At 50.5% G+C, this 71,893-nt stretch overlaps 1 protein-coding gene across 1 annotated transcript; it reads right to left on the bottom strand.

The window, feature by feature from the left end:
• Positions 1-43,711: 43,711 nt before the first annotated feature.
• On the bottom strand, positions 43,712-47,833 carry LOC103645357 (uncharacterized). The gene is made up of 10 exons (XM_035961936.1): positions 47,753-47,833; positions 46,629-46,749; positions 46,288-46,415; positions 46,005-46,208; positions 45,804-45,896; positions 45,600-45,710; positions 45,165-45,518; positions 44,805-45,038; positions 44,491-44,727; positions 43,712-43,726 (listed from the first exon to the last, which is right to left on the bottom strand). The coding sequence occupies exons 1-10, from the start codon at positions 47,831-47,833 to the stop codon at positions 43,712-43,714; spliced, it is 1,578 nt and encodes a 525-aa protein (XP_035817829.1).
• Positions 47,834-71,893: the final 24,060 nt, after the last annotated feature.

The raw sequence follows: 71,893 nt of genomic DNA, 5'->3' as shown, positions 1-71,893 counted from the left end.
TTTGGACTATGGGCACGGTTTCTAGAAAAGTCGGTGTTTAATCTAATAAAAACAGGACTGGACTGTAATTACTTTTGGCTTTGGGTGGACTGAGGGTTGATTTTAATAAAACTGAGGGACTCTTAAAGAAGTTATGTGCGGCGAAGGGGTATCACTTGTCCTGGGACGCACGATCGGATATGGACTGCCCTGATTAGATGCACCAGTGCACGAACCGGTACGCTACGCAAGTCGTTGAATCCGAGATCAAGGCCCATGATTTAAAACACTACGATCACGGCTCAACCCTACATCTACTGATCTGTGGTCGCAGTGAACCCAGCCAAAATGGTATGATGCTCTAAACGGGGCCCTCCATCTGCGAATCAACGGGCACCGGTCTCCCTCACCTGAGGTCCGCCTGTGGCGGCGCCGGTCACAAGTCATGGTGGAGCAACTCCGGTGAGCACCCGATCCTAGTCTTTGGTGAGCTACCACCTACTCGCACCAGCTCGACACAACGTGGAGAACCTAGAGAATAGGTCAGGGCAACTCATCGGTGCTTTGTGCGTCGTCGAGTCCTACCCACGGTGCGAAGCAGCACCACCATGGTCCGCCAAGTCTAGACATGTCAATCTCATTTCGGTTCCCTTAGGCAAACCACCACATTTTGATGGTGAAGACTATTCTATGTGGAGTGATAAAATGAGGAACCATCTAACCTCACTCCACAAAAGTATTTGGGATATTGTTGAGTTTGGTACACAGGGTCCATAAGTTGGAGAAGAAGGCTATGATTCGAATGAAGCCACCCAAATCTAGCGCTTCCACTCACAAGCAACCACCATACTTCTCGCCTCATTATATCGAGAAGAATACAATAAGGTGCATGGGTTGAAAAACGCCAAGGAAATTTGGGATGTTCTCAAGACGGCACACGAGGGTGATCGCGTCGCCAAGAGAGAGACGGTTGAGGGAGAATTTGGTTGGTTCACCCTCAACAAAGGAGAAGAGCCACAAGCCATGTAAACCGGCTCAAGACAATGGTGAACCAAGTCCGCAACCTCAGGAGCACCAAGTGCGATGACCATGAAGTCGTCAAGCTCATCCTAAGGTCCCTTGTTTTTCGTAACCCTACTTGTCGGGTACCATAATTAGGGGTACCCCCAACACTCCTAAACTCGGTTGGTAATCACCATCAGCACAAGCTGCAGAGACTGATGGGCGCAATTCAGGTCAAGGCTTTGTCTACTCAACGGACACGATCTCGCCTCGCCCGAGCCCAGCCTCAGGCGGGAACAGTAGTCCCAGGCGAATTCACGCCTCGCCCGAGGGCCTCCTCAAGCAACGGGCGCACCCTCAACTCGCCCGAAGCCCAGCTCGGGCAGGCTTTGTTGTGAAGTAACCTTGGCCGAATCACCTCACCAACCGACCGTATCGCATGCGCATTCAATGCAAGGATCGCCTGACACCTTATCCTGACACGCGTGCCTCAGTCGGTAAGGTCGAAGTGACCGCAGTCACTTTGCCCTTCCACTGACCGACCTGATAGGAAAACAGCGCTGCTCGCCCCTCTCCGACTGCTGTGCCACTCGCCTGGGTGAGGCTGACAGCAGCTGAGTCCAGCCTCAGGCGCAACAGGAAGCTCCACCTCGCCTGACCTTGGGCCTCGGCCTCAAGAGGAGGTCTCCGCCTCGCCCGACCCCAGGGCTCGGCCTCAACCTCGACCTCGGAAGGTGGTCTCCGCCTCGCCCGACCACAGGGCTCAGCCTCAACCTCGACCTCGGGAGGAATCGCGTCCTCGCCCGACCCCGGCCTCGGCCTCAGGAGGAGTCTCCGCCTCGCTGAGAGCACCTAGAGGGGGGGGGGGTGAATAGGTGATCCTGTAAAAACTTAAACTTATAGCCACAAAACTTAGATTAAGCGTTAGCACAGTAATTGCCAATTGGCTAGAGAGAACTCAAAACACGATAACCACAAGAAAGCAATCACAGAGTTGACACGGTGGTTATCCCGTGGTTCGGCCAAGTACAAAACTTGCCTACTCCATGTTGTGGCGTCCCAACGGACGAGAGTTGCACTCAACTCCTCTCAAGTGATCCAATGATCAACTTGAATACCACGGTGTTTTTCTTTCCTTTGATCTTTTCCCGTTTGCGAGGAATCTCCACAACTTGGAGTCTCTCGCCCTTACAATTGAGTTCACAAAGAAATACGGAGTAAGGTGGGAATGAGCAACGCACACAAGACTCGAAAATCAGAGCAACAACACACACACAAGTCGCAACAAGAGCTCGCAATGCAACACAAAGAGTTCACAACTCCACAAGAGCTCTATATGCTATCACAATGAAACGAATGCGTGAGATTGATGTCTTGGTGCTTAGAAGAGTTGTAGGAATGCTTGGTGTTCTCCTCCATGCGCCTAGGGGTCCCTTTTATAGCCCCAAGGCAGCTAGGAGCCGTTGAGAGCAAATCTGGAAGGCTGATCTTGCCTTCTGTCGTCGGGCGCACCGGACAGTCCGGTGCACACCGGACACTGTCCGGTGCCCGATTTCCTTCCTTAAACAGCGCAGTCGACCGTTGCTGATCTGGGAGCCGTTGGCGCACCGGACATGTCCGGTGCACACCGGACAGTCCGGTGCCCCCTTCCGACCGTTGGCTTGGCCACGTGTCGCGCGCAGAATCCGCGGCCGACCGTTGGCCCTAGTCGACCGTTGGCTCACCGGACAGTCCGGTGCACACCGGACAGTCCGGTGAATTTTAGCCGTACGCCGTCGGCGAATTCCCGAGAGCGGCCTGTTCGGCCGAGGCAGCCTGGTGCACCGGACACTGTCCGGTGCACCACCGGACAGTCCGGTGCCCCAGACCAAAACAGCCCCTTGGCTGTACACAGCCACCTTTTTCCTTTTCTTTTTCTTCCTGTTTCTAACACTTAGACAAATATATTAGTACACAAAACCAATGTACTAAGACTTAGAAACATACCTTTGCTCTTGATTTGCACTTTGTTCATCCATTGCATAAATTCACATTTTAAGCACTTGAGTTGGCACTCAATCACCAAAATACTTAGAAATGGCCCAAGGGCACATTTCCCTTTCAATCTCCCCCTTTTTGGTGATTTATGCCAACACAACATAAAGCAACTAGAACAAGTGCGAAATCACTTCAAATAAAATTCAAATTAATTTTGACTCAATTTTGGCATATATGGATCATCCTTTGCCACCACTTGGTTTGTTTTTGCAAATCAAACTCAAATCTTTATTTCTATGTCAAACACACATGTTGAGGCATAAAGAGAGTCATTCCAAAAGAGATTGATCAAAGATTTCAAAAAACTCCCCCTATTTCCCATAATCAACACTTCTCCCCACAAGAAACCAACTTTTGACAATAGAGACAATAAGAGACAATAAAAGCTTTTGACAAAACAAAAAACTCTATTCTACTATTTTCAAAATCTCTCAAGTGGTAGCTGATCCATTTATCGCTTTGGCCTTTATTTTCTCCCCCTTTGGCATCAAGCACCAAAACGGGATCAATCTTGGCCCTTTAACCCCATTGCCTCACTAAAATCTTCAGTAAGAATACAAAGGCAATAAGAGTCTAAAGATGAACTTGGAATAAGTTACCCTCTCATCGGAGTGCAGTGGAAGTCTTTCATGGTCCAAGTCCACCTTATCCCTTTCAATCCTCCTTCGAGACTAAATCATCAAACTCAAGCACATGGTTAGTCTCAAAGGGTCAAGTTGTAACACATCTCCCCCTAAACATGTGCATCACTTTGCAACGAACTTGTGAGGTCCAGGGAGTGTTTGTACAACTTGAGCACCACAATAAGCAACAAAATGCAAAAAGGAACATGATCAAAAGCATAAATACATGTATGCTACAATTCAATCCAGGTTCCGCGAATCTAAGACATTTAGCTCACTACGCAACTTGCAAAAGGTCTTCTCATCTAGAGGCTTAGTGAAGATATCGGCTAGCTGGTTCTCGGTGCTAACATGAAACACTTCGATATCTCCCTTTTGCTGGTGGTCTCTCAAAAAGTGATGCCTGATGTCTATGTGCTTTGTGCGGCTGTGCTCAACAGGATTCTCCGCCATGCGGATAGCACTCTCATTGTCACATAGGAGTGGGACTTTGCTCAGATTGTAGCCAAAGTCCCGGAGGGTTTGCCTCATCCAAAGTAGTTGCGCGCAACACTGACCTGCGGCAACGTACTCGGCCTCAGCGGTGGATAGGGCAACAGATGTTTGTTTCTTAGAGTTCCATGACACCAGGGACCTTCCTAAGAATTGGCACGTCCCCGATGTACTCTTCCTATCGACCTTACATCCAGCATAGTCGGAGTCTGAGTATCCAACTAAGTCAAAGGTAGACCCCTTTGGATACCAGAGCCCGAAGCAAGGCGTAGCAACCAAATATCTAAGAATTCGCTTCACCGCCACTAAGTGACACTCCTTAGGATCGGATTGAAATCTAGCACACATGCATACGCTAAGCATAATATCCGGTCTACTAGCACATAAGTAAAGCAAAGAACCTATCATTGACCGGTATGCTTTTTGATCAACGGACTTACCTCCTTTGTTGAGGTCGGTGTGTCCGTCGGTCCCCATCGGAGTCTTGGCGGGCTTGGCGTCCTTCATCCCAAACCGCTTTAGCAGATCTTGCGTGTACTTCGTTTGGGAGATGAAGGTGCCGTCCTTGAGTTGCTTCACTTGGAACCCAAGGAAGTAGTTCAACTCGCCCATCATCGACATCTCGAATTTCTGCGTCATCACCCTGCTAAACTCTTCACAAGACTTTTGGTTAGTAGAACCAAATATTATGTCATCGACATAAATTTGGCACACAAACAAATCACCATCACATGTCTTAGTGAAAAGAGTTGGATCGGCTTTCCCAACCTTGAAAGCATTAGCAATTAAAAAGTCTCTAAGGCATTCATACCATGCTCTTGGGGCTTGCTTAAGTCCATAGAGCGCCTTAGAGAGCTTACACACATGGTCGGGGTACCGTTCATCCTCGAAGCCAGGGGGTTGCTCCACGTACACCTCCTCCTTGATTGGCCCGTTGAGGAAGGCGCTCTTCACATCCATTTGGTACAACCTGAAAGAATGGTGAGCGGCATATGCTAGCAAGATACGAATGGACTCTAGCCTAGCCACAGGAGCGAAAGTCTCCTCAAAGTCCAAACCTGCGACTTGGGCATAACCTTTTGCCACAAGTCGAGCCTTGTTCCTCGTCACCACCCCGTGCTCGTCCTGTTTGTTGCGGAACACCCACTTGGTTCCCACAACATTTTGCTTGGGACGAGGCACCAGTGTCCAAACTTCATTGCGCTTGAAGTTGTTTAGCTCCTCTTGCATGGCCAATACCCAATCCGGATCTAGCAACGCCTCCTCTACCCTGAAAGGCTCAATAGAAGAGACAAAGGAGTAATGCTCACAAAAATTAACTAATCGAGATCGAGTAGTTACTCCCTTGCTAATATCACCCAGAATTTGGTCGACGGGATGATCCCTTTGAATCATCGCTCGAACTTGGGTTGGAGGTGTCGGTTGCGCTTCTTCCTCCATCACTTGATCACCTTGTGCTCCCCCTTGATCAATCGCCTCCACTTGAGGTACCTGTACGTCACCTTCGGTTGGGGAATGCACCATAGTTGAGGAAGAAGGTTGATCTCGTTCATCTTGTTCCTGTGGCCGCACTTCTCCAATCGCCATGGTTCGTATAGCGGCCGTCGGAACATCTTCTTCATCTACATCATCACAATCAACAACTTGCTCTCTTGGAGAGCCATTAGTCTCATCAAATACAACGTCGCTAGAGACTTCAACCAAACCTGATGATTTGTTGAAGACTCTATACGCCTTTGTATTTGAGTCATAACCTAACAAAAACCCTTCTACTGCTTTGGGAGCAAACTTAGAATTTCTACCCTTCTTCACTAGAATGTAGCACTTGCTCCCAAATACACGAAAGTACGATACATTGGGTTTGTTACCGGTTAGAAGTTCATACGACGTCTTCTTGAGGAGGCGGTGAAGGTAGACCCTGTTGATGGCGTGGCAAGCCGTGTTCACGGCTTCCGACCAAAAACGCTCGGGGGTCTTGAACTCTCCAAGCATAGTCCTCGCCATGTCGATTAGCGTCCTGTTCTTCCTCTCTACCACACCATTTTGCTGTGGTGTGTAGGGAGCGGAGAACTCATGCTTGATCCCTTCCTCCTCAAGGAACTCCTCCACTTGAAGGTTCTTGAACTCGGACCCGTTGTCGCTCCTTATCTTCTTCACTTTGAGCTCAAACTCATTTTGAGCTCTCCTGAGGAAGCGCTTGAGGGTTCCTTGGGTTTCAGACTTATCCTGCAAAAAGAATACCCAAGTGAAGCGGGAAAAGTCATCAACAATAACTAAACCATACTTACTCCCTCCTATGCTCAGATAGGCGACGGGTCCGAAGAGGTCCATATGCAGCAGCTCTAGGGGTCTTGAAGTGGTCATCACGTTCTTGCTGTGATGCGCTCCTCCCACTTGTTTACCTGCTTGACAAGCTGCACAAGGTCTATCTTTTTCGAAATGCACGTTAGTCAAACCTATCACGTGTTCTCCCTTTAGAAGCTTGTGAAGGTTCTTCATCCCCACATGTGCTAAGCGGCGATGCCACAGCCAGCCCATGCTAGTCTTAGCTATTAAGCATGCATCTAGACCGGCCTCTTCTTTTGCAAAATCAACTAAATAAAGTTTGCCGTCTAATACACCCTTAAAAGCTAGTGAACCATCACTTCTTCTAAAGACAGACACATCTACATTTGTAAATAGACAGTTATATCCCATATGACATAATTGACTAACAGATAGTAAATTATATCCAAGACTCTCTACTAAAAATACATTAGAGATAGAATGCTCATTAGAAATTGCAATTTTACCTAATCCTTTTACCTTGCCTTGATTCCCATCACCGAATATAATTGAATCTTGGGAATCCTTATTCTTGACGTAGGAAGTGAACATCTTCTTCTCCCCCGTCATATGGTTTGTGCATCCGCTGTCGATAATCCAGCTTGAACCCCCGGATGCATAAACCTGCAAGGCAATTTTAGGCTTGGGACTTAGGTACCCAACTCATGTTGGGTCCTACAAGGTTAGTGCAAATATCTTTAGGGACCCAAATGCAAGTTTTGTCTCCCTTGCATTTTGCCCCTAACTTCCTAGCAACAATTTTCTTATCCTTTCTACAAATAACAAAGGAAGCATTTAAAGCACAATAAATTGTAGAAGGTTCATTCACTACTTTCCTAGGAGCATGAATAACATTCTTTCTAGGCATAGCATTTTTCCTAGACATATTTCTACCATGCATAAAGGAAGAACTATGAGCATCAAAATCATCATAAGCATTATAACCCCTATAAGCACTTCTATCATGATACAAAAAAGCATGGTTCTTTTTAGTGCTACTAGCCATAGGAGCCTTCCCTTTCTCCTTGGCGGAGATAGGAGCCTTATGGCTTGTCAAGTTCTTGACTTCTCTCTTGAAGCCAAGCCCATCCTTAATTGAGGGGTGTCTACCAACCGTGTAGGCATCCCGAGCAAATTTTAGTTTATCAAAATTACTCTTGCTAGTCTTAAGTTGAGCATTAAGACTAGCTAATTCATCATTCAATTTTGAAATAGAAACTAAGTGTTCGCTACAAGCATTAATATCAATATCCTTACACCTAGTGCAAATTTCAACATATTCAACACAAGAGTTGGATTTATTTGCTTCTACTAGTTTAGCATTTAAATCATCGTTTATGCTCTTTAAGTTAGAAATAGAATCATGGCATGTTGACACTTCACAAGCAAGCATTTCATTTCTCTTAATTTCTAATGCAAGGGATTTTTGAGCCTCTACAAACTTATCATGTTCTTCATATAACAAATCCTCTTGCTTTTCTAAAAGTATATTCTTTTCATTCGAGGCATCAATTTATTCATTAATTTTGTCTATCTTAGATCTATCTAAGCCCTTGAACAAACATGAATAATCTACTTCATCCTCATCACTAGATTCGTCCTCACTTGAAGAAGCATAGGTAGAGTTGCGAGTACATACCTTCTTCTCCCTTGCCATAAGGCATGTGTGACGCTCGTTTGGGAAGAGGGTCGATTTGTTGAAGGCGGTGGCGGCGAGTCCTTCATTGTCGGAGTCGGAAGAGGAGCAGTCCGAGTCCCACTCCTTGCCTAGATGCGCCTCGCCCTTTGCCTTCTTGTAATGCTTCTTCTTTTCCCTCTTGTTTCCCTTTTCCTGGTCACTGTCATTATCGGGGCAGTTAGCAATAAAATGACCAATCTTACCGCACTTGAAGCATGAGCGCTTCCCCTTCGTCTTGGTCTTGCTCGGCTGCCCCTTGTGACCTTTCAGCACCGTCTTGAAGCGTTTGATGATGAGAGCCATCTCTTCATCATTAAGTCCGACCGCCTCAATTTGTGCCACCTTGCTAGGTAGCGCCTCCTTACTTCTTGTTGCTTTGAGAGCAAAAGGTTGTGGTTCGTTGATCGGTCCATTCAAGGCGTCGTCCACGTACCTTGCCTCCTTGATCATCATTCGCCCGCTGACGAATTTTCCTAAGACTTCTTCGGGCGACATTTTGGTGTACCTGGGATTCTCACGAATATTATTCACCAAATGAGGATCAAGAACGGTAAATGACCTTAGCATTAGGCGGACGACGTCGTGATCCGTCCATCGCGTGCTTCCGTAGCTCCTTATTTTGTTGATAAGGATCTTGAGTCTATTGTATGTTTGTGTCGGCTCCTCGCCCCTTATCATCGCAAATCGTCCGAGCTCGCCCTCCACCAACTCCATCTTGGTGAGTAAGGTGACATCATTCCCCTCATGAGAGATCTTGAGGGTGTCCCAAATCTGCTTGGCATTGTCCAAGCCGCTCACCTTGTGATACTCATCCCTGCACAGAGAGGCTAGCAACACAGTAGTAGCTTGTGCATTTTTATGGATCTGTTCATTAATAAATGAAGGGCTATCCGAGCTATCAAATTTCATTCCACTTTCTACAATCTCCCAAATGCTTGGATGGAGAGAAAATAGGTGAGTACGCATTTTGTGACTCCAAAATCCGTAGTCCTCTCCATCAAAGTGAGGAGGCTTGCCAAGTGGAATGGGGAGCAAATGAGCATTTGAGCTATGTGGAATGCGCGAATAATCAAAAGAAAAGTTTGAGTTAACCGTCTTTTGTTTGTCGTGGTCGTCGTTGTCCTTTTGAGAAGAAGAGGACTCGTCGCTGTCGTAGTAGACGATCTCCTTGATGCGCCTTGTCTTCTTCTTCTTCCCATCTTTGTGCCTGTGGCCCGAGCCCGAGTCGTTGGACTTGTCATCCCTTGGCTCGTTCACGAAGGACTCCTTCTCCTTGTCGTTGATCACAATTCCCTTCCCCTTAGGATCCATCTCTTCGGGCGGTAAGTCCCTTTGTGAAGAGAACGGCTCTGATACCAATTGAGAGCACCTAGAGGGGGGGGGGGGTGAATAGGTGATCCTGTAAAAACTTAAACTTATAGCCACAAAACTTAGATTAAGCGTTAGCACAGTAATTGCCAATTGGCTAGAGAGAACTCAAAACACGATAACCACAAGAAAGCAATCACAGAGTTGACACGGTGGTTATCCCGTGGTTCGGCCAAGTACAAAACTTGCCTACTCCACGTTGTGGCGTCCCAACGGACGAGAGTTGCACTCAACTCCTCTCAAGTGATCCAATGATCAACTTGAATACCACGGTGTTTTTCTTTCCTTTGATCTTTTCCCGTTTGCGAGGAATCTCCACAACTTGGAGTCTCTCGCCCTTACAATTGAGTTCACAAAGAAATACGGAGTAAGGTGGGAATGAGCAACGCACACAAGACTCGAAAATCAGAGCAACAACACACACACAAGTCGCAACAAGAGCTCGCAATGCAACACAAAGAGTTCACAACTCCACAAGAGCTCTATATGCTATCACAATGAAACGAATGCGTGAGATTGATGTCTTGGTGCTTAGAAGAGTTGTAGGAATGCTTGGTGTTCTCCTCCATGCGCCTAGGGGTCCCTTTTATAGCCCCAAGGCAGCTAGGAGCCGTTGAGAGCAAATCTGGAAGGCTGATCTTGCCTTCTGTCGTCGGGCGCACCGGACAGTCCGGTGCACACCGGACACTGTCCGGTGCCCGATTTCCTTCCTTAAACAGCGCAGTCGACCGTTGCTGATCTGGGAGCCGTTGGCGCACCGGACATGTCCGGTGCACACCGGACAGTCCGGTGCCCCCTTCCGACCGTTGGCTTGGCCACGTGTCGCGCGCAGAATCCGCGGCCGACCGTTGGCCCTAGTCGACCGTTGGCTCACCGGACAGTCCGGTGCACACCGGACAGTCCGGTGAATTTTAGCCGTACGCCGTCGGCGAATTCCCGAGAGCGGCCTGTTCGGCCGAGGCAGCCTGGTGCACCGGACACTGTCCGGTGCACCACCGGACAGTCCGGTGCCCCAGACCGAAACAGCCCCTTGGCTGTACACATCCACCTTTTTCCTTTTCTTTTTCTTCCTGTTTCTAACACTTAGACAAATATATTAGTACACAAAACCAATGTACTAAGACTTAGAAACATACCTTTGCTCTTGATTTGCACTTTGTTCATCCATTGCATAAATTCACATTTTAAGCACTTGAGTTGGCACTCAATCACCAAAATACTTAGAAATGGCCCAAGGGCACATTTCCCTTTCACTCGCCCGACCTTGGGCTCGGACCAACCACGCCACAGGGGATACATCATTACCCTATCCCTAGCTAGCTCAGGCTACGGGGGAACAAGACCGGCGTCCCATCCAGGCTCGCCCCGGTAACAAGTAATGATGGCTCCCGGTGTGCGTCCATGACGACGGCGGTTCTTAGCCCCCTACGAAAGCAAGGAGACGTCAGCAAGGTCCCAGCAACCCCGACGGCTGTGCTTCTACAGGGCTCAAGCACTCCTCCGACGGCCACGACACCGCGTACATAGGGCTCTAGCACTTCTCCGACAGCCACGTTGGCATGTACACAGGGCTCTGGCACCTCTCTGCCGAACACGTTAGCGCATAGCTACACCCCCGTTGTACACATGGACCCTCTCCTTGCATCTATAAAAGGAAGGTCCGGGCCCTCATGCGGGAGGGTCGTCGCGCGGGAGGATGGCTGACGAACCGGCTCCCTCTCTCTCTCCCTCGCAAACGCTTGTAACCCCTACTGCAAGCACATCCCCCTGGCGCAGGATAACACGAGCCGTGGTTTTCCCCCCTTTGTGTTCCATCTCGCGCCAACCCATCTGGGCTGGGGCACGCAGCGACAATTTTACTCGTCGGTCTAGGGACCCCCCCCCCCCTGGGGTCAAAACGCCGACAGTTGGCGCGCCAGGTAGGGGCATGTTGCGTGTTGACGAACAACTTCCCGTTGAGCTCCAGATGGGTAGTCTCCAACAACCTCTTCAGCCCGGGACGCTGCTCCGTTTTGGGAGTCTCGAGTTCATGTCCCTCGACGGCAGCTATGACATGGTACTCCTTCCCCCGCAACGCGACAGCGACAACGACAGCCGTCAGCTCGCCAGGCGGCGGCGAACTCGACGACGTCTTCCCCCGTGGCGGAAGAGCAGCATCCGGGTTTGTCCCGTCGCCTTCCTCATCGCAGGAGGAGGAGGCGGGGCAACTGTGGCCAGGCGGGAGGCGGCACCTCGTCGGCTGTCGAGCGAGTCGACGACGCCGACACCCCAGCGGGGGACATGTCGGGCGTTGTCCTCGCGCCTGAGACAACGACGAGTGTCATTTCCCTGCAACATGCCAACCCCAAGAGGACAGATGACGCCAGCACTCTCGCTGAGGACTTGTTGGGCGTTAGCCTCGTACCTAAGATAACGGTGCAGTCCGTCCCCGACGCGACCTTGTCACCGTCCATCGATCGAGAGGTACCGTCCGTTTTCCACCCTGTGCCTTTTAGATTCAGCTTCGATCCACCAAGCGACCCCGCTTCGGTGAGCGCTTTCATAAAGGCATATCCTAACCTTCCGGGGTACCATATGTGGTCAACCTGGGACCGACTGACGGTCGTCTCGACCTACGGGCCCCCGGGTTCTGAGGAAGAAGACAAGCCCGACTCTGGTTGGGATTTCTCTGGGCTCGGTAATCCCAGTGTCGTGCGAGACTTCATGACCGCATGTGACTACTGCCTCTCCGATTGCACTAATGATGGCTACAGCCTTGACGACGAGGGTTGTGGCCCAAGTCGCGAATGTTTCCACGTCAATCTAGGGGGTCACGACGAAGGCAACCACCTTGGTATGCCGGAGGATGACGATCCCCCTGGGCCTGCGCCTCGCGTTGACATCCTGCAGGAGCTAGCTGTGGTCCCAGTCCCTGCGGGGGGTCAAGACACACAGCTCGAGTGAATCCGCGAGATGCAGGCCAAGCTCGACGAGGAAGCAGGACAACTTGTGCAGCTCCGGCAAAACATCGAGCAGGAGTGGGCAGGCCGAGCACTAGCCGGAGAAGCGCGTCATCAGGCCCGGGACATCCAGCGCCATATCACTGATGATGCCAGGGCAAGGCTGCCCCCGGCCTCCAGTGGGGTCAGCCAGAATCTGGCTGCAGCGGCAATACTACTCCGAGCGATGCCGGAGCCATCCACCACCGAGGGGCGGCGTATCCAGGGAGAACTCAAGAATCTCCTGGAGGATGCCGCGGTCCGACGGGCCAAGAGCTCTGCCTCCCGAAGGCAAGGGTGCCCCCCGGAGCATCACACAACGACTTCCCGATTCATGCGGGAAGCCTCGATCTACACCGGGCGCATGCGGGACGCGACGCCTGCAGCCCCGGGTCGCCTCGGCAACGAGCACCACCGCAGCGACCGTCGAGCCCGTCTCGACGAGAAGGTGCGCCGAGGCTACCACCCCAGGCGTGGGGGACGCTACGACAGCGAGGAGGATAGGAGTCCCTCGCCCAAACCACCCGGTCTGCAAGCCTTCAGCCGGGCCATACGACGGGCGCCGTTCCCGACCCGGTTCCGAGCCCCGACTACCATCACCAAGTACTCGGGGGAAATAAGGCCGGAACTGTGGCTTGTGGACTACCGGTTGGCTTGCCAGCTAGGTGGAACGGACAATGACAACCTCATCATCCGCAACCTCCCCCTGTTCCTCTCCGACGCCGCTCGAGCCTGGCTGGAGCATCTGCCTCCTGCGCAGATCTCCAACTAGGACGACCTGGTCAAAGCCTTCGCTGGAAACTTCCAGGGCACGTACGTGCGCCCTGGGAACTCCTGGGATCTCCGAAGCTGCTGCCAGTAGCCAGGGGAATCCCTGCGGGAGTACATCCAGCGATTTTCGAAGCAGCGCACCGAGCTGCCCAACATCACCGACTCGGATGTCATCGGGGCGTTCCTCGCCGGCACCACTTGCCGCGACCTGGTGAGCAAACTGGGTCACAAGACTCCCACCAGGGCGAGCGAGTTGATGGATATCGCCACCAAGTTCGCCTCTGGTCAGGAGGCGGTCGAGGCCATCTTCCGGGAGGACAAGCAGCCTCAGGGACGCCAACAGGAAGACGTCCCCGAGGCGTCCGCCCAGTGCGGCGCGAAGAAGAAGGCGAAAAAGAAGTCGCAAGCGAAACGCAATGCCGCCGATGTAGATCTTGTCGCTGCCGCCGAGCACAGGAACCTTCGGAAGCCTCCTGGAGGGGCCAACCTGTTCGACAAGATGCTCAAGGAGTCATGCCCCTACCACCAGGGTCCCGTCAAGCACACCCTTGAGGAATGCGTCATGCTTCGGCGCTACTTCCATAAGACCGAGCCCCCGGCGGAAGGTGGCAAAGGCCAAGACAATGACAAGAAGGAGGGTGTAACACCCTGAATTTTGGGGTATAAAAATTTCTTTGCTCTGTACTCAAAATTCAGGCGTTACATTTCCTTTTTATTCTCCTCTTTTCTTTTTTCTTCAAAAAGGATGTGCATGTGTTATTTTGATAATATTTGTGTGTTGCAGGCATGTCGATGCACAAATTTTGTTTGCTAAAAATGGTCTCTTGGCGGTGTTTTCATTTAAAAAAAGGAGAATATTAAATTTGGATGACCTAATATAAATTAGTAGATTCAGATATATATATATATATATATGATATACCTATTTATATAAGAATATAACAAAGGAAAACAAAATCTTTTCCCACCCCGTCCCTGTAGCTAGTCCGCCCAGCCGCATGCTTGCATGTGCGCATGCACAGCTTGTCTGCCCTCCGTGGCCCGTTCCTGCGTAACCAGCAGCGAGCGCGCATTGGCCCAGCTGGCTTGCCCTGCTCACGCCGGCCCAGCACGGACGCGCCTGGTTGCCGCGCCTCGCTCCCACGCGGATGGGTTTCAGCGCTTGCCCTCGCGCCGCCGGGCCCACCGGCCAGCAGAGGTTACTGCTCTTCTTCCCCAACCTCTTCCTCCCGTCCAAGGTGCCCCACATCGCGAAAACCTCGTCAACCGCCCCCACGGACGCGGCAAGGCAGGGTCGAGCCTCTACGCACGGCAGCCGGCCGGCTGCAGCCCCTAGCCGTGGCCATGGCGGTGGCCAGCCCCGCCCCCTAGCCGACCTCGGCCCTCCAGCGAGCCCGCTCGACCACCTGAGCCGCGGCCGCAGCCAGCCTAGTGGCCCGGCGCGGTGGCCAGCCCGCGCAGCCAGCGTGGCGGCTCGCCGGCCTGCGCGTCGCCAGCCAACCTCGGACGGCTAGCACGGTCCTCGGCACAGCGGCCAGGGCATGCCCGGCTCGGCCTGAGGCGCGGTTGCCCGTGCCCTGCGCGCCCTCGCAGCCGGCCGACGTGGCACGCGGCACCCAGCGAGGCCGGTGACCTGTGTCCGCGGTGACGCACCCTCGGCGGCTCTGTCTGCGCAGCCAGCGCGGTGCGCAGCCGACGCGACCCGATGCCAGCTCGGCATGCCCCAACGCGGCAGCCGGCGTGGCTCGCATACGGGACAGCCTCGGCTCAGCCTTTGCGTGGCCCCGGCGCAGCGGCAACCGTCGTCGAGCACGGAGACACGCCCAATCAACATCGTCGCGCCCAAAGCCTATATGCGTCGAGCCCATCTCACGCCGAGGTGAGAACCTTGTCTACCTGTTGCTGTCTACCCATGCGCGTAGTCCGTCGTCGCCTAGCTGGTGTTTTCACGCCACGCGTCGTAGCTCGCGCGTTGTCGCGTGTGACACACAGGTTGTTCGCTCGTTATTAAATTGTTCCACGTGTGCCGCGCGGCATCTGCACGTGATAATAAATTGTTTCACTCGTAAACACTCGTGTTAGTGACGTTAGTTCATCAAGTCATATATGCTAGATAATTAACTTAAGGTTCGCTTGACTAATATTTATTAGATTAATTTTCCAATTAGATTAAATGTGTGGTGTTTATCTTGCGCTTTTATAATAAGCACCAACACGGTTAATATTAACTTAACGACTTATTTAATAATTATTTAGTAGAAACGTGTCACCTATTTAGTCTTTCTCGCCGGTCGCACGAGTTGTTTCGCACGCGGTGGCGTGCTGTTTCGCGTGTCATCCACGCGTTGTTTGCGCGTCATCGTAGTTCGTTCGCGCGTTTGCGCCGCGCGTCTGGTTCGCGTGTTGCCGCGTGCTGTTCGCGCGCGTCGTCACGCGTCATTTGCACATGGTCGCACACGTTGTCGTGCTCGCAGTCCATGTGCTCCTTCGTCGCATGGTCTGCACATAGTTCGCATGTGATGTACTCATAGTCGCGTGCTAATCCGCGCATCGTCGCGCGCACTGTTTCGTGCGTCGTCCGCGCGCTAGTTCGCGCGTGTCCACGTACCGTGCACGTGCCGCAGTGCTGTTGGCGCGTCGTTCGCGTATGTCGCACGTGCTATTTCGCGTGTCGCGCGTTGTCCGCACGCGAGATTAAATCGTTCGCTTATAATTACTCATGTCAGTTAATTAGTTATTTATTTAATCATCCACAATTAAAATAGTAAGTCAGTCAAAGCTAAGTAGTAGTTTTAGTTTATATTTGATATGATAATATCAATGTATAATTATATCGAACTAATATTCTAATTAATACTCATTCGGTCTAAACTTTATAACTTCTCGACCGTAACTTTGACTGTCGCGCTCCTCATCCCCGCGTAACCATAGAAGCGCTCTATATTTTTATATTGCTCGTTTTGATAATATTTTATCTTGTATGGTGTAATGTTCTTATGCAAGTATATGTTTGCTTGTGCCTGTTTGTATTCGTTGCACGTCGCGAATAGATTGCGGTCTGTTCCTGAGCTTCGAGGAATCGACGATCAAGATTTGGTGAACCACTGGTCCCGAGATCAAGCTCCTCGAGTTCTACGAGATTGAAAACCCTGAGCATCTGTTTGGTGAAGGCAAGTGTCCTCTGTCCCATTATGTCCTACTCATTTATAACTTACTATCCTGCATTACTTACTTGAAACCTAAGGATTGACTAGCTTTACACTTTACTTTGTCCTTGATGACCTATTGGGTTGTTATGGTTAGCACTCTGCTATTGCCTTAACTTAATCAATGAACATGATGTGACTATTTATGATACTGTTATCCTGATGATGTTGATGATCTTGTGATACTCTAGGGGGCTCGGGCTGTTTCCCGAGTACCTCTCCGTAAGGACCTGTTCGTTGAGAGACCACCCGGGATAACAGTGCAACCATGAGGGTGAAATGGGATGCCCTTAGCTAATTAATTAGAGGAACTAGAGGTGTAGTTGCTTCGCCGTCGTGCCGTCAATGGGGTCCAGGCACAGTGCTTGCTCTGCCGAGGCTGTGTGCCGAGGTTCTTTCGTTTTGCTTTTGTTAGTCACCCTCCTGCGGGGGGAGGTACTATGTTTATCAAACTGGAGAAACCTAACGGGCGGCTATGACCTCTAGGGAATCTTTGTAAAGGCTACGTAGTGATACCCTGCCGGACCACCTAGGAAGTGATCAATGGGGAGTCATGATCCCCGGGCAAAACGGGAATCACGGCTCATGGGTAAAGTGTGCGACCTCTGCAGAGGGTAATGAAACTGATATATCAGCCGTGCTCACGGTTAAGAGCAGCCTTGGGATCCTCTTTGATTAGAGATACAGATGGTTCAATATACAATGGTTCTATTTATGGTTTTGGCTCGATGATGATAATGATGTTCCTCGAGGAGGAAATGGATCACGGGTTGGCTATTACTAAAACTTGGCTTCCACTAATAATAAATATCTGACCAACTAAAAGCAACTGCTTGAGCTTAACCCCACATAAAGCTAGTCCACTACAGCCAAACGGGACATTTGCTGAGTATGTTGATGTGTACTCACCCTTGCTTTCACAAAACACCAGGTTGCCTTTGGTGTAATCTATGCTCAGGTAAAGAAGAAGTCGTCGAGGCGGATCTCCAGGAGTTCTAGGACTTCGATGAGTTCGAGGATTAGGCTAGCGACCTCCCCCAGTCAGCTGCCTGTGGTGGGTTGTTTACGTTGACTACGTTTCGATTCTGTGTACTTTGATTTATATTATGTAAATGGCTCTAGTCTGTAATATTATTACTTACTCTTTATTGTAATTTGAAGCATTGTGCTATGATGAGTCATTTATGTAATCGCTGTGTACGTGAATTTCTGATCCTGGCACGTACATGGTTCGCATTCGGTTTACCTTCTAAAACCGGGTGTGACATAAGTGGTATCAAAGCCGTGCTGACTGTAGGACCGCTGACCTAGAGTAGCATTGGTTGTTTTAAGGACTTATTGATTATTACTTCACCCCATCCTTGATTCTGCTTCAAAATATTAGTCAGCTTGACTAATTCAATGTTCTTCTCCTATATGCCCCCTTGCCAAAAGTATTTTATTCTAGTATGGTCTATACTTCTCTCAATCTATTAGATCTGATCTCACTCTTATGCTTGCGACATCTTTGTTGATGCCCCCTGACCATGGCCTTTAGTCTTTTGGGACTCTTTCCTCATCCATTATTAAATTGCTACTATTTGACCATCTCTATTCCATTTTGTTATTGACATGCTCGTATCCTTGCATTTTTAATACCCTTATCCCTTAATCTAAAGCACTTACCCTTGTACCTCTACTACCTATTTAAACATTTTAGTTTATATGTCCATGATCTTACTGTCTTTTGAGACCCTTTCCTATTCTATTGATAAGTCGCTATCTTTTTGGCAATTTGTACTTTCTTGGTTTTGGTATGCTCGTACCATTGGAATCTTGCATACTCTTATTTTTATATATGCTTACCTTTATGTCCCAATATATGTTTGAAATATTTCAGCTTACATGCCCTTGACCACCCTTGTTTCCTAATGATCCATGAGTGATCATTTTATTTTGCGCACCTATGGTAATCTCGTTGTTTCCTTGTAACTTCCTTCGGTAATGAATTTTTACTTCAACTCTTCTGTCGGAACCTCACTTATCTTATCCTTGATTGTTTTCTCCACCTTGCCATTTGGTGAGTCTTGCCTTGACTCTGTCCATGGATTATGCTTTTCATCATTATCACATTTACCCTTATCACCTCTATATCTTACCTTGATGTTTATCTTATACTGGCCCTTTAAAATCTCCTCTTTTCCATCTCAATCTGAGCATTGTACTTTACCTACTGTTCCCTTGGTCGTATCCTCTTCCTCATCGCTTGTAAATCTTCAACTCCATCCTATGTTGTGTCTCTGTTTAGCGTTGCCTTGACCTTTCCCATCTCTCGACCATACCTTGGTGATGACATTATGTCTGTTATCTAAAATCTCCAACTTGTCATCTCATTTCGGGAGTGGTATTCTACTTATCCCGCCTTTTGGTCGTAACCTCATATTTGCCACGCGCCAGCCTGGCCTTAGCTTCATTCTTTGTTGTACTCGTACCCTTGGTTCCCTTAACTTTATTCTTTATTGTACTCGTACCCTTGGTTCCCCTGCACTTTCACCTCTTCCCTTACGCCCTTGTCTGTTATCGCCTTTAACCCTTGTAATATATGTATCTTCACCTAAATGCTTACCTTGAAATTATCCTTTAAAAGCCTCCCCTTCCTTTCAACCTAGTTTGAGAGTTGCGAGTTACCCATCTCTCCCTTGATTTCTTTTCACTTCTTGTCGCCTTACAAGTTTTGTGTTAATTCCATCTCTTGCTATGTTTTATTTGCTATCACCCTCACCTTGTCGTCCATCGATCTTGCCTGGATACTCATCTTTATTCCTACTTCTTAAAAACCCCCTCTCTTCCACCTCAATTTCAGAGTGATAGTTTACCTATCGGGCCCATGGACGTATCCTCTTCTTTTCCACTTGCAGATCTTGTCTGAACTTCATCCTTTGTGGTACTTATATCCTTGGTTCTTATGCACATTTACTTCCTCTCTTACATTCTTGTTCGGTATCACCTTTAGCCCTTGTAATATTCATACCCTTACCTTCATGCTTACTTTGAACCTCCCTTTAAAAGCCTTCTCTTTTCCATCCTTGTTCGAGGATAATGTCTTACCTATTTCGCCATTGACTGCTCCCCTTTCTTTGACGCCTTGCAAGTCTTGTCTAAAATACATCCTTTATTTTGTGTTTGTCCATTATCACCTTAACCCTTGTCATCCCTTCATCTTTACCTTGATGCTTATCATGTACCCATATTTTAAAGCCACATTTCAAGAGGGATGTCTTACCCATCCCGCTCTTGCTTGTTCCCTTTTCCTCTATCGCGTTGCAAGTCTTAGTTTTTGCTCGATATCACCCTTACCTTCCTAATATCTAGATCTTGCCATGATGCTTATCCTATACCTACCTTTTGAAATATCATCTTTCCCATCTCGATTTGAGACTGTTGTTTTACCTATCCTGACCTTGGTTGCAATCTCTCCCTTGTAGATTACAAACCTTGCTTTAGCTCCATCCTTTATAATGCTCATGCCCTTATTATGTATGTCTTATTATTCCCCTTGCCTTTCAATGACCTTAGAATAGTTTCCCCTTGGTAAGGAAAGACCACCATTTAATTAAAAATTACGTATAGCAACGAGATGTTTATTGTTGTATGCTTGTGCTGTTTGTCTTTGTGTTATGACTGATTTGCTTCTTTGTGATGAGTGTTGGTGTGTTGTGACCCCTGGGTCCGCAATGGCATTTGTTTACTAGCTGAGTGCCATAGAGTTAAGTAGTTGGGTTATCCCCCTGCTCTCTCTAATCCGTCTATGCTTACCTTTTCTCGCTATCCTTTCCTCTTGCACCTGTCCACTTGGCAACCTCCAACCTCTCTTAGTCAATCAAGATCGAAGTCGGCTGCATCTTCACCAAGTGCATATCAACGCTCCTGTTAAGGGGGTTAGCCGCTAACCGCGATGAAGACAATGCGACCAACATCAACCAACAAGATCAGAGTGGCGCGGCAGAAGCGTGTGTGGCTCCTAACCCATGGGTCTAAGGGATCCTCAAGAATTGTATCAATTCGTCGTGAACATCTGAAGGTCAAAGAAGCTAGTTCGCAAGTTAAGCATGTAGAGTCAAAGTCAACTCAAGAAAGCCGTGGACAACCTATGAACCAACCTTGTCGTTCTTGCTAGCCTCTTCTTGAATCTCGGGGGCGAGATTCTGTTAAGGGGGTTAGATTTGTAACACCCTGAATTTTGGGGTATAAAAATTTCTTTGCTCTGTACTCAAAATTCAGGCGTTACATTTCCTTTTTATTCTCCTCTTTTCTTTTTTCTTCAAAAAGGTAGAGTTGACCTGAAATGTGCATGTGTTATTTTGATAATATTTGTGTGTTGCAGGCATGTCGATGCACAAATTTTGTATGCTAAAAATGGTCTCTTGGCGGTGTTTTCATTTAAAAAAAGGAGAATATTAAATTTGGATGACCTAATATAAATTAGTAGATTCAGATATATATATATGATATACCTATTTATATAAGAATATAACAAAGGAAAACAAAATCTTTTCCCACCCCGTCCCTGTAGCTAGTCCGCCCAGCCGCATGCTTGCATGTGCGCATGCACAGCTTGTCTGCCCTCCGTGGCCCGTTCCTGCGTAACCAGCAGCGAGCGCGCATTGGCCCAGCTGGCTTGCCCTGCTCACGCCGGCCCAGCACGGACGCGCCTGGTTGCCGCGCCTCGCTCCCACGCCGATGGGTTTCAGCGCTTGCCCTCGCGCCGCCGGGCCCACCGGCCAGCAGAGGTTACTGCTCTTCTTCCCCAACCTCTTCCTCCCGTCCAAGGTGCCCCACATCGCGAAAACCTCGTCAACCGCCCCCACGGACGCGGCAAGGCAGGGTCGAGCCTTTACGCACGGCAGCCGGCCGGCTGCAGCCCCTAGCCGTGGCCATGGCGGTGGCCAGCCCCGCCCCCTAGCCGACCTCGGCCCTCCAGCGAGCCCGCTCGACCACCTGAGCCGCGGCCGCAGCCAGCCTAGTGGCCCGGCGCGGTGGCCAGCCCGCGCAGCCAGCGTGGCGGCTCGCCGGCCTGCGCGTCGCCAGCCAACCTCGGACGGCTAGCACGGTCCTCGGCACAGCGGCCAGGGCATGCCCGGCTCGGCCTGAGGCGCGGTTGCCCGTGCCCTGCGCGCCCTCGCAGCCGGCCGACGTGGCACGCGGCACCCAGCGCGGCCGGTGACCTGTGTCCGCGGTGACGCACCCTCGGCGGCTCTGTCTGCGCAGCCAGCGCGGTGCGCAGCCGACGCGACCCGATGCCAGCTCGGCATGCCCCAACGCGGCAGCCGGCGTGGCTCGCATACGGGACAGCCTCGGCTCAGCCTTTGCGTGGCCCCGGCGCAGCGGCAACCGTCGTCGAGCACGGAGACGCGCCCAATCAACATCGTCGCGCCCAAAGCCTATATGCGTCGAGCCCATCTCACGCCGAGGTGAGAACCTTGTCTACCTGTTGCTGTCTACCCATGCGCGTAGTCCGTCGTCGCCTAGCTGGTGTTTTCACGCCACGCGTCGTAGCTCGCGCGTTGTCGCGTGTGACACACAGGTTGTTCGCTCGTTATTAAATTGTTCCACGTGTGCCGCGCGGCATCTGCACGTGATAATAAATTGTTTCACTCGTAAACACTCGTGTTAGTGACGTTAGTTCATCAAGTCATATATGCTAGATAATTAACTTAAGGTTCGCTTGACTAATATTTATTAGATTAATTTTCCAATTAGATTAAATGTGTGGTGTTTATCTTGCGCTTTTATAATAAGCACCAACACGGTTAATATTAACTTAACGACTTATTTAATAATTATTTAGTAGAAACGTGTCACCTATTTAGTCTTTCTCGCCGGTCGCACGAGTTGTTTCGCACGCGGTGGCGTGCTGTTTCGCGTGTCATCCACGCGTTGTTTGCGCGTCATCGTAGTTCGTTCGCGCGTTTGCGCCGCGCGTCTGGTTCGCGTGTTGCCGCGTGCTGTTCGCGCGCGTCGTCACGCGTCATTTGCACATGGTCGCACACGTTGTCGTGCTCGCAGTCCATGTGCTCCTTCGTCGCATGGTCTGCACATAGTTCGCATGTGATGTACTCATAGTCGCGTGCTGATCCGCGCATCGTCGCGCGCACTGTTTCGTGCGTCGTCCGCGCGCTAGTTCGCGCGTGTCCACGTACCGTGCACGTGCCGCGGTGCTGTTGGCGCGTCGTTCGCGTATGTCGCACGTGCTATTTCGCGTGTCGCGCGTTGTCCGCACGCGAGATTAAATCGTTCGCTTATAATTACTCATGTCAGTTAATTAGTTATTTATTTAATCATCCACAATTAAAATAGTAAGTCAGTCAAAGCTAAGTAGTAGTTTTAGTTTATATTTGATATGATAATATCAATGTATAATTATATCGAACTAATATTCTAATTAATACTCATTCAGTCTAAACTTTATAACTTCTCGACCGTAACTTTGACTGTCGCGCTCCTCATCCCCGCGTAACCATAGAAGCGCTCTATATTTTTATATTGCTCGTTTTGATAATATTTTATCTTGTATGGTGTAATGTTCTTATGCAAGTATATGTTTGCTTGTGCCTGTTTGTATTCGTTGCGCATCGCGAATAGATTGCGGTCTGTTCCTGAGCTTCGAGGAATCGACGATCAAGATTTGGTGAACCACTGGTCCCGAGATCAAGCTCCTCGAGTTCTACGAGATTGAAAACCCTGAGCATCTGTTTGGTGAAGGCAAGTGTCCTCTGTCCCATTATGTCCTACTCATTTATAACTTACTATCCCGCATTACTTACTTGAAACCTAAGGATTGACTAGCTTTACACTTTACTTTGTCCTTGATGACCTATTGGGTTGTTATGGTTAGCACTCTGCTATTGCCTTAACTTAATCAATGAACATGATGTGACTATTTATGATACTGTTATCCTGATGATGTTGATGATCTTGTGATACTCTAGGGGGCTCGGGCTGTTTCCCGAGTACCTCTCCGTAAGGACCTGTTCGTTGAGAGACCACCCGGGATAACAGTGCAACCATGAGGGTGAAATGGGATGCCCTTAGCTAATTAATTAGAGGAACTAGAGGTGTAGTTGCTTCGCCGTCGTGCCGTCAATGGGGTCTAGGCACAGTGCTTGCTCTGCCGAGGCTGTGTGCCGAGGTTCTTTCGTTTTGCTTTTGTTAGTCACCCTCCTGCGGGGGGAGGTACTATGTTTATCAAACTGGAGAAACCTAACGGGCGGCTATGACCTCTAGGGAATCTTTGTAAAGGCTACGTAGTGATACCCTGCCGGACCACCTAGGAAGTGATCAATGGGGAGTCATGATCCCCGGGCAAAACGGGAATCACGGCTCATGGGTAAAGTGTGCGACCTCTACAGAGGGTAATGAAACTGATATATCAGCCGTGCTCACGGTTAAGAGCAGCCTTGGGATCCTCTTTGATTAGAGATACAGATGGTTCAATATACAATGGTTCTATTTATGGTTTTGGCTCGATGATGATAATGATGTTCCTCGAGGAGGAAATGGATCACGGGTTGGCTATTACTAAAACTTGGCTTCCACTAATAATAAATATCTGACCAACTAAAAGCAACTGCTTGAGCTTAACCCCACATAAAGCTAGTCCACTACAGCCAAACGGGACATTTGCTGAGTACGTTGATGTGTACTCACCCTTGCTTTCACAAAACACCAGGTTGCCTTTGGTGTAATCTATGCTCAGGTAAAGAAGAAGTCGTCGAGGCGGATCTCCAGGAGTTCTAGGACTTCGATGAGTTCGAGGATTAGGCTAGCGACCTCCCCCAGTCAGCTGCCTGTGGTGGGTTGTTTACGTTGACTACGTTTCGATTCTGTGTACTTTGATTTATATTATGTAAATGGCTCTAGTCTGTAATATTATTACTTACTCTTTATTGTAATTTGAAGCATTGTGCTATGATGAGTCATTTATGTAATCGCTGTGTACGTGAATTTCTGATCCTGGCACGTACATGGTTCGCATTCGGTTTACCTTCTAAAACCGGGTGTGACAGAGGGCGACAAGGAAGAGGAGTTCCCCGAGGTCCACGATTGTTTCATGATCTACAGTGGGCAAGTGGCGAACGCCTCGGCTCGGCACCGCAAGCAGGAGCGCCGGGAGGTCTGCTCGGTAAAGGTGGCGGCGCTAGTCTACCTAGACTGGTCCGACAAGCCCATCACCTTCGACCAAGGCGACCACCCCGACTACGTGCCGAGCCTAGGAAAGTACCCGCTCGTCGTCGACCCCATCATCGGCAACGTCAGGCTCACCAAGGTCCTCATGGATGGAGGCAGCAGCCTCAACATCATCTATGCCGAGACCCTCGGGCTCTTGGAGATCGATCCGGGCCGGTGCGGCGCCCTTTCACGGGATCATCCCCGGGAAGCGCGTCCTGCCCCTTGGACAACTCGATCTGCCCGTCTGCTTCGGAACTCTCTCCAACTTCCGTAGAGAAACCCTCACGTTCGAGGTGGTCGGGTTCCGAGGAACCTACCACGCGGTGCTAGGGAGACCGTGCTACGCCAAGTTCATGGTCGTCCCCAACTACACCTACCTCAAGCTTAAGATGTCGGGCCCCAACGGGGTCATCACCGTCGGATCCACGTACTGACACGCGTATGAATGCGACGTGGAGTGCGTGGAGTACGCTGAGGCCCTCGTCGAGTCCGAGGCCCTCATCGCCGACCTGGAATGCCTCTCCAAGGAGGTGCCAGATGTGAAGCGCCACGCCGGCAACTTCGAACCAGCGGAGGCGGTTAAGTCCATCCCTCTCGACCCCAGCAACGACGCCTGCAAGCAAGTCTGGATCGGCTCCGAGCTCGACCCCAAATAGGAAGCAGTGCTCGTCGACTTTCTCCGCGTGAACGCCGAGGTGTTTGCGTGGAGTCCCTCGGACATGCCCGGCATACCGAGGGATGTCGCCGAGCACTCACTGGATATCCGAGCCGGTGCCCGGCCCATGAAGCAGCCTCTGCTCTGTTTCGACGAAGAAAAGCGCAGAGCCATAGGCGAGGAGATCCACAAGCTGATGGCTGCAGGGTTCATCAAAGAGGTATTCCATCCTGAATGGTTAGCCAACCCTGAGCTTGTCAAAAAGAAAGGTGGGAAATGGAGGATGTGTGTAGACTACACTGGTTTAAACAAAGCATGCCCGAAGGTTCCCTACCCTCTGCCTCGCATCGATCAAATTGTGGACTCCACTGCTGGGTGTGAAACCCTGTCATTCCTCGACGCCTATTCAGGGTATCACCAAATCAAGATGAAAGAGTCCGACCAGCTCGCGGCTTCTTTCATCACACCTTTTGGTATGTACTGCTATACTACTATGCCATTTGGTTTGAGGAATGCAGGTGCAACATACCAAAGGTGCATGAACCACGTGTTCGGAGAGCACATCGGTCGAACGGTCGAGGCTTACGTCGATGACATCGTAGTCAAGACGAGGAAAGCCTCCGACCTCCTCTCTGTCCTTGAAACGACATTCAAGTGTCTGAGAGCGAAGGGCGTGAAACTCAATCCCGAGAAGTGTGTCTTCGGAGTCCCCCGAGGCATGCTCCCGGGGTTCATCGTCTCCGAGCGAGGCAACGAGGCCAACCCGGAGAAAATCGCGACCATCACCAACATGGGGCCTATCAAAGACTTGAAAGGAGTACAAAGGGTCATGGGATGCCTTGCGGCTCTGAGCCGCTTCATCTCGTGCCTCAGCGAAAGAGGCCTACCCTTGTATCGCCTTTTAAGGAAGACCGAGCGCTTCTCTTGGACCCCCAAGGCCGAGGAAGCCCTCGGAAACTTAAAGGCACTCCTTACAAGTGTGCCCATCTTGGTGCCCCCTGCTGTAGGAGAAGCCCTCTTGATCTACGTAGCCGCAACCACTCAGGTGGTCAGCGCCGCGATCGTAGTCGAGAGACGAGAAGAAGGGCATGCACTACTCGTCTAGAGGCTGATCTACTTCATCAGTGAAGTGCTATCCGAGACTAAGATCTGCTACCCACAAATTTAGAAGCTGCTATACGCAGTAATCCTGATGCGCGAAAGTTGTGACACTACTTCGAGTCTCATCCGGTGACTGTGGTGTCATCCTTCCCCCTGGGGGAGATCATCTAGTGTCGAGAGGCCTCAGGTAGGATAGCAAAGTGGGCGGTGGATATCATGGGCGAGACAATCTCGTTCGCTCCTCGGAAGGCCATCAAGTCCCAAGTCTTGGCGGACTTCGTGGCTGAATGGGTCGACACCTAGCTACCAACAGCTCCGATCCAACCAGAACTCTGGACCATGTACTTCGATGGGTCGCTGATGAAAACAGGAGCCGGCGCGGGCCTGCTCTTCATCTCGCCCCTCGGGAAGCACCTCCGCTATGTGCTGCGCCTCCATTTCCCGGCGTCAAACAACGTGGCCGAGTACGAGGCTCTGGTTAACAGGTTGCACATCGCCATCGAGCTAGGGGTTCGGCGCCTCCACGCTCGTGGCGACTCATAGCTTGTCATTGACCAAGTCATGAAGAACTCCCACTGCCGTGACCGGAAGATGGAGGCCTACTGCGACGAAGTTCGGCGCCTAGAGGACAAGTTCTACTGGCTCGAGCTCAACCACATCGCTCGACGGTACAACGAGACTGCGGATGAGCTGGCTAAAATAGCCTCAGGGTGAACAACGGTTCCCCCGGACGTCTTCTCCAGAGACATACATCAGCCCTCCGTCAAGACCGGCGACACGCCCGAGCCCAAGGAGGCCTCGGCCCAGCCTGAGGTATCCTCGGCCGCCGAGGGTGAGGCACTGCGCGTCGAGGGAGAGCGGAATGGGGTCACACCTAATTGAAATTGGCAGACCCCGTACCTACAATATCTCCACCGAGGAGAGCTACCCCTCGACAAGGCCGAAGCTCGGCGACTGGCACGGCGCGCCAAGTCGTTCATCTTACTGGGTGATGAAAAGGAGCTATACCACTGCAGCCCCTCAGGCATTCTCCAACGATGCATATCCATTGCCAAAGGACAGGAGCTATTGCAAGAGATACACTCGGGGGCTTGCAGTCACCACGCAGCACCTCGAGCCCTCGTTGGGAACGCCTTCCGACAAGGCTTCTACTGGCCGACCGCGGTGGCTGACGCCACTAGGATTGTACGCTCCTGCCAAGGGTGTCAATTCTACGCAAGACAGACGCACCTGCCCGCTCAGGCCCTGCAGACGATACCCATCACCTGGTTGTTTGCTGTGTGGGGTCTGGACCTCGTCGGTCCCTTGCAGAAGGCACCCGGGGGCTTCTCGCACCTGCTGGTCGCCATCGACAAATTCTCCAAGTGGATCGAGGTCCGACCCCTAACCAGCATCAGGTCCGAGCTGGCGGTGGCGTTCTTCACCAACATCATCTAGCGCTTTGGAGTCCCGAACTCCATCATCACCGACAATGGCACCCAGTTCACTGGGAAGAAGTTCCTGGACTTCTGCGAGGACCACCACATCCGTGTGGACTGGGCCGCCGTGGCTCACCCCATGACGAATGGGCAGGTGGAGTGTGCCAACAGTATGCTCCTGCAGGGACTTAAACCGAGGATCTACAACGACCTCAACAAGTTCGGCAAGCGATGGATGAAGGAACTACCCTCGGTGGTCTGGAGTTTGAGGACGACGCCAAGCCGAGCCACGGGTTTCTCACCATTCTTTCTAGTCTATGGGGCCGAGGCTATCTTCCCCACAGACTTAGAATACGGCTCCCCGAGGACAAAGGTGTACGACGACCAAAGCAACCAGACCAGCCGAGAAGACTCACTGGACCAGCTGGAAGAGGCTCGGGACGTGGCCTTACTACACTCGGCGCGGTATCAGCAGTCTCTGCGACGCTACCACGCCCGAGGGGTTCGGCCCCGAGACTTCTAGGTGGGAGACTTGGTGCTTCAGCTGCGGCAGGACGCCCGAGGGCTCCACAAGCTTACTCCCCCCGGGAAGGGCCGTTCATCATCGCCAAGATTTTGAAGCCCAGAACATACAAGCTGGCCAACGATCAAGGCGAGGTCTACGACAACGCTTGGAACATCCGACAGCTACGTCGCTTTTACCCTTAAGATGTTTTCAAGTCGTTCATATACTTTGTTTTCTATACATACACAAATAGAGTCTAACCGTCAAGGAAGGGCCAGCCTTGCCTCAGCAAAGCCCGACCCTCCCTCGGGGGCTAGAAGGGGGGAACCCCCTCTGCGCGTCAAAATTTTCCTCAGAAAAGTTTTCTACCAAAACGACTTTCGTGCTTTTCGACTATATCGATAGCAGAATCCTGCAAAACGAGTAAGAGCGCACGTAAGCGGCAAGGCCGACTGAGCCGAGGGACTCCTACGCCTCCGGGATACGGATACCTCACTCGTCACCTTCCACAAAAAGTAACTCTTACTCGGATAAGCGATTCTACTACTGACGAACAAGTCCAGATACTCGAAACGAGAGGAAAAGAAACGCAACTTTATAACACGATAACAAAGTGTTTAGGCCTCGACGGCCGCGAAAGACACATGCATGCTCCAAACAGACTGCTCCGGCAGAATCAGGCATCGCCCGGGGGAGGAGCGGCACCCTCGGCTTCGTCTCCACCCTCGGCGTCGTCTCCACCCTCGGTGAGATCTGGCCCGGCCCCGGACGGCGACACGAGCGGAAGGATCTCCACCTCGAAGGAGGACGCCACCACCGCGCTTGGGCCCGCGACGGCCGCGTCAAGCCTCTGAACCTCGGCTAAGGCAACCTCGTCTTCGTCGGGTAGACATTACCCCTCGCTGACCCGCTCCAGATCCACGTCATAGTGGGAAGCGAGCACGGTGAAGGCCCGCCTAACGCCTTGATGCAGCGCCTCGCGGAGTCTGCTGCGCACATGGCCGCCCAAGGCCCACAGGCGACTCTTGGGGGAGCTACCCGAGGGGACGTCATCAAGACCAAAGACCTGGCAGAAGGCCGAGATAGCTTCGAACATGGCCACGTGGTCGGCCTCCTTCTGCTCAGCCGCCTGGGCAAGCGCCTTGACGGACTCGTTGAGAGCTGTCTCGAACTCTGCAGACAGCCGAACAGCATTCTTCAGACACGAGTTGAAGAATGAAGCTGAATCGAAGTCACAAAGCGGTCGAAACATACCTTCAGCCCGGGCACGCTGCTCCGAGGCTGCGGCTTGGGCGGACTGGGCAGACCTGACGGCTACGGCCAGGTCCTCTGCAAGGGCTCCGGCCCGAGCAGACACCTTGGCTAGCTGACCCCCAAGGGCCTCGGCCCGGCCTACAGCCTCGGCAGCCTGGCTCCGAGATTGGTCTCACTCATCAATAACATGGCCAAGCTCTAGCTGCCGCTGCTGCGCCTCCGTCCGTGCCGACGTCGCTTCTGCCCACACCGCCGCTGCCTCCACCTCCAACTCATCACAGAGCAGCCGAAGGTCCACCACCTCGGTGCTTCGTTGGGCGAGGCGTTCATTAGCCTCGCCAAGCGCGGCCCTTAGGAACCGTAGCGAACCCCAGACGTCGGTCTCGTGGCGGATGAACGACTTGGCGGTGCTCACATTCGTCAGCTCCTGAGGAAGGGAAGCAGGGTGTTACAAAGAACGCCCTAGTCACGCGAAAGGTATGCCTAAAATCCTTACCTGGAGGACCCTGGGAACGTCACTGGAAAGGATCTCCATGGTCGCCAAAAGCGACCCCATCGCCGCCTCGGCATACTCACGGAGCTCGTCCCGAGACTGCTCCTCCCGCTCATCGTCGAGGACGAAGAGGGGTTTCGAGGCGCCGTGGGTCCAGAACCGGAGCGCCTGCCCACACCACTCATTGGGGTCGCGCCGCGCGGGGATAAGGTCGCCGCTCCCTAAGACGGGCCACAGTTCTGTGCACCCCTCCTCCAAGGCGTCGGGACCCCCTGTAGTCGACGCATCGGGTACCATCGCTGATGACGTACTGGGCCTCCCCTCGGCTAAAGAGGCGGGCTTCCAATCACCGACCTTGGCAACGGCGGCCGCCCTCTCCTTATGGCCGAGACTGGGAAGGTCGGAGACGACCTCGAGCAGCGGCACTTCAGCCATCCCAGCATCAGCGGCGACGGGTGGCTCCACGGGCAAAACAGTGACGACCTCGGCAGGAGCTGGTGCCGACGCCAGCAACACGTCAGGTGGGCTCAGGGCCGCGGCCACGCCAGCAGCCTTCCCTGGCATGATGGCCGCCCCGATGGAGGGGTCAGCCTGGGAGGCTTGCCCCATGGCAACTCATGCCGCCTGGGCCCCCTGCTCGAGGGCGTCTTGTGCGGAGGCCAGCCAACCGGCGTGTCGCGGTGCGACACTGGCTGCAGAAGCCGGCACCGTCTTAAGGGTCTTCCGGGGAGCCAGACCGGCCGAACCTTGCCTCCGTTTGCTGAAAGGAAAAGGTAAAGCAGGATCAGGACACACGAAGAAGGAGCCAAAACAGAGGTATCCTCATATACTTACCCGCTCCGGACCAAGGCCAATCGTGCCTGCGGGGAGGCCCCTCGGGCCTCAGTCCCCACACACGCTGCCGAGGTTTGCCCCGCTGCCAGCTTCGGCGCCGTTCCCGCCTCGGTCGCCCGGGGCGCCGAAGGGACGACCTGCCCAGGCGTAGTCACGACGGCCCGAGGATCAACCTCCTGTACAGCCGGCACAGGCGACTGCTCTTGGGGGACAGGCGGGTCGGCCTAACTCACCGGAGTCACCTCAACTACCTCGGCCAAGGGGTCAAGTACCCCCTCGGCCTGCCCCCGCTCCTCGGACCGGGACCTTGATGTCCCGGCCCCAGATGCCGACGGCGCCAGCCCACTTGGAGGCTGGCTCAACGACCCCTGGCCCAGCCTCAGATCCGGGCTAAGGCCAAGGCGGGCCGCCATGTCGTCGTCCTCGTCATCATCATCATCATCGTCGTCGTCAGGCGTTTCCGGCGATGGCTCCCTCGGGAGCCCGTCCCTCTCCTGCCTCCGACGGCGCCTCTCCAAGGCGTCCCGAGCCCGCATCCGCTCGCGAGCCTGGGCCTTCTCCGCGTCCTTCTTCTCCTTCTTCTTCTCCGCAGCGACCCTCCGCGCAGCTTGGTCGACCGCGTCCTCCGGGACCGGTGGCAGGGAGGGCTTGTAAAACCCCAACTCCTGGAGACGAACGGAAATCTCGACGGTAAGAATCAAAGGCGACCCGACACAAGATAGGAGAAGGAGCGGACACTCACTAGGGACACGCACCCACACTCGGGACGCATCACGGATTGGGTAAGGGCACCGGCATCCAGCCTCCCTACCGTGCCCGCTACCCGCCTGTGGAGGTCATCGGCAGAGAGGGAGGGCGAGGACATCTGCGAACCCTCCAAGTCAACCCCCGGCATCATCTTCGAAAGCGGCAACCGCCGCTCTTCCAAGGGAAGCATCCTCCGGCGATGGATGGCGGCAACCACCCCTGCGGCGGTAAGCCCCCATCTCGTAACTCCTGCAAGGCCTCCAGAAGGGGCTGAAGTTTCTCCTGTTTCTCGCGCGTGGCCCCCCAGCGCCAGTTGCTGCCGGCGGCGGTCACCACTCGTTGAGAAAAAGACGGGAGCCTTCCGTCGTCATTCCGGAGGTAAAACCATCGGCGCTGCCACCCCTTGTTCGAAGACACAAGGATGGCGGGGATGTACTGCTGCGCGCGCCCCTGCCTCAACTGGAGGGTGCAGCCACCGGCCCGCACCGCCATGCGGACCTTCTTTTCCCCCGTCGTCAAGGCAAAAAGCTCCGCGGAGAAGAGATGGGTCCACAGATCCCAGTGGGGGTCAATCCCCAAAAAACCCTTGCAAACTGCCGTGAAGATGGCCGCTTGCGCAATGGAGTTGGGGTTGAAGTTGTGCAGCTCCACCCCGTAGTAGTGTAGGAACGCCCGCATGAAACGGCTCGCTGGCACTCCGAACCCCCGCTCATGGAAGGAGACGAAACTCAGCACATACCCAGGCGGCGGGGCCGGGTCGGCCCCGCTCGAAGGGACCATCCACTCCGGCTGCGGGTCACCAGAGAGGGGACGGAGCAAACCATCGACGACGAGGGCCTCCAGATCGCCCACCGTGACGGTGGAGAAAGGCCACGGATCGCGCGGCGGAACGACGGTCACCCTGTCGGCCATCGCCGAACGAATGGGGTGAAGGCGGAGGGGACAAGGTGCGCGGTTTTCTTTTCTCTGGCTATTCTCTTAAGTTGCGAAAACCAAAGCAGAAGGCGAGCAGCGGAGTAAAGAACCACCGCCGGCCCCTCTTTCGGGTATATAAAGGCCCGGGCGAGATCTGTTCAACACTTCGCCCGAAACCGCCGCGAAATTCAAACTCGAAGGTGAAACGCCCGTTCCTCGAATGACTCGCGCACGCGCAACGGCAGCCCCGCGAACCACCCGTCCCGTCGCATTAACTCCGCGGCAGGGCAAGCGACACCTTTGGCAGGCGAAGCGGGCGACGTTTCACCTCCGCCATGATGACCGCATCAAAAAAGGTGCGCCACACCGTTTAAATTCATATCCTTTTCCTCTTCCCCTTTCTCTCTCTTGCTACAGGGACCGGGAAAGGGGATATTTCGAAAGGGATCCTTCTCCGCGAAGGAAGCGAGCCCCGAGCCCTCCTACTGATCAAGGGTTCGAAGGCTGGCCCCTCGGAAGGGTTCGACAGCCGCCCAGAGCACTCGGGCTTCAGGCTCATTACTGATCAGGGGTTCAAAGGCTGGCCCCTCGGAAGGGTTCGACAGCCGCCTCAGAGCACTTGGGCTCCGCGCCCACTACTGATCAGGGGTTCGAAGGCTGGCCCCTCGGAAGGGTTCGACAGTCGCCCCAGAGCACGCAAAGCGAGGGATGACTCTAGGTACGTCCGATACATGGCCGAGGCTCGGGCTACGCTCCCGAGGTACCCTAGGATATTTCCGAGACTAGCAGGAGCGATTTTGTAATGGAGTCCCACCAGAGGGAGGCATCGAGCCCTCGGACCTATCGAACAGGATCGAGTCCGGCAAATCACCTGCAGATACTTTTGGAGCGCGCCTCTGGGCCACTAGACGACCCTTATCGAATGGGGCACGGGCGTTCACTTGGATCACCCATTAGCAACTCACTGGAGACACCTTGTTCGGCGCCCTTCGAGGGCAACATGGCGCTTTCCCCCCTTCCTCCTTGTGGAAAGGCGACGAAGGGGCGTATGATAAAAGTCGAGACAATCCTTGATCGTCCTCTTGCTCCGTGCAGAGGCTCGGGGGCTGCTCTCGCAAACCCGGCTATGGCCAAACCGTTGACAGCGTCAACAAACCAGCCTGAAAACTCGGAACCTGACCATGCACCCAGGTCACAATCAGGTCGCATGAGGGAACAACCAGACCGGCCGAGGCATCACGAAAAGCATTAAGACCTCAGAGGAGTCAAACCACTCCTCTGAGGCCTCGGAGGCTACACCCGGCGGGTGCGCTCGCGTGCACCCACCGGAACAAAGTGTAACCGAGAAAGGCCGGTCCCCTCATAAAAAAAGTGCAACAAAGCCTCCTAGCGAGTACCAAACACTCCCTTTGAGGCTCGGGGGCTACTGTCAGGTACCATAATTTGGGGTACCCCCAACACTCCTAAACTCGGCTGGTAATCACCATCAGCACAAGCTGCAGAGACTGATGGGCGCAATTCAGGTCAAGGCTTCGTCTACTCAAGGGACGCGATCTCGCCTCACCCGAGCCCAGCCTCGAGCGAGAACAGTAGTCCCAGGCGAATTCACGCCTCGCCCGAGGGCCTCCTCAAGCAACGGGCGCACCCTCAACTCGCTCGTAGCCCAGCTTGGGCAGGCTTCGTTGTGAAGCAACCTTGGCCGAATCACCTCACCAACCGACCGTATCGCAGGCGCATTCAATGCAAGGAACGCCTGACACCTTATCTGACACGCGTGCCTCAGTCGGCAAGGTCGAAGTGACCGTAGTCACTTCGCCCTTCCACTGACCGACCTGACAGGAAAACAGCGCCGCTCGCCCCTCTCTGACTGCTGTGCCACCCGCCTGGGTGAGGCTGACAGCAGCTGAGTCCAGCCTCAAGCGCAACAGGAAGCTCTGCCTCGCCCGACCTTGGGCCTCGGCATCAGGAGGAGGTCTCCGCCTCGCCCGACCCCAGGGCTCGACCTCAAGCTCGACCTCGGAAGGTGGTCTCCGCCTCGCCCAACCCTAGGGCTCGGCCTCAACCTCGACCTCGGGAGGAATCGTGTCCTCGCCCGACCCCGGCCTCGGCCTCAGGAGGAGTCTCGGTACATCATTACCCTATCCCTAGCTAGCTCAAGATACGGGGGAACAAGACCGGCGTCCCATCCAGGCTTGCCCCGGTAACAAGTAATGATGGCTCCCCGTGTGCGTCCATGACGACAGCGGTTCTCAGCCCCCTACGGAAGCAAGGAGGCGTCAGCAAGGTCCCAGCAGCCCCGACAGCTGTGCTTCTACAGGGCTCAAGCGCTCCTCCGACGGCCACGACACCGCGTACACAGGGCTCTAGCACTTCTCCGACAGCCACGTTGGCATGTACACAGGGATCTGGCACCTCTCTGCCGGACACGTTAGCGCATAGCTACACCCCTGTTGTACACCTAGACCCTCTCCTTGCATCTATAAAAGGAAGGTCCGGGGCCCTCATGCGGGATGGTCGTCGTGCGGGAGGACGGGCTGACGAACCGGCTCCCTCTCTCTCTCTCTCCCTCGCGAACGCTTGTAACCCCTACTGCAAGTGCATCCCCCTGGCGCAGGATAACACGAGCTGCGGTTTTTCCCCCCTTTGTGTTCCATCTCGCGCCAACCCATCTGGGTTGGGGCACGCAGCGACAATTTTACTCGTCGGTCTAGGGACCCCCCGGGGTCAAAACGCCGACACTACTCAAGCACATCTAATCCATGAAAATCCTAGGTATGAAAAGATGTCTCTCGAGGAAGCGATTGGGAAGTTTGTGAGCTTTGAAGTTATGGTCAAAGACTTCAAACACATTGTGAACTTGAAGCAAGGAGACGCCTCCACCCCGGAGCCTCAACCTGTTGCATTCAAGGCAACATAATAAAAAAAGGAGGGACCACACCAAGCAAAGGGACTTAAATCGACACCTCCAAACTCGACAATGAGGAGATGGCCCTCATCATCAAAATCTTCTGGTAAATCCTTCGGCAAAGGAAGAGAAAGGATAAAAAACATATTCCAAGAGGATTTGTAATCTGTCGTGGTTTCTGGAACTAGGGGACAATAAGATTTGTGTTCGGCAGTGGTGTTAGCCCGGACTCACTCCGAATGGTGAGTTGTGAGGGCTCGAAGGTGGATTTGGGACGAACGGGTTATACTAGTTCAGGCCGGAGCTCTAGTCCAGTACAGTGCTGACAGTAGTATTGCTTAGAGCTGCTTGTGTGAAGTTGTGGGGATCGTCTTTGGATGGGGGTTGTCTTGCCCTTTTATAGCTCAAGGGTAGACGTTACAATGAGAACTTGTATTATTCTAGGGAGGAGTTCAGCCTCCCGCTTTTGAGCCTCGTTGCCCAGGGGCGGGCCCCATTGAATTCAAGGGTATTCAAATTATCGGAGAGGAAATTCTCCGTCTGGGTGGCGGAACGCACCCGCCCTAAATCCTAAGATGAGGAGGGGACTAAGCGTTTTGCCTACTAGATGGATTCGGGATGAACACAAGAACACACAAGGGTTTAGAGTGGTTCGGGCCGCCGGAGCGTAATACCCTACTCCACTGTGTGCTGTATTGAGCTTGAGAGCTTGTATGAACTTGTGAGTCTGAGAGTCTAAGTGAGCTTGAGCCTAAGTTGGGTCTTCCTTGTAACGTCGTGTGCCCTCCCTTTTATAGCTCAAGGGGGGCACGTACAAGGGTGCTGAGCCCCGACATGTGGGCCCAGGGGCAAAACGGAGGGAATACATATAGAAGTATCCAATGCCAGTGTCGCCCAGAAGATCTTCGAGCGCCATAATGTCCGTAGTCCATATAGTATTAATATCTCGCGACTGCCTCCTCGGTAACGCACGAGTCATGATGAGCATAGTGTATGCCACAGCACGGGCGTACTGCCTGCCAACGGAATGGACAGGCACGCCGCCTGCAAGATGGCCTGGTCACTGCCCGTCAGCGGAGTGGACAGGGCTCATTAAATGCTGAGGCGGCACATCGCCTGCCAGTGGAGTGGATAGGGCTCATTAAATGCTGAGGCGGTACATCGCCTGCCAGTGGAATGGATAGGCGGCGCACCTTACCCGCAATAAATGCAGAGGACGCGCGGCCTAGAGGCCTTACGTCAGGCTCCACCAGCTGGCTTATGTCAAGGGCAGTCGGCCATGTGGCAGCATCGGGTCTCCGCCTGAGCGGGGAGCGGAATCGTACGCGGTATGGTCCAGACACGTGTCGGCTCCGGACCCCCGCCTGGCCTTGATCAAGGCCTGGGTATTCTTTGTCTCAGAATCTCGGGACCTCGCTGTGAGTGGCCCGGACCCCACACAGAGGGGTCCGGGACTCGTCCCAGGGGTCCGGTTCACGCCCGTGGGGGTCCTGGACCTTAATCGGAGGTCCGGCCCGCATATACAGGGGTCCGGTACTTTCGTATGGGGGTCCGGACCCACCGTTGATGCCTTGGAGCATATCGTCTTCCCCGGCCACGTGGCGGCCCCGGAGTCGTCCGCGCGGTGGGGTCGGGTGATGTTTGCCACACGACTAGAGATAGCCGCGTGGGCACCGCGCCTTCATACTGTAGAAAGGGGTACCCCTGTTTCAGGGTACCGACAGTGGCCCCGGGGCCCACCTCATGGGAGGATACAAGCCTGCAGGTGGGGCCAAAGCTTGATTGGCGATTGGCGCGCCGCTTCCGTGCGCCTGCTCACGTAATCACTACCAGTCCGCCTTCGGTCACGCCAACTACCAAGTCTGTCCCTGCGGCTGACTGACCCGCGCCCCCACGCCTGGTGGTTGCGCCAGGCCACGCGCAAGGCGCCTCGATACCGCTGCATTGGTTTTGAAAAATTCACCTTCTTTGTCTTCTGCGACGGCCCTGAGGCGGCGCAGTGCTGGCGCGAGCGGCGGTTCGACTTCTCTGCACCCAGGAACCGGTGCCCAAGGAGTATGACTCGTGGGCCCGGGCCCCCGTGCCAGAGATTGGGTCGTTTGTTTCTTGCGGCGGAGATGAAGAGGCACACTACTGTGGGCGGTGATTCGCTCGTTGCGCGGCGGTTCGCCTTCTTCGCACTCAGAAGCCCGCACACCAGCTGTATGACTTGTGGGCTCAGGGCCCCGTGTCATAGGCTGGGTTGCTTTGGTGCGCACCGGGCGAGATTTTTTGTGGCGTCTGGGGGCGCGAGCGGGAGAGTCTTCCTTGAAAAGGGGTTCACCCCTCGTGCAGTTACGCTTCCGCATTCTCTCCACTTGCTGCGCCCTTTCGCCTTCGAGCTCTTCTGCTTTCCACCGCCGTAGCCGCCATGGCCTCGCTAGTCCATCCTGAGCGCTTCCAGTCCGAGGGAGCACTCAACCTAGTGCGCAACCTGCTCGGATGGGGCGCACCGGTGTTTGCCGGAAGGATCCGCGCGAGCGCCTCTCCCCTCGGCGATCTCGCCGCCGGGGAGTTCGTGCTCTTCGTCTCCTACGGGTTGGCACTGCCAATCTCGCCTTTCTTCCTGCTACTGCTGGAGGAGCCTGGCCTCCAACTTCAGTAGCTCACGCCCCACTCCATCCTCCAGGCGGCCATCTTCGCCCACCTGTGTGGGATGTTCGTGGGGGTGGCGCTTATTCCGCCAGCGCCCGGACGAAAGGGTGTTGCGCAGCGACCTTCCGGAGATGGAAAGCGAGCTGAGCTGCGGCTCCATCTTCCGCATGAACTTCACCAGCATCTCATGGTATGCCTCCATGAACTGGTCTAGCTCCGGCTCCGTCTCAGCGGCCAGGCCGCCGAGCGCCATGCGCCATCGCGCCTCCATCTCTTTGGCTTTAATGGCCTTGACGTCGCCTCCAACGATGAGGGCTCCTTCGCCTTGATGCATGCATCAAGGAGGCCGCCGCCGCGATCAGGGTGAGCGGCAGGTCTGCACCCGGCAGCTGCACTATGACGGCGCTGAGGGAGGATGCCCACGGGCGGTGGTAGTGATCACCGGTCCAGTTGCCGACACTGAAGACGCCGCCCGGGAGGACGTACAAGATGTCATGGGGACGGCGGCCGTGCGCTTCCAGCGTGACCCTGCTGATGTCGAGTAGTTCATACCTGTAGAAATGAGGCTAGGGCTCCGCTTGAAGGCGGATGTAATAACTTTTGTTTTTGTAAGATATTTTTGGGAACTATTAATTAAACAGCTCTTATCTGTGCAGCATTTGTTCTTGCTGTGTGTGGCTTTACCAACTCCTCTCCTGGTACCTGGCCCCCTAGGATGTAGACTCGACGTGTCGAGGCTGGATACCAGCATGCCTAAGAAAGAGTTGGTGTCCTGGCCCCTAGGAGGTAGCCTCGACTAGGACCTAGACCTATTCATAGCTTTAGCTAGGAAGTGTTAGTAGCACACCAATAGGGCCCATCGTCTGGTATCAGCCATCCTTTGATTCACGCAACAGGACCTGCAAGATTTAGCCTGGGGAGCCAAGTCGTGTGCCCGGACCCCCTGAATCATAGCTCCAGATACTAAGACACCCATCGTAGAGTGGTGGAGCGTGCAGGCTTAGGGTACGGAACCAGGCTAAGCGGCTACACAGCTCCAAACCACCCCAGGAGACGTGTGTCCATTCTCTAGGACTGGACCCCAGGTTCTCGGACCCACAGGGCTATAGTTCCAAATACTAGGATACTTTTCGCAGAGTGGTGGAGCGTGCAGGCTTAGGGTACGAAACCAAGCTAAGCGACTACACAGCTTCGGACCACCCCAGGGAATGAGTACTCGTTCTCTAGAACCGGCCCCCAGGCTGCCGGACCCCCTGCTTTCGTAGAGGGGTCCTAAACTGCAAGCCTGGCTACTCAATTTGGATGTCATGATACCAGCCAGGGTGGGGAACTGTATGGGTGGGTTAGATAAAAAATAATATATGGAAACTACAACAGAATAAAACCATCACAGAAGCACATCTAAGGGGGTAAATCCTTTCTTTTATAACTTGATATGCATGGGTGCAGACCAACAAGCCGGGCTTATGCGGGCGGACCTCACCGGGTTGGCATACATGTATGCACAACCTAGTTACAAAAAGAAGAAACCCCCACCCCTCAGACTTGCTCCTATGGATAGAACTTACGGAGATGCTCTATGTTTCAGGGGTTGGGAAGAGGCACTCCTTCATTTTTGGCAAGGCGGACACACCCGGGTCGGCATATTTCCGTCACCTTGAGGGGTCCTTCCCAGCTGGGGGAGAGTTTGAGGAGCCCCTCTTGGTTTAGGATTCGCCTTAGGACTAGGTCCCTGACCCTGAGTTCCCTACTATGCATGATCCGCTGGCGGTAGCGCCCGAGCGCTTAGTTGTAACGTGCATTTCGGATCGTTGCTTGGCGCCTGCGCTCGTCGATGACGTCCACGTCCTCACGCCGCAGCGGTTCCTGCATAGACTCATCAAAATACTGGACCCATGGGGAGCCCATAAGGGTTTCCGGTGGAAGGTAGGCTTCGGTCCCGTAGACCAGGAAGGACGGGATCTCCCCGGTGGCCCGGCTAGTTGTCGTCGCCGGAGTCGGAGTCTCCGGTGAAAACATCCTTTAGGATCCCCTCGGGTGACTGATACCCGAGGTCCCGTTCTCCCGCGGCCACCTTGCCATCGTCGACCCTTTCCTTGCCAGGTCGGCGGCGAGGTGGGGAGCCATCCTTGGAAGTCTGCTCGCGCCGCTCGCTGACGCGCTTTGCGAGCTCGATGATCTCGCGACACTCCGCGGCGTTGTGGCGACTGTTGGGGTGCATAGCGCATGAGCCGCTGTTACCTCTCTGCGACCGTGGGCGCTTGTTGCACTTGTTTCGGCCCCTAGTCGCAGCTGCGACGACCGGAGCATCAGACGACGGTCTCTCGTGGCCGCGGTTCTTCTTCTTATTTTTGTCATACTGGGAGACGGCACCCGAGCCACCCATCTGGGCGACCCCAGCCTGTGGTGTTGAGTGCCACGCACGACCCTCAGCAGCTCTGGCACACTTGTCGGCCAGAGCGAAAAGCGTGGTGATAGTTTCCACGTCATGCGTGGCTAACTGCTCTAACATCTTTTCATCACGTACTCCCTGGCGGAAAGCAATGATGATAGAAGCATCTGAAATACGAGGTATGGTGCCTCGTACCTTGGTAAAGCGGGAGATGAACGCCCGGAGAGTTTTCCCGGGCTCCTGCCTCACTGCGTGGAGGTGAGCCTCCACGCCATGTTGTTGGTAAGTGAAACAGAAATAGGCTCAAACCTCACTACACCGTGACACATTATTGCCGGCAGACTATCTGATGGTAATACACCTAAATAGCGTCACACAGTCTGTTGGCAATGAGTTTTCCCGACAGATAATGTGTGTCGCTAAAAGTCGTGTCGGCAATAATGTTTACCGACAGACATATGAATACCGACTACCTATCTGTCGGTAATGTGTTTGTTATTGCCGACAGACAGGTCTTTGCTGTCGCACATATTCTGGACGACGTAATTACTGTATCGACAACAAGTCTGTCGCTAAAAGTCTATATGGCGACAGATTGTTTGTCGTTGTTCTTTGTGTCCGGTAAAAAAAATATGCATACAAATATATATATTCTAAATGAAACAATTAATAAACTGGTTACAATACACACTTCGAGGCAACTTGAATAATATGTAGCTCAGAATATAAGAAATTTGATTACTAAAAGAGATAGATCCATGACTTTAGAGTCCCCGCATACATTTGTTTGGAACACAATTTGCCTGATGAACTTATAAATATAAGTAGTGTACATGTTTTCTAAATTCCGAAGTGACCTTTCAGTTCTATTACATACAAAAGTCTCTAGATTTATCTAATAAACTAAAATCTCTCCAACAGTTGGGTGTTACCAACGGCCACCGTACCATGTATGCGAATAATATTTTCTCACGCACTTCAAGAATCAACTCCGATCATTTGTGCTTCCAGCACCTTTTCCTGCACCAGATGTGAACAAAGTTTTCAGAGCTAAGAAAAAAATAAGATAACATATAAAGTGACACAGTAGGTAAATCTGAACTTTTATAAACTGTAAATCTGAATTCATGTGAACATATTCCTGTTGTGGCCGCATGAATTTTCAGCCCAGGTTCAGCTTGTTCCTGTATCCTCCTATTTCCGGTTTTCTTCTCCCTTTTCTTCTATTTTTTTTCTTACTTTTCAATTTCGAATGTTGAATGCTGAATGTGCAGAAACTACATGTTCAAACATGGGGATCAGTATGACCAAATATCACATACAGAGGTCTACATGTTCAGATGTCTAGATGATTGGCCACATGAAAAAAACTATACGTTCAGAGGTCTACACGTTGGCTGTTAGTGCTTTGAGTAATCTGAAATTTGAGTAATATCTATACAGGTTATGAGCTAACGAAGGTCACAATCCTCCGTTACTAATTTGAACTTTGAGTAATCTGAACACTGTTGGCTGAAAATGAAGGGACAATGTTGACTGAAAATTTCTGTACGGAAAATGCTTAAGTTTTTGTATGACAGCTTCGGTTTCATGAAGGGAATATATGATATGTATGCCATGTATGCTTCAATTTCTATAAGGAAAATGCTGGCTGAAAATTTATGGAGTGTTTATATGTATTCAAAGTTTCAAATATCAAAAACTGCTAGCTGAAAACAGAGAAATACCAAAACAGATTCCCAGCTGTTGAAGTGCAAATGCATTTTCTTGAGCAGGAATACTAGTCAAGCTAGTTAACAGGCTTCAGATACCAAAACAGATTCCCAGTTGTTGAGCCTGGTCAGCGTGATTATCTAGCACAGAAGGTGAAGGTTGATGGGATCATGGGAACCAGAGTTCACCAATCCGATCCAGTGGAGCATGCTAGTGAAAGCCCAAAACAGTCAGAGTGTTAATAGCTATGGCAGCTCAAAGGGATTGGGAGATACACCACATGGTTGTGAAGTCTGCTTTTCTAAATGGAGAACTAATAGAGGAGGTTTATGTAAATCAACAACCAGGTTTCACCAGCCTAGACACTGTGAAAAGAGTGCTCAAGTTGAAAAAGCCCCTGTATGGCCTCAAACAGGCCCCAAGAGCCTGGAATGCCAGGCTTGATATGGAACTTACCAAGCTGGGATTCAGAAGGAGCACAGAAGAACATGCAGTGTATAGAAAGGGGATTGGTGGATCACTGCTGCTAGTAGGTGTATATGTGGATGATCTCATAATTTGTGGGCCTAATACAAGAGATGTCTCTGTGTTCAAGCAGCAGATGAAGAAAAGTTTCAGTATGAGTGATCTGGGACTCCTGAGTTATTATCTTGGAATTGAGGTAAAGCAAAAACCAGGAGAAATCAAAATCTGCCAGAGTGCTTATGCTAAGAAGATACTTGAAATTTGTGGAATGAAGGGATGCAACCCTGCAGACACACCTATGGAGCAACTATTGATGCTACCAAGTTCAGAAGTATTGTGGGCAGTCTGAGATATCTAGTTAATACAAGGCCTGATCTTGCTTTTTCAGTGCAAATGGTGAGCAGGTTTATGGAGAATCCAAATGCAGAACATTGGAGTGCTATCAAACGAATTATCAGATTTGTAGCTGGCACATTCCAGTATGGCTGTAAGTATGTCAAGGGAGCTGAAATTGATCTTCTGGGTTTTTCAGACAGTGATCATGGTGGGGACCTTGAGAAGAGAAAGAGCACCACAAGTGTTGTTTTCTTTCTAGGCAAAAACATTATCACCTGGTCATCTCGAAAGCAGAGGGTAGTATCATTGTCCTCTTGTGAATCAGAATATATAGCAGCAGCCACGACAGCCTGTCAGGGAGTGTGGCTGAGCAGACTTATAGGGGATCTGTTGGGCACTGAAGTGAAGAAATTCAACCTCCGAATTGACAACAGATCTGCTCAATAGCTGAGTAAAAATCCAGTTTATCATGAGAGGAGTAAGCAGATTGATACAAGATATTACTACATCAGGGAGTGTGTTAGCGATGGGAGACTGGAAATCAGTCATGTGAGTTCTGAAGAACAGCTGGCATATACTAACAAAACCACTGGGAAGGATCCGTTTTGCAGAGCTAAGGAGGCAGCTAGGCATCATCAGAATTGAAGATTGACAAGATTAAGGGGGTGAATGTTAAGTTAGCAGCATCCAGTCTGTAATCGTGTAAATGTTTATCAGCATGTAGGTGTGCATTAGTTAGCTTGTTTATGGCTTAATCATATTTGTAATAGTGCGTAGAATCATGGGCATGCAGGAGATTGCACTCTGCGCGCCATGACCGCGTCAAGGGCCACTTCTCCGCCATGCAGCCCAATTGAATCATGGACAGACAAAACAGATACACTGATTCTTGCATAATGCACATGTCCATGAGAGCTCATCCCACACGGTCCAAGAGAGCATCGAGGCAAACTTGAGCCTGGTCAGCGTGATTATCTAGCAGAAGGTGAAGGTTGATGGGATCATGGGAACCAGAGTTCACCAATCCGATCCAGTGGAGCATGCTAGTGAAAGCCCAAAACTGTGATTCTATTCTATTCTATTATGATGGACAAATGAATCATGCTGTGAGCCCATTACTCAAATTGCACATTTTCCCAATGTCTTACAGATATATGGATAGGCAGAGAGAGGTCTGATATGGTTTTTGCTTATCCCTTTCCTTAGTTTCCCTTAGAAGTTATGTGCCTTTAATCTGTGGTTATGATTAATACACAACTATATATGAAGAAAATATACGAAGTAAGATTACAAAGTTCAAAAATAATAGCTAGTTCCATTAGAAGCAAATATTTACCTGCTGCTGTAGAACCTTGGTTCAACGTTGATTTTTTGTTACGACCCATCTAAAAATATAGAACATTAGAAGCTTGTTCTATTAATTACATAAATAAAATACAAGGTTGTAGTATATTACCTTGTTTGTTGGCCATGCAACGGGCATAAAAAGAGCATCCCCCATACTCTCTACACCTAAGTATGGTCGTGGCAGAGTACTTTCCCTTTTTAGCACGCGAGTCACAAAAACCTGTGTGAACTCCCTTCTAAGAGGAACATCTCCCACCTTAGTGGTTGGGTCGGTTGAGATAATATTTGCTATTGCAACAGGAACTTCTGATCTCATCATAGAATATAATATCACTTCTTTACCAACCTAATAAAATATGCGAAGTAAGATTACAAAGTTCAAATAATGAAACATAAATATGAAGTGATAGATGAGAAAATTACAGGATTATCATCTGCATTTTGAGATGATCCATGATTTCTTTGAGGTACCATTGTTGCAATGTCTCGCCTGCGACTTTGCTCTTCAATAGTATTAACATCTTCACGATTCCTTAGACGACCCACAGTGCTTGCAACTCGCCTAGTAAGTTGCAAGTCATCTTCAACCATATTTTGTGAATGGTTATTACCATTGTAATCATGTGCCACCTCATCTGAACGATGCACCCTTGAGTTCTAAAGAAAATAAAAAGGGAAAAAGTGTTAGTGAGATAAAGGAAACAAGCCTAATTAATTAACATGATAGACGCCGAACTGCTCGATATATGCTACACTGACTAAACATATGCAATATTATATCACCTGTCGAGAATTAGACCCATGTTGTGATGGGCTTTCTATATGTTGCACCCCTTGAGCTGCTACCATCATTTGATAAATTTGATCCATTTTTTCTTTCATTTGATTCATATCCTGTCTTAAGGCTCTAACCTCTTGCTCAGACTGACTGCGAGCTTGCAATGCCATTTGAAGCTTTGTTGATATTTTCATTTGAGTTCCAGGGGTGCCTACATCTTGTGGAGTTGGTCCTAAGCCTAAACCACGAATACGACCTCTTGGTTCTTTCTCTCCAAAAACATGTGCATATAAATCACCATCTTCAATACTTCTGTCCTTCAGTTCTGGGTTCTCAGCAACAGCTTCTTCAAATTTATTCTTAAGAGGACCACATATATATTATATTTTGTTCACTTATATTTTAATTATTACATAAATCAAAAATATGTGTGTACTCACAATGAATATTTCTGCTCCAGGTAGAGGCACAATATCCCCTTCTTTGTTCTTACGCGTATGTGTTCTAACATATATTTCATCTCTTCTCGCAGGGCGTCCTTGTTGCTCGGCCTACAAGAAAAAATGATTTGGTCCAGTAATTGACTAGATTTTTCATAAATTAAACTAATGATTATACAAACTAGTGATTATAATTTTTTTTACCAGTTCATGCCCCACACGAGCATAACTCTTGCTGCCAGCTGCATGCGACATAGTCAGCTTTGAACGGTTATCTTTACCTCTGTTTGTACGAACCTACAACATACATATGAATCTATCAAAACAATAATACAAATTCATTCATACAATAGTTTAATGAAGGTTTATATCTCAAAAAAGAATTCAAAACAAATCAGCATGTACCTCGGCTTCTGGAGACATCCAATAAGTTATCAACCACTCCCAATCAGATTCTTTCACCCTTTCATCCCTTTTAGCAATAAGCTCTTCAAAACTCAATGTTTCATCAAAATATTTGTTCTTTAGGTCAGCCTTAAACTCTCTCCACTTTTTTGCTGCAGATGTTATAACATAATCTATACCAGATTCATCCACTTCATAGTATTCCTGTTTCAACAAAAATGTAGTTGATTACCAAATCTACTGACAATAGGCTAAGACAAATTATCTCACTAAATCAGATTACCTTCACTTTTGTCCATAACTCAAACTTCTTTTTAGAATCAACTAGTCTCCAATCCTCACAAGAAACAGGGATATTTTTCCTCACCAAAGTTCCTATGAAATTACCAAACTCTTTGCTGTTCCTACCAACTGGTTGTCCATATTCATTAAGGGTAATGCAGATTTTAGGCCCACCACTACTTGAATATATGTTCTTCTTCAAGGTTGGGCCCCTTCCTTTCCTTATATTTTGATGCCCAATAGGTTGCTCTGCTTATTACAGGAGATAAAACAGATGAAAACCTTTGTTCATAACTATTTTCAAAATTGCTACAATAAATTTAAAGTTTGTTTGAATTTTACCTTCATCATTGATGGGATTTTCAGATTCTTCATAACTATTTTCAGATTCTTCATCAACAATATCCCTTTCAGTCCTTGATCGCAAAGTAGGTCCATTAGTTGAAGCTGCTAATGTCCTTGTCTACACTCAAAGAAATGAAAACATTAAAACTTAAGGTTCAGAAATTAAAGCAGTCAACCAATTGCCAGTGAAGTACGTAGCAGAAATTTCAAGCAGTAATATAGTTGTAATATAATATAGCTGTAGCATGACAGCAATACACTATAGCTGTCTAGCAGGACAACAGTAATACTATATTGCAGGACAGCAATACACTATAGCTGTAACAATAACACAGTATAACTGTACAAGCAATCAAAATCAAGCTTTGAACTGAACTGTGAAGACATTGAAGAAGTCGGAACTCTGAACAGACTTTGAACTGTCAACTGTACAAGCAATCAAAAATGGAGTATGACTACATGTTCGAAACTGGACAGAGGGAGTACCAGATAATACACTGATCAGACTTTGAAGCTTTTCTTGACCCTTAGGCAATGACCAAAACTGGACAGAGGGAGTACCAGATAAATGCACTATCAAGTATCAACACATATTTCATCTTGGGTCTAATTAAACTTGATGTTCTACATGTTGTGTATTTTTCTACATAATTGGTCAAAGTTAGATAAGCATTTTGATCTATGTGACTGTTATAATTTATACATAATGACAGCTCCTCTGATTAATTCCCTATACGCTTGCACTTTTCTTTTCAAATGCTCTTTGCTGAACAAGTGTTTCTTTTCTATTTACTGTCAGCACAAGATCTCTGTGTCCAGCTCTGCAAAATTACTGGAATGGAACCTTCATTGAACTCGCTGCCTGGGTATCTGCTTGTGAACTATCTGCAAAATTATTGCTTGTGAAGTATAAGTATTATGAACCTTCATTGAACATCGTACCCTTCCATTCAGCTAAATGGGTCATATTTAGTACAGACTCCATTTAGCTGAGTCGACTGGGACAGAAGAATGTATCTGCAGAAGATAAATGAGGCACTGATACATTTAGCTGCAGATACATCAGTGCCACACTTTCCTGTCGTGATCAGCGACTAGGACTTGCTCCTGTCGTGATATACCACGAATACGACCTCTTTTGTAGTTATGAATGAAATACTGAATGCTAAAATGATGATGGCACTATTGTTGCGGCTGTACATTAAGCCTGCTATTGTGTCTTGGGAAAGTGTGGCACTGATGTATCTGCAGTAGAACATGTGGGTGTTGGCTGTCGCGTGTGATACATTGAGTCCTGATCATCGGGCTTCTAGGTTATTTGTGGATACCATCAGTTATTTGTGGATAGCATCAGTTATTTGTTCTTGTTTGTATTGGAAAGTAAAACTAGGATTTCAACCCTAGGCCAGGCACACATGAGAAGAGTCTTGCCACCTGACTACCTGAGTCCTCATTCAGTTTATCATTGAGAGACCGTGATAAAGTTTTTGCTTTTTGGTTGCTATGATGTTTGCTGAGTTGCAAACCTTTTCTCTTTTTATCCCTTTTCATATGGATCGCTTTTCTTCCCAACTTATTTTTCTTTCATTAATTTTATTTGTTTTAGGACACGAGCAAGAAGTCGCCAATGGAACTGATCAACGAGGTACCTCCAATCAAGGTTGATGGTCGCATTGCCGTCTGTGAAGGGGGTAGGCACCAAAGCTGAATATGCATACTCTATTTTGTTTTGCACATTCTCAAACTGATGACCATACTGTCAAGGGACCAACAGATAAGTATTCACTGCCCACAAAACAGTCCAAAAACCTGGGTATTTTCAATAGAGAGTAAGGCTTATAGACCTCAGTTAGGCACATCGACTCTATCTCAATTTATACTAACATATGAAGTAGAACATGGAGATAGGGACCTACTTCAGAATCCTACATCAACACTGATCACTTGCACCAGCCCTGCTGCCCCATTGCACACCTCCCTGTTTAAGCCTTTGGACCTCACAATTTTATATGGCAACAGACCAATCTCCCTTTTCTAAAGTTATTCTCTAAACATAGTTCTATCAGGTTGCTTCAACAATCCCAGGTCGAAATTACCCAGAACAGAAATTGCATGGGCTCAAACTGACACCAGACACTGCAAATTCAGTTTTCAGGCAGCTAAATGAAATTCAGTCTCTGCAACTGACAGTCCATCTTTGGGCAGTCTTTACACCACTTTGTGTGTGTGGTCAAGCCCAACTCACTTAAAGGAAGTTGTTATATAACACATGGTCTTCAAACTTGCTACAGAAACTTCGGTTTAAAACCACCTAGAACAGACACTACACAACTCCAAAACTGCACTAAAAATATTGATTTGAGACTTTTAGTTCTGAATAAACTAAGTCACCAACCACCTGACAGTCAAATTTTGAGCAACTGTTACTCCAATTTGCTCGTGGATAACAAGTCTGCAATAGAATTAAGTAAAAATCCGGTATATCACGACCGGAGCAAGTCCTAGTTCTAGTTCCTTCTATAATTCTAGTTCCTTCTACAAGAAAGAAAATTCTAGTTCCGCATGTATTGAGATAGATTGTGGTACTATTAAATTAAATGTAAAAAACATGAACTTATTAAATAGGGAAATACATTAACCTTATGTTTCTTATTGGCTCGATGTGATCCATTTGCTTCTTCATTAACCATAGTACTAGGTACATGGAGATTAAGAGATCTCATCCTCTTCAAATTTTCTTTTATGTTGGCAGCCCTTTGTAGTTCATATTCATTGACCTCCGTTTCTTTACCCATTCCTCTTCCTCTTACAAACTTTCCTCCTGAATCAAGACATAAAGAGATTACAATCAAGATTCAAGACAAAGAGATTACAACGTAAAACGAAACATTTTTGCGTAAATAGATATAAACATATCTTACTTGCTAGGTTGGTTTTCGGCAATCATTATTCCATCTATATCAGTCCTAACACAACTACCACCAATAGATACATTAACTTGTGTGTGTGCATCCAAATCTGGCAAGAAAGAACCTATTTCTGTACTATTGTCTAGCCTTTCTTCCATATCATACATGTCACGTTGTTTTGACTTCAAAACAGCAAACCAATCAGCATCAATAGGATCTTGCACATAGTAAACTTGAGTTGCCTGAGATGCAAAAATAAATGGCTCATCTAATTCCTTGTCACCGGTATTGAATAAATGCTTGAAGTTGACCATTGTCACCCCAAACTTGTCTATTTTGACCCATTTGTCTCATACTCGGTTATCAATCCAATCACATTTGAACAATACTATTTTTCCCTGGTGATGGTAGTTCAGCTCAAGAATGTCTTTTATAACACCATAATAAGTTTTGCTCATTGATACTGGGTTATTATTGTTTGTCCCATCAAAACTTGTTGCATGTGCAACTAGGGCTACACCACTACACTGCACTGACCTACCCACATCATAAGAATGTGTATGGAAATTTATCCCATTTATAGAATAACTATCATAAGAATGTGCAACCATGTTAGGCTCCTTAGCTAATATTGTTATCTCCTCAGGTACTTCCTCACTCGTTGTTTCCACCTGATGATATTGAAGATTGTTATTGCACTAAAAAAATAATGTGGAACTATACTCTATATAAACATTTTCCTAGATACTTACGTGTGACTTAAACCACTCGTGAAAAGTCTCATAGTGTAAACGACTGATTGCTCTTTGATTTTGATGACCAGCAGAGTAAAGGTATTCTATATGTTTACTAAACAAACATTATAATTTAGTAATCATGAAATAAATGGATGATATTGATTATAAAATATAATGTTCAACTTACTTCAAGTAAGGCTCTATATGGTCATAGTTGAACAAGACATATCTATGTGCTTGAAGCCATGTTTTGTGGTCTAATGTGACACTACGCTTACCAACCAATCCACGACCTATGTTATGGAAGAAAGGGGTGGTATTGATTAAATCAACATTCAAGCCATCATCATTTCTTTTTTTCCGGTTAAATCTAGTTTCACCATGTAAATAGCGAGAACAGAATGTGAGACTCTCATCAAATAGATAACTTTCTGCAATTGACCCCTCTGGGTGACTCCTAGTGCGAACATGGCCCTTACATCTCATTAAAAACCTATAAAGGAGAAATGGCATATATGTTAAACCTTCCTTTGAGTAAAACTAAGTTTAATTTATTGCTAAAATATATTAAAATTTACCTCTCCACTGGGTACATATTACGAAATTGAACAGGGCCAGCAATTCTGACTTGAGTAGGGAGATGAACCATTAAGTGTACCATAATATCAAAAAACGATGGCAAGAATATAGTCTCAAGAATGCTTAGAGTCTCAGCTATTTCTGACTCTAGCTTATGCATATCGCTTATACGAATAACTGGCGAATAGATTTGCTTGAAAAAATTGCTCACACGAATCAGTGCAGCACTAACTATTTCTGGTAAAATCCTTCTCACAGCAAGTGGGAGTAAATACTGTATCAAAACATGGTTATCATGGCTCTTTAGCCCAACAAGCTTCTTCTCCTTCACATCCACATTGTTTCTTATATCTGATGCATATCCATCTGGAAATTTTACTCCTTTCAGTACCTCACAAAATAACGTCTTCTCAGACGCACTCATTGTATATGATGCTGGTGGTAAATATAACTTGTCACCCACTGGAATAGGATGAAGCTCAGTTCGAATGCCTAAGGACTGAAGATCCAAACGATATTTCAAGTTATCCTTGGACTTTCGTTGAATGCCTAGGAGGGTGTTGACAATGTTATCACACACATTCTTCTCGATATGCATGACATCTAAATTATGTCGTAACATTAAATCCTTCCAATATGGAAGCCTAAAAAAATAGACCTCCTTTTCCATATGATAGTAGGCTCCCCTTCCTTCTTTTTTGCTTTCTTTTTATGTTGGCAACCTTTCCCATGCACTGTGTGCATATTCTCTGTTTGCAATAAAACTTCATCTCCAGAAAGTGGTCTAGGCGCTGGCCTATCCTCAACTTTACCATCAAAGGAATCTAGATCAAATCTATATGGATGGTTTGGGCCCAGGAATCTACGGTGTCCCATATAACAATTTTTTGTACCTTGTTTCAATCGTAGAGAACATGTATATGAGTGGCATTCAATACATGCTACTTCACCTGATGTAGTACATGCTGCAATGTACCCTAGGCCTGGATAATCAGATATGGTCCATATTATTGCAGCACGTAATTGAAAATACTCATGCTTTGCAGAATCGTATGTTCTCACCCCTTCAACAAACATATCTAGCAGATCATCAATTAGTGGCTCAAAATAAACATCTATATCACTACCAGGAGATCTACGGCCCGGAATCAGCAATGAGATAATGAAATTTGTTTGCTTCATACACAACCATGGTGCAAAGTTATATGGGATGAGAATAACAGGCCAAATGCTATAGCTAACATTCATGGACCTAAACGGATTAAAACCATCTGTAGATAAAGCAAGTCTAATGTTGCGACTGTCAGAAGCAAACACTGGGTGCTTTTGGTCAAAATCCTTCCAGAGAGGTGAATCTGCAGGATGCCTTAGTAATCCATCTTGTATACGCTCCTCATCATGCCACCTCATGTCACTTGCTATCTTAGATGATAGAAATAACCTCTGAAGCCTTCTTTTTATTGGAAAATAGCGAAGAACTTTGCATGGAACCTTGTGTACACGTTTTCCATTTAAACTTCTCCTTTTTGATTTCCAGCGTGACCTTTCACATGTGGGACATGCATCACAATTAGCATACTCCTTCCTAAACAAAATGCAATCATTTTCACATGCATCAATTTTGATATACCCGAGTCCTAGACACTTAATTACTTTCTTTGCTTCATTGAAATTTTTTGGCAATGCCAAGCCATCAGGGAAAGCCTCCATTAGTAGATCTAGTAGCATATCAAAACTTTTATCTGTCCACCCTCCAAGCAATTTCAAGTGAAGAATTCTTATTAAGAAATGCAACTTTGAGAACTTCTTACACCCTGGGTATAGCTCTTGGGCATTATCTATCACTAACTGATTGATGGCTTCTAAATCTACATCAGTTTCATCTGAACCATCAGATACTTCAAAATCCCCTTTATCATCTAGACCACCAGCCATGTCTTGAACCAAATTGGCTATGTCATCTTCATCTGAATTGTTTGCAGCCTCTATATCACTATAGTCATGACTATTAATAGGCATAGAGTCTGTTTCTCCATGATAAGTCCACCTTTTGTATCCCTCTTGAAAGCCATCACATATCAAGTGCGCACGAACTTCATTTTCATCTTTCCATAGAGAATTAACACATTTTCTACAAGGACATAGAATTCTATTTCCACCTATAGAATTGCTAAACGCAAACTCAATAAATCCAGCTACCCCATCTATGTAGACCTTCGTGTGCCTATAAATATTAGGTACAAAAACGATATGTTGGTCAAAGGTGATTACTACAAAATAATGGTTTATAGAACATTGTTAGAAATATACCTAGGTTCATTCATCCACCTTTTATCCATGTTGTACCTTAAAAGATAATAAGATGAAATGTACCCTTCCTAGTTTCAAAGTAGAGGTGTAAAAAGGGGAATCATTACAAGTATCAAAGATAAAAGCTGAACTAATGATCGTCTAATTATTTTATAGCAAAATTTACTAACTACAAGTTTGCAACACATACCTCTACTAGGTTTGGTTTTAGCATTGTTTTTACACTTGTCCATTCATTTTGTTTCATCTTCATTATTTAGTATTAATAATCTTCAGAAATCCATTGTGCTTTAAAACTCATGTCAAATAAATGATAACCAATAAATTAAAAAATCAACAACGAAAAAATGACTTTCAGGTTTCCTAGTAGAGTCATATCGTGGGGCCATGATATATAGAATTAGGAAGTCAAGAACTGCTGAAATGGCGAGCTGTAGGCTGACGCCTTGGGTTGAAAACTAGAAAACTACAAGCTGACGAGCAGAGAATTGCAGGAGCCAGAAGGCCAGCAGCAGGCGAGCAAGCAGTAGCCTGCAGGCGGCTAATGCCTAAGGCACATAGCACGAGCAAGCAGTAGCCTACAGCATAATGTTGTGATCTCATCGCCCTCACCACAACCCCCTAACTGTTTGGGAATAGAAGCACTGACAAAAGAGTCAAATCGTTTGTTTCCTAATCTTGCTCAAGTCGCCTAATCGTCGTGATCACATGAGCATATGCATTATTGGTTTACTTTATCCAAGGGTTGTTCATTGATTTCAACAATTCATGTTACTAGTAGCGCACAAGAACAGGGCCTCGTCCAGGTAACGAACGATTTGTTTAGGTGTCCATCTTCTTTCTTGCATCTAGCACCTATGGCTACTGAAACGAACTTGCATCAAATGTCCATGGCTATTGATTAGTTTGTGCCAGAGAATGATTTTGGTAGAGATCTGCGGCAGAGCCAAGGTATGGCAAACCGAGTACCCCCGCCACTACCCATCAACAACAAAGATTGCACAAAAATTAAAACCCATAATTCAAAGCAGCTCGAAGTCATCCTCACCGGCAATGTCGTCCTCACCAGCAGCCCGCCCGCCTGCACCACGTCGTGCAGGCCTTCCCGCCCGTGCCGACCTGCTTGCCCACGCCGGCCTGCTCGCCCGCGCCGGCCTCCCCCTTCTCAATCGCCGCCGCTATGCTGTTAGGTCTCGGACACACGCGACAGCGCGCCGTCCTGCTCGCCCTTCTCTATCGCCGCCGCCTGCTCGCCCGTGCCAGCCTCGCCCGCCTGCTCGCCCGCGCGTGACTCAATCGCGCCGCGGCCTGTGCTCGCCCGCGCGTGACTCAATCGCGCCGCCGCCTGTGCTCGCCCGCGCGTGAACTCAATCGCGCCGCCACCCTGCTCGCCCCCGCGCGCGCTATCTAGGTCGACGTGACTCGGCTCGGGACGCAAGCGCGCGTGAAACTGGGCAATAATATGTTCGAATCCGATCCTGGCCTATACGTACGTTACGTACTTAGTGACACGACGACGCTCGTTATTAAACTAGCAACGGCGTATATCCTCTCTCTTTTTTTGACTGTCAACGGCGTATATATCCTTTAGTTTGTATCTCCGAGAGTTGATCAACGACCAGATTTTTGAACTTGTTGTGCAGGATATATTAATAAAAAAATTAGTCGCTTAGGTTATTTATGATGATGAAACCTGCTAGCTCGTTCAATTATCTAGGACTTATAGTTATGCCTTTGACGTGGATGTTCAGTTTTTAGGTTTGTTTTAGGAATTAATACATTTTTTCCTTCGTTGTATAAGCGACGTGTGCTCCTTAACTGTCCATGGTGCCTTCGTCAATTTAAATACATGTTCACCATTTCAAAATATGTTCATAGAGACAGGTGTGTCTACGTCTATTATTTGATTCATAAAAACAAAAATCAAATCCTTCATCTATCAAAAGATCAGTTTCCTTTTCTTTTCTTCTTCTTGTGGGCTAGCTCTATATATTATACGTATACAGTAATGTATGGCCTCTTCCGACAGGACGGACAGAGCGAGGCCACAATAAAAATTAAAACCAAATTAATTTAATTTGCTATTTAGAATCGTGACATCCATTTACCGACAAACGATTTGATGCTACTTTTTCCCGACAGACTTTGCGCCACGTATAATCTGTTTTACCGACAGATGGACTGCCATAATAGCTCGACATTATTGCCGACAGATTTGTTGACTCCAATACAATAACTACCGACAGATAGTGTGATGGGAATATTTTGTGACAGACTGTCTGTCGCAAAACGTCTATTTTTACCGTCAGTTGTTTGACGCTAAAAGTGTGTCATGGTGTAGTGCCTTTTCCTAAATCATTTTGGTGGTTGAATTGCCCAACACAAATAATTGGACTAACTAGTTTGCTCTAGAATATAAGTTCTACAGGTGCCAAAGGTTCAACACAAACCAATAAAAAGTTCAAGAAAGGGTTCAAATAGAAAGGAGCAAAACCAACCGAAGGCTGCCCTGGTCTGGCGCACCGGACTGTGTCCGGTGCACCAGGGAGATCAACTCCGAACTCACCGCCTTCGCGTTTCTGGAAATGCCACTCCGCTATAATTCACCGGACTGTCCGGTGTGCCATATGGAGTAACGGCTATAGTGCCAACGGTCGTCTGCAAAAGTGAACAGTGAAGCTACAGTGCGCACAGAGTCAGAGCAGGCGCCAGAAGGCGCACCAGGCAGTGAACAGTGACTATCCAGTGCACCACCGGACTGTCGGTGGCCCCACTTGTCAGAGCTCCAACGGTCGAACCCTAACGATTGGGTGATGTGGCTGGCGCATCGAACAGTGTCTGGTGCACCCTTCGACAGCAGCCCCTCCCAACGGCCACTTTGGTGGTTGGGGCTATAAATACCCCCCAACCACCACACTTCAAGGCATCCAAGTTTTCAGGCAACACATTCAATACAAGAGCTAGTGCATTCAATACAAGACACAATTAGATTGAATCAAAGCCTCTCCAAGTCCCAATTCCACTCAAAGCAATTAGTGACTAGAAGAGAGAGTTTTGCCCGTGTTCTTTGAGCTCTTGCTCTTGTATTGCTTTTCTTCTTCCCATTTCTTGTTCCCAAGTCATTTGTAATCAAGGCAAGAGACACCAATTGTGTGGTGGTCCTTGTGGGGACTAAGTGTCCCAATTGATTGAGGAGAAAAGCTCACTCGGTCTAAGTGACCGTTTGAGAGAGGGAAGGGTTGAAAGAGATCCGGTCTTTGTGACCACCTCAATGGTGAGTAGGTTTGCAAGAACCGAACTTCGGTAAAACAAATCACCGTGTCACACTCTTCATTTGCTTGTGATTTGTTTTCGCCCTCTCTTTCGGACTCGACTTTATTTCTAACGCTAACTTCGGCTTGTAGTTGTGCTTAAAGTTTATAAATTTCAGATTTGCCTATTCACCTCCCCTCTAGGCGACTTTCAATTGGTATCGGAGCTCGGTACTTCATTAGAGCCTAACTGCTCGAAGTAATGTCGGGAGATCACGCCAAGAAGGAGATGGTGACCGACAAGAAGCCCGCCACAAGCCACGGGAAGGCTCAATCAGGAGAGTCCGGAAACAAGATGAAGGGATCCTCTTCACACAACAAGTCACAACGGAGCTGCGAGAAGAAAAGGAAGATGAAGAAAGTGGTCTACTACGAGACTGACTCTTCGTCACCATCCACCTCTGGCTTCGACACGTCGTCCGTCACTTCTAAGCGTCATGAGCACAAGAAGTTTAGTAAGACCCCCTTACGCTATCCTCGCATTTCCAAACGCACTCCTTTACTTTCCGTCCCACTAGGCAAACCACCGATTTTTGACGGTGAAGATTATTGTATGTGGAGTGATAAAATGAGGCACCATCTAACCTCACTCCACACTAGCATTTGGGATGTTGTTGAGTTTGGAGTACAGGTACCATCCGTAGGGGATGAAGGATATGATTCGGACGAAGTTGCCCAAATCCGGCACTTCAACTCTGAAAGGGAAATATGCCCTTGGGTCATTTCTAAGTATTTGGGTGATTAAGTGTCCAACACAAGTGCCTAAGTGTTAAATTGTGCCAAGGACTCAAGAAGTGCAAATAAAGATTAAAGGTATGTTTCTAGACTTAGTACATTGTTTTGAAGACTAATGTATTGTGTCTAAGTGCTAGAAACAGGAGAAACAATTATGGAGAAGTTGGCTGTGTACAGCCAAAAGACTGCTCGGTCTGGGTGCACCGGACTGTCCGGTGGTGCACCGGACAGTGTCCGGTGCGCCAGGCTGGCTCTGGTGAACTGGCTACTCTCGGGTTTCGTCGGCGTCGTACGGCTATAAATCACTGGACTGTCTGGTGGTGCACCGGACTGTCCGGTGAGCCAACAGTCGGCCAGGCCAACGGTCGGCCGTGTAATCCGCGCGTGATGCGTGGTAGAGCCAATGGTCAGAAGGGGGCACCGGACTGTCCGGTGTGCACCGGACAGTGTCCGGTGCACCAATGGCTCTGAATCTCCAATGGTCAGCTTCGCCAAAGAAGGAAAGAAATCCGCACCGGACAGTGTCCAGTGGTGCACCGGACTGTCCGGTGCGCCAGGCGACAGAAGGCAAGAATTGCCTTCCTGGAATGCTCTCAACGGCTCCTAGCTACCTTGGGGCTATAAAAGGGACCCCTAGGCGCATGGAGGAAGACACCAAGCATTCTCTAAGCATTCCTAAGCACCAAGACTCCAATTCCACGCATTCGATTCTTTGTTATAGCAACTAGAGCTCCATTTGAGTATAGAACTCTTTGGGTTATGTTGTGAGCTCTAGTTGTTACTTGTGTGCGTGTTGTGCTCTGATTTTGTGTCTTGTGTGTGTTGCTCATCCCATTCTTACTTCCGTGCTTCTTTGTGAACATCATACTGTAAGGGCGAGAGGCTCCAAGTTGTGGAGATTCCTCGCAAGCGGGATATAGTAAAAAGCAAAACATCGTGGTATTCAAGTGGGTCTTTGGACCGCTTGAAAGGGGTTGAGTGCAACCCTCGTCCGTTGGGACGCCACAACGTGGAGTAGGCAAGTGTTGGACTTGGCCGAACCACGGGATAAACCACTGTGCCATCTATGTGTTGATCTCCTTGTGGTTATTGTGTTTTGCAAGAACTCCTCTCTAGCCACTTGGCTTTATTGTGCTAACGCCTAATCAAGTTTTGTGGGATTAAGTTTCAAGTTTTTACAGGATCACCTATTCACCCCCCCTCTAGGTGCTCTCAGTTGGTATCGGAGCTAGGTTCTCTTCACGAAGGGACTAATCGACTGAAGAGATGGATCCTAAGGGCAAGGGGATGGTGGTCAATGATAAGGAGAAGGAGTCCTTCGTCAACGAGCCGAAAGATGACAAGCCTACTGACTCAGGCTCGGGCCACAACAGAAAAGACGGGAAGAAGAAGAAAACAAGGCGCATCAAGGAGATAGTCTACTACGACAGCGATGAATCTTCCTCTTCTCAAAAGTACGACAACGACTATGAGAAAAAGAAGACGGTTAATTCAAACTTCTCTTTTGATTATTCTCGTATTCCGCATAGTTCAAATGCACATTTGCTTTCCATTCCTCTTGGCAAACCTCCACACTTTGATGGGGAGGACTATGGATTTTGGAGTCACAAAATGCGTAGTCACTTGTTCTCTCTCCATCCAAGTATATGGGAGATAGTAGAAAATGGAATGCAATTTGATAGCACGGATAGTCCTTTGTTTATTAATGAACATATTCATAAAATGCACAAGCTACTACTGTGTTGTTAGCCTCATTGTGCAGGGATGAGTACCATAAGGTGAGCGGCTTGGATAACGCCAAGCAGATATGGGACACCCTCAGGATCTCTCATGAGGGAAATGACGTCACCATGCTCACCAAGATGGAGTTGGTGGAAGGCGAACTTGGGAGATTCGCAATGATCAGGGGGGAGGAGCCAACCCAAACATACAACAGGCTCAAGACCCTCGTCAACAAAATAAGGAGCTATGGAAGCACGCGATGGACGGACCACAACGTCGTCCGCCTAATGCTAAGGTCTTTCACTGTCCTTGATCCACATCTTGTAAACAATATTCATGAGAATCCTAGGTACACCAAGATGTCGCCCGAAGAAATACTTGGAAAGTTCGTAAGCGGGCGGATGATGATCAAGGAGGCAAGATACGTCGATGAGGCGTTGAATGGTCCAATTCATGAGCCTCAAGCCATTGCTCTCAAGGCAACGAGTAGCAAGGAGGCGCTACCTAGCAAGGTGGCGCAAGTTGAGGCGGCGGGGCTAAATGAGGAAGAGATGGCCCTCATCATCAAGCACTTCAAGACGGCGCTAAAGGGCCGCAAGGAGCATCCCAAAAAGAACAAGACGAAGGGAAAGCGCTTATGCTTCAAGTGCGGTAAGATTGGTCATTTTATCGCTAATTGTCCTGATAATGATAGTGACCAGGAACAAGATAAGAAGAGGGAAAAGAAGAAGGCTTACAAGAAGGCTAAGGGCGAGGCACACCTTGGCAAGGAGTGGGACTCAGATTGCTCATCGTCTGACTCCGACAACAAAGGATTCGCCGCATCAGCCTTCAACAAATCATTCCTCTTCCCCAACGAGCGTCACATATGCCTCATGGCGAAGGAGAAGAAGGTATGTACTCGAAAGTCTACTTATGCTTCTTCTAGTGATGATGAATCTAGCGATGATGAAATAGATTACTCTAGTTTGTTCAAGGGCTTAGATAGAACTAAAATTGATAAGATTAATGAATTGATTGATGCTTTGAATGATAAAAATAGATTGTTAGAAAAGCAAGAGGATCTTTTGTATGAAGAACATGATAAATTTGTAGAGGCACTAAAATCTCTTGCTTTAGAGGTTAAAAGGAATGAAATGCTTTCTTGTGAACTATCTACTTGCCATGAGACAATTTCTAGTTTAAAAAGTGTTAATGATGATTTAAATGCTAAACTAGAAGTAGCAAATAGATCTAACTCTTGTGTAGAACATGTTGTGATTTGCAATAGGTGTAAAGATTTTAATGTTGATGCTTGTAGTGAACACCTAGTCTCTATTACAAAGTTAAATGATGAAGTGGCTAGTCTTAATGCCCAACTTAAGACTAGCAAGGATGAATTTGACAAACTAAAATTTGCAAGGGATGCTTACACTATTGGTAGACACCCCTCAATTAAGGATGGGCTTGGCTTCAAGAGGGAAGCCAAGAACTTGACAAGTCATAAGGCTCCCATCTCCGCCAAGGAGAAAGGGAAGGCTCCTATGACTAATAGTAGTCAAAAGAATCATGCCTTCATTTATGGCAATAAGAGATATTCTAGAAATGTTCATAGGAGTTGTAATGTTTCAAATGCCATGTTTGCCTCAAGTTCTTCCAATGTGCATGATAGAGATATGCCTAGGAGAAATGTCATTCATCATGTGCCTAGGAGAAATGTTCATGTTCCTGGGAAAATTAATGAACAGTCTACTATTTATCATGCTTGCAATACTTCCTTTGCAATTTGTAGAAAGGATAGAAAGGCGATTGCTAGGAAATTAGGGGCAAAATGCAAGGGAGATAAAACTTGCATTTGGGTCCCTAAGGATATTGTCACTAACCTTGTAGGACCCAACAAGAGTTGGGTACCTAAGACCCAAGCCTAAATTTGCCTTGCAAGTTTATGCATCTGGGGGATCAAGCTAGATTATCGACAGTGGATGCACAAACCACATGACGGGGGAGAAGAAGATGTTCACCTCCTACGTCAAGAACAAAGATTCCCAAGACTCAATCATATTCGGTGACGGGAATCAAGGCAAGGTGAAAGGGTTAGGAAAAATAGCTATTTCATCTGAGCACTCTATTTCTAATGTGTTTTTAGTTGAGTCGCTTGGATATAACTTGTTGTCTGTGAGTCAGCTTTGTAATATGGGATATAACTGCTTATTCACAAATGTAGATGTGTCTGTCTTTAGAAGGAGTGATGGTTCATTAGCTTTTAAGGGTGTATTAGACGACAAACTCTATTTAGTTAATTTTGCAAAAGAGGAGGCCGGTCTAGATGCATGCTTAATTGCTAAGACTAGCATGGGCTGGCTATGGCATCGCCGCTTAGCACATGTGGGGATGAAGAACCTTCATAAACTTCTAAAGGGAGAACATGTGATAGGTCTAACAAATGTTACTTTTGAAAAAGATAGACCTTGTGCAGCTTGTCAAGCAGGTAAACAGGTGGGAAGCTCTCATCATACCAAAAATGTAATGACCACATCAAGACCTTTGGAGTTGCTTCATATGGATCTCTTCGGACCCGTCGCCTATCTAAGCATAGGAGGAAGTAAGTATGGTCTTGTTATAGTTGATGATTTTTCCCGCTTCACTTGGGTATTCTTTTTGCAGGATAAATCTGAAACCCAAGGGACCCTCAAGCGCTTCCTAAGGAGAGCTCAAAATGAGTTTGAGCTCAAGGTGAAAAAGATAAGGAGCGACAACGGGTCCGAGTTCAAGAACTATCAAGTGGAGGAGTACCTTGAGGAGGAAGGGATCAAGCACGAGTTCTCAGCTCCCTACACACCACAGCAAAACGGTGTGGTAGAGAGGAAGAACAGGACGCTCATAGACATGGCGAGGACAATGCTTGGAGAATTCAAGACACCCGAGCGGTTTTGGTCGGAAGCCGTGAACACGGCTTGCCACGCCATAAACCGGGTATACCTTCATCGCCTCCTCAAGAAGACTTCGTATGAGCTTCTAACCGGTAACAAACCCAATGTTTCGTACTTTCGTGTATTTGGGAGCAAATGTTATATTCTAGTGAAGAAAGGTAGAAATTCTAAGTTTGCTCCCAAAGCTGTAGAAGGGTTTTTGTTAGGTTATGACTCAAATACAAAGGCGTATAGGGTCTTCAACAAATCATCGGGTTTGGTTGAAGTCTGTAGCGACGTTGTATTTGATGAGACTAATGGCTCTCCAAGAGAGCAAGTTGTTGATCTTGATGATGTAGATGAAGAAGATATTCCAATGGCCGCAATACGCACCATGGCGATTGGAGAAGTACGGCCACAGGAACAAAAGGAGCAAGATCAACCTTCTTCCTCAACAATGGTGCAATCCCCAACTAAAGATGATGAACAAGTTCATCAAAAGGAGGCATGTGATCAAGGGGGAGCACAAGATGATCAAGTAATGGAGGAAGAAGCACAACAAGCCCCTCCAACTCAAGTTCGAATGATGATTCAAAGGAATCATACCGTCGACCAGATTTTGGGTGACATTAGCAAGGGAGTAACTACTCGCTCTAGATTAGTTAATTTTTGTGAGCATTACTCTTTTGTCTCTTCTATTGAGCCTTTCAGGGTAGAAGAAGCCTTGCTAGATCCGGACTGGGTGTTGGCCATGCAGGAAGAGCTCAATAACTTCAAGAGAAATGAAGTTTGGACACTGGTGCCTCGTCCTAAGCAAAACGTTGTGGGAACCAAGTGGGTGTTCCGCAACAAACAGGACGAGCACGGAGTGGTGACAAGGAACAAGGCTTGACTTGTGGCAAAAGGTTATTCCCAAGTCGCAGGTTTGGACTTTGAGGAGACGTTTGCTCCTGTGGCTAGGCTAGAGTCCATTCGTATTTTGCTAGCATATGCCGCTCACCATTCTTTCAGGTTGTTCCAAATGGACGTAAAGAACGTCTTCCTCAACGGGCCAATCAAGGAGGAGGTGTACGTGGAGCAACCCCCTGGCTTCGAGGATGAACGGTACCCCGACCACGTGTGTAAGCTCTCTAAGGCGCTCTATGGACTTAAGCAAGCCCCAAGAGCATGGTATGAATGCCTTAGAGACTTTTTAATTGCTAATGCTTTCAAGGTTGGGAAAGCCGATCCAACGTTATTCACTAAGACTTGTGATGGTGATCTTTTTGTGTGCCAAATTTATGTCGATGACATAATATTTGGTTCTACTAACCAAAAGTCTTGTGAAGAGTTTAGCAGGGTGATGACTCAAAAGTTTGAAATGTCGATGATGGGCGAGTTGAGCTACTTCCTTGGGTTTCAAGTGAAGCAACTCAAGGATGGTACCTTCATCTCACAAACGAAGTATACACAAGACTTGCTCAAGAGGTTTGGGATGAAGGACGCCAAGCTCGCAAAGACTCCAATGGGAACCGACGGACACGTCGACCTCAACAAAGGAGGTAAGCCTGTTGATCAAAAGGCATACCGGTCTATGATAGGGTCTTTACTTTATTTATGTGCGAGTAGACCGGATATTATGCTTAGTGTATGCATGTGTGCTAGATTTCAATCCGACCCAAGGGAGTGTCACTTAGTGGCAGTGAAGCGAATTCTTAGATATTTAGTCGCTACGCCTTGCTTCGGGATCTGGTATCCAAAGGGGTCTACCTTTGACTTGATTGGATATTCAGACTCCGATTATGCTGGATGTAAGGTCGATAGAAAAAGTACATCAGGGACGTGCCAATTCTTAGGAAGGTCCCTGGTGTCATGGAGCTCTAAGAAACAAACTTCTGTTGCCCTATCCACCGCTGAGGCCGAGTACGTTGCCGCAGGATAGTGTTGCGCGCAACTACTTTGGATGAGGCAAACCCTCAGGGACTTTGGCTACAATCTGAGCAAAGTCCCACTCCTATGTGATAATGAGAGTGCTATCCGCATGACGGATAATCCTATTGAACACAGCCGCACTAAGCACATAGACATCCGGCATCACTTTTTGAGAGATCACCAGCAAAAGGGAGATATCGAAGTGTTTTATGTTAGCACCGAGAACCAGCTAGCCAATATCTTTACCAAGCATCTAGATGAGTCGACCTTTTGCAGGCTGCGTAGTGAGCTAAATGTCTTAGATTCGCGGAACTTGGATTGATTTATAGCATACATGTGTTTTATGCCTTTGGTCATGTTCCTTATGCATTTTGTTGTTTATGTATGGTGCTCAAGTTGTACAAGCACTCCCCGGACCTCATAAGTCCATTTGCAAGTGATGCACATATTTAGGGGGAGTTGTGTTACAACTTGACCCTTTGAGACTAACCATGTGCTTGAGTTTTCTTAGTTTAGTCTCAATGGTGGATTGAAAGGGAAAAGGTGGACTTGGACCATGCAAGACTTCCACTGCACTCCGATGAAAGAGTAACTAACTCCAAGTTCATCTCCATGCTCTTATTGCCTGTTTAATTCTTAACTGAAGATTTTGGTGAGGCAATGGGGTTCTTGGGCCAAGATTGATCCCGTTTTGGTGCTTGATGCCAAAGGGGGAGTGTCGGCGTTTCGAGACCGGGGGGTCCCTGGGCCGACGAGTGAGTGTCGCCGCGTGCCCCAGCCCAGATGGGTCGAGCGCGAGGGCGAGCGCGAAGGGGGAGAGCGAGGCGGCCGGAGACCGGCGTGAGAGAGGTGGGAATCCCGCGGCCTTCGTGTTCGTCCCGCGCCCAGGTCGGGTGCGCTTGCAGTAGGGGGTTACAAGCGTCCACGCGGGAGAGGGAGCGAGCGGCCCCAAGCGAGCGCCTGTCTCGTCCTCGTCCCCGCGCGGCCAACCCTCTCTAAGAGGGCCCTGGTCCTTCCTTTTATAGGCGTAAGGAGAGGATCCAGGTGTACAATGGGGGGTGTAGCAGAGTGCTACGTGTCTAGTGGGGGAGAGCTAGCGCCCTAAGTACATGCCATCGTGGCAGCCGGAGAGATTTTGGCACCCAGCTGGTGTGATGTCGTGGCCGTCGGAGGAGCGATGGAGCCTGGCGGAGGGACAGCTGTCGGAGCGGTTGGGTCCTTGCTGACGTCCTCTTGCTTCCGTAAGGGGGCTGAGAGCCGCCGTCGTCACAGAGCATGCGGGGCGCCATCATTGCCTATCTGGCGGAGCTAGCCAGATGGGGCGCCGGTCTGGTTCCCTGTGGCCCGAGTCGGCTCGGGGTAGGGTGATGATGGCGCCTCCTGTTGACGTGGCTGGCCTGCACCCTAGGTTGGGCGATGCAGAGGCTCCTCCGAAGCCGAGGTCGAGTCTGTCTTCCGTGGCCGAGGCCGAGTCCGAGCCCCTGGGTCGGGCGAGGCGGAGGTCGTCGGCTGAGGCCAGGGCGGAGTCCGAGCCCTGGGGTCGGGCGAAGCGGAGTTCGTCGTCTTCTGGGACTTAGCCCGAGTCCGAGCCCTGGGTCGGGCGGAGCGGAGTTCGCCGTCTTCCGGGACTTAGCCCGAGTCCGAGCCCTGGGTCGGGCGGAGCAGAGTTTGTCGTCTTCCGGGACTTAGCCCGAGTCCGAGCCCTGGGTCGGGCGGAGCGGAGTTCGCCGTCTTCCAGGACTTAGCCCGAGTCTGAGCCCTGGGTCGGGCGGAGCGGAGTTCGCCGTCTTCCGGGACTTAGCCCGAGTCCGAGCCCTAGGTCGGGCGGAGCGGAGTTCGCCATCTTCTGGGACTTAGCCCGAGTCCGAGCCCTGGGTCGGGCGGAGCGGAGTTCGCCGTCTTCCGGGACTTAGCCCGAGTCCGAGCCCTGGGTCGGGCGGAGCGGAGTTTGCCGTCTTCCGGGGCTGAGCCCGAGTCCGAGCCCTGGGTCGGGCGAAGCGGAGCTTCCTATGGTGCCTCCGGCGAGGCCTGACTGCCGGTCAGCCTCACTCTATCAAATGGCACCGCAGTCGGAGTGGCGCAGGCGGCGCTGTCCTTCTGTCAGGCCGGTCAGTGGAGCGGCGAAGTGACGGCGGTCACTTCGGCTCTGCCGGGGGGCGCGCGTCAGGATAAAGGTGTCAGGCCACCTTTGCATTAAATGCTCCTGCGACTTGGTCGGTCGGTGCGGCGATTTAGTCAGGGTTGCTTCTTAGCGAAGGCAGGGCCTCGGGCGAGCCAGAAATATGTTCGCCGTTGGAGGGGGGCCTCGGGCGAGACGGAAATCCTCCGGGGTTGGCTGCCCTTGTCCGAGGCTAGGCTCGGGCGAGGCATGATCGAGTCGCTCGAATGGACTGATCCCTGACTTAGTCGCACCCATCAGGCCTTTGCAGCTTTATGCTGATGGGGGTTACCAGCTGAGAATTAGGAGTCTTGAGGGTACCCCTAATTATGGTCCCCGACAGTAGCCCCCGAGCCTCGAAGGGAGTGTTAGCACTCGCTTGGAGGCTTTCGTCGCACTTTTTTGCAAGGGGACCAGCCTTTCTCGGTTGCGTTTTGTTCCGGTGGGTGCGCGCGAGCGCACCCGCCGGGTGTAGCCCCCGAGGCCTCGGAGGAGTGGTTTCACTCCTCCGAGGTCTTAATGCCTCGCGTAATGCTTCGGCTGGTCTGGTTGTTCCCTCATGCGAGCTGGCCGTAGCCTAGGTGTACGGTCGGGTCCCAAGTTCTCGGGCTGGTATGTTGACGCTGTCAACGGTTCGGCCGGAGCCTCTGCACAGGGCGAGAGGGCGATCAGGGACAGACTCGGCTTTTTTACATACGCCCCTGCGTCGCCTTTCAACAAGGAGGAGGGGGGAAAGCGCCATGTTGCCCTCGATGGGCGCCGAACATGGTGTCTCCGGTGAGCTGCAAGCGGGTAATCCGAGTGGACGTCCGTGCCCCGTTCATTAGGGGTCGGCTAGGGGCCCGGAGGCACACCCAAAAGTACCTGCGGGTGATCTGCCGGACCCGGTCCCCTGGCGACGGGGTCCGAGGGCTCGATGCCTCCCTCTGATGGGATTTCGTTACAAGATCGCTCCCGCTGGTCTCGGAAATGTCCTAGGGTACCTCGGGAGCGCAGCCCGAGCCTTGGTTATGTATCGAACGTACCCATGGTCATCCCTCGCTCGGCGTCTGAGGCGGCTGTGAACCCTTCGGGGGCCAGCCTTCGAACCCCTGATCAGTAATGGGCACGGAGCCCGAGTAGCCTGAGGCGGCCGTGGAACCCTTCGGGGGGCCGGCCTTCGAACCTCTGACCAGTAGTGGGTGTAGGGCCCACACGATCTGAGGTGGCTATCGAACCCTTCGGGGGGCCAGCCTTCGAACCTCTGATCAGTAGGGAGGCTCGGAGCCTGGTTCCTTCATGGGGAAGGACCCTTTTCGGGGTATCCCCCTTTCCCGATCCCTGTTGCAAGAGAGAGAGAAAGAGGAAAAAAGGAAAAGGATACGAAATCAAATGACGCAGCGTACCTTTACTGGCGCGGTCATTATGGCGAAGGCGAAGCGTCGCCCGCTTCTCCTGCCAGAGGCGCCGCCTGTCCCGCTGCGGAGTTAATGCGACGGGGCGAGTGGTTGGCGGGGCGACCGTTGCGCGTGCGCGAGTCGTCCGGGGAACGGCTGTTCGCTTTGCGTTTTCGAATCCCACGTCCGGTCCGGGCGGAACGTTTGAACCGGTCTCGCCTTGGTCTTTATATACCCGGGAGAGGGTCTGGTGACGGTTCTTTGCTCCGCTTCCTGCCTCCTTCTTAGGTTTTCGTAACCCGAGAGACTTAGCCAGAGAAGAGGAAACCGCCCTTCCTGCCCCTTGCGCCGCCATCCCTTCCGCTCGGTGATGGCTGACCGGGTGACCATCATCTCGCCGCGCGATCCATGGCCTTTTTCCACAGTGACGGCGAGTGATCTGGAGGATCTGGTTGGCGAGGGTTTACTTCGCCCTCTCACCGATGAGCAGCGACCGGAATGGATTCCTCCCGTGGGCGGAGCCGCTCCGTCCCCACCGCCGGGGTACATCGTGAGCTTTGTCTCCTTCCACGAGCGGGGATTCGGTGTGCCGGCGGGCCGCTTTATGCGGGCGATCCTGCACCACTACGGGGTGGAGTTGCACAACCTCACCCCCAACTCCATCTCACAGGCCGCCATCTTCGTAGCGGTGTGCGAGGGGTACATGGGGATCGCCCCCCATTGGGATTTGTGGACCCATCTCTTTTTCGCGGAGCTTTTTGCCTCGCCGACGCGGGAGAGGAAAGTCCACGCAGCGGTGCGGGTCGGCGGCTGCACCCTCCTGCTAAGGCAGTCGCGGGCGTCGCTGTATATTCCTGCCATCCTCGCATCCTCGAACAAGGGGTGGCAGCGCCGGTGGTTCTACCTCCGGAATGACGGCGAGTTGCTCCCGCCGTTCTCCCAGCGAGTAGTCACCACTGCCGCCGACGCTTGGCGCCACGGGACCCCGCACGAAAGACAGAAGAACCTCGAACCCCTTCTCTAGGCCTTGGAGGCGTTGCGGAAGGGGGGACTCACCGCTGCGGGAGTGATTGCCGCCATCCACCATCGGAGGGTGCTTCCCTTGGCGGAGCGACGGCTGTCGCTTTGGGAGATGACACCGGAGGCTGACTTGGAGGGCTCGCGGATGTCCTCTGATCCTCTTCCCTTCGACGCCCTCCACGGGCGGGTGTCCGTCGCGTTGGGGAAGCCGGACCCCACCGCCTACTCCCAGCTTTTGATGCGCCCAGACCAAGGGTGCGTGACTCTGGTGAGTGTCCGCTTCTTCCTTCCTCTTGCATCGGGTTGCTCCTAGTTCTTACGGTTGGGTTTTTCCCCCTTCTTCAGGAGGTGGGGTGGCACAAGCCTTCCCTGCCACGGGTCCCGCAGGATGCGGTGGACCGAGCAGCGCGGCGGGTTGCCGCGGAGGAGAAGAAGAAGAAGAAGGACGCGGAGAAGGCCCGGGCCCGTGAGCGGAGGCGGGCTCGAGACGCCTTGGAGAAGCTTCGTCGCTGGCAGGAGAGGGAGGGGCTCCCGAGGGAGCCATCGCCGGAAACGCCCGACGACGACGACGATGATGAAGATGATGACGAGGAGGACGACATGGCTGCACACCTCGGCCTCAGCCCCGGCTTGGGGTTTGGCCAGGAGCTGTCAAACCAGCCCCCGAGCGGGCTGATGCCGTCAGTCCCCGGGGTCGGGACGCCGAGGTCCCAGCCCGAGGGGCGGGGGCAATCCGAGAGGGTACCGGACCCCTCGGCTGGAAGAGCTGAGGCGACCCCGGGGGGCCAGGCCGGAGCGTCTGCTCCCCGAGAGCCACCGCCTGCGCCGGCAGCGCAGGGGAGCGACCCTCAGGTCGCCGTGACAGTGCCTGGGCAGTCCGCCCCCGGGCGTCCAGGGCGCTCAAAGCAAGGGTGGTGCCGAAGCTGCCGGCGAAGCGGACCTCGGCGGTGGTTCCGGGGGTCGAGGTCCAAGAGACTTCCCCCCAGGCACGGTTGATCATGGCCCGGAGCGGGTAAGTATCTCGGAATGTCTTCGTCCTGGCTTTTCATTCATATGTCCCGGCCGTGATTTTCCTTTTTCCCTCAGCAAGCGGTGCCGGCTTGCCTGACCGACCTGGCACCCCGGAAGGCCCTTAAGACGGTGCCGGCTTGCGTGGCCAGCGCCGCTCCAGGCCTTGCCGTCCAGCCGACCTTCTCGCAAGGCGTTCCACCGCAGGGGGCTCAGGCGGCACCGGTCGCCGTGGAGCAGGTTCCCGAGGCTGGCTCTTCTGCCGAGGCGGCCATTGTGATAGGGGAGGCGGCTGACGCTGACGTGGTCCTGAGCCCACCGGACGTGCCGGCCATGCCGGCGCCTGCCGCTACTGAAGTCGCTGCCGCCCCCGTCGGAGAGCGATCGGTTGCTGCCGACGTCGAGACGGCTGATGCGTCGGCGCTTGGTGCCTCGGAAGAGGGGGGCGTGGAGACGCAATCCATCCCGCCGGGCGGCAGCCTCGTCGCTGTGCGGCAGAGCTCCGAGGGCCGGCGCCAGTTGCTCCGGTTCCGGACCCGTGAGGCCTCGGACCCCGTCTTCGTTCTCGACGATGAACGGGAGGACCAGTCCTGGGATGAGCTCCGCGAGTGTGCTGAAGCAACGGTGGAGTCGCTCCAGTCGTCCCTGGAGGTTTTCTGCAGGGACATCCCCAAAATCCTCCAGGTAACGGTTTCAGGCATACCTTTTCTCTTCTGTGACCGAGGCGTTCTTCGTGACGCCCCGCTTCCTTCCCTCAGGATCTGACGGATAGGAGCGCCACCAAGTCGTCGTTCATCCGCCGCGAGGTCGACGTCTGGGGCTCACTGTGATCCCTGAGGACCTCGCTCGCCGAGGCTACTGCGCGCCTTTCTCAGCAGGGTGCCGAGGTAGCGGACCTCCAGTTGCTCTGCACCGACCTGAGAGCCGAGGCAGCAGCGGCGCGCGCGGAGGCGGCCGCGGCGCGCGCAGAAGCGCAACGGCAGCGGTCGGAGCTCGACCGGGTCGTCGAGGAGCGGGACCAATCTCGGGGTCGGGCTGCCGAGGCCGAAAGCCGGGCCGAAACCCTTGTAGCCGACTTAGCCGTAGCCCAGGTCGCAGCCTCGGAGCAGCGTGCCCGAGCCGGAGGTACGCCTTGGCCATCCTTGGTTTTCGTTCCTGTTTGTTTCCTCTGCTTGTGTTTGAAATCTTTCTTCTGGCTGTTCGCAGAGCTCGAGTCCGCCCTTGATGAGTCCGCCAAGGCACTTGCCGAGGCGCTTGCCGGGGCGGCCGAGCAGAGGGAGGCTGACCACGCGGCCATGTCCGAAGCCGTCTCGGACGTTTACCGGATCCTTGGCTTCGGCGACGTTCCCTCAGGAAGCTCCCCTCAAAGTCGCCTCCAGGTCTTGGGCGATCATGTGCGCGGCAGACTCCGCGAGGCGCTACACCACGGCGTCAGGCGGGCCTTCGCCGTGCTCGCTTCCCACTACGTTGTGGACCTGGAGCGGGTTAGCGAGGGGTATTGCCTTCCCGACGAAGATGAAGCCGCCCTGGCAGAAGTCCAGAGGCTCGATGCGACCGCCGCGGGTCCGAGCGCAGTGCTGGCGACCACCTTTGAGGCGGAGATCCTCCCACCTGCGCCGTCGCCGGAAGCCGAGATGGACCTCGTTGAAGGTGGGGACGGAGCTGAAGGCGCGGCTCCTTCCCAAGGCGACGCCTAACTTGTTGGAACAGTTTCTGTTGGATGCGCGTGTGTCTTTCTGCGGCCGCTGAGGCCTGAACACTTTGTTACCGTTGCATGAAGTCGTACTCCTTTTCCTTTTATTTTGCGTGTCCGGCTTCGCCTGTCAGTAGCAGGGTGGCTTCCCCAAGTAGGGGTCACTTTTCGTGGCGGGTGACGAGTGAGATGTCCCTAACCCGGAGGCATGGGAGTACCTCGGCTCGGTCGGCCTTGCCACTTACATGCACCCACGTTCGCTCCTTGGGGTCCTGCTTCTGACATAGCCGGGGGAACGTAAAAGCCTTTTTGATTGAAAATTTTGGACGCAGAGGGGTTCCCCAATCTTGACGCAGAGCGATAAAGGGGGGTTCCCCCCTTTTTAGCCCCCGAGGGAGGGTCAGGCTCTGCCGAGGCGAGGCTGACCCTTCCTTGACGACTAAGACTTGCGTGGGAGCGAGGTATACGAACAACTTGAAAACATATTAAGGGTAGAAGCGACGTAACCGTTGGATGTTCCAAGCGTTGCCGTAGACCTCGCCCTGACTGTTGGCCAGCTTGTACGTTCCGAGCTTCAGAACTTTGGTGGTGACAAGCGGTCCTTCCCGGGTGTGCGTGTAGCCCCCGGGTGCCCCCAACAAGGGCTCGGGGTGCTGTGCGATGGTCGTAATCCTCTCCAGGTGGGCTTCGATGCCCCGCCTGGAGATGATAAACCCCAAGACCATGATTGAGCTTGGCACTTTTCGCCTCTTTGATGAACTCCGCCGCCATTAGCTTGTGGATCTCCCCGCCTATGGCTCTGCGCTTCTCCTCGTCGAATCGGCGTAGAGGCTGCCTGACGGGTCGGGCTCCGGCCCGAATATTCAGCGAGTGCTTGGCGACATCCCTCGGTATGCCGGGCATGT

The sequence above is a fragment of the Zea mays genome, chromosome 1 (genome assembly GCF_902167145.1).
Source record: "Zea mays cultivar B73 chromosome 1, Zm-B73-REFERENCE-NAM-5.0, whole genome shotgun sequence".
Classification (NCBI taxonomy): Eukaryota; Viridiplantae; Streptophyta; class Magnoliopsida; order Poales; family Poaceae; genus Zea; species Zea mays.
This window is presented reverse-complemented; position numbering and strand designations above follow the sequence as displayed.

Coding starts and splice junctions, on each gene's coding strand:
- LOC103645357 (XM_035961936.1), bottom strand. CDS start 47,833: ATGTACAGCCGCAACAATAGTGCCATCATCATTTTAGCATTCAGTATT. Junction 46,209..46,287: donor AGTTATGGACAAAAGTGAAG/GTAATCTGATTT, acceptor TTGTTGAAACAG/GAATACTATGAAGTGGATGA. Junction 45,039..45,164: donor ATGGGTCTAATTCTCGACAG/GTGATATAATAT, acceptor TATTTTCTTTAG/AACTCAAGGGTGCATCGTTC.